Genomic DNA, 72,089 nt, shown 5'->3' with positions numbered 1-72,089 from the left:
TTATTCATTCATATACCTAAATAAAGGAATATTTTTCACCTGTTTTTTGTGGATTTCTTGCCTACTGCATTGCAGCATCGAAAAAGTGTTTTGTCGTTCACTTAGGGGCTTTATTATTACGCTAAAGGAATGTTATTAATGATATTCAGGTAGCTGAACAGAACTATCTATTACAGTTTTTGGCAGTTACAGCAGGAGTGAGGTCACACCATTCATAATCATCATGTTGTGTGCATCCACTATTCAGTCGATTATGAGTCTATCAATCTCTGTGTAAAATAAAACTAACTTAATGGTACAATATTTGCTCCTAATTAAATTTCACTCTTCCAAAAAAGACAAATCTTTTTGTCAGCACGACTACTGAATGACGTCTTCAGAGCGAGTAGAAGCCATTCTTATGTGTAAATTATTCTCATCATAATTAATTGATTCAGTAGTAAATTATCTGCCCTAGGAGTGCCGACTGTATTGTATTTTTACCTGATTTTCCATTTGTAATATAAATTACAATAAACCATACTTTTAGCTTATGAATAGCAGTTAAGCATTTTCCCAGGTAAGCAATCAAAAATGAACTTTATTGATTGCAGTTATTTTAATTAAGTGTTGACTGAGACAGCACGGTAAATGGCCATGTTGGTGATTAGTTGTACGCTTTCTCGTATCGTTTTGTTCCCAATAATATGGAACTGATACCTTACCGTATTATTATATACCCATAATCATTGTCGAAATTAATGAAGCCTTAGTGTGAGGACCACAACCTGGCTGCTCTCAGATTTGATCGTGTGCAGGTGTAGCGCCTGATGAACTTGTCACCCCGCAGTTGTACTAAAGTGGACCTTGTGTTTTGCTTCCATATGCACTCGAGGATTTACATCTGCCCAAACTTGGTTGTTGTGGTAATTCATTGTCTATCTCTCCTCACCTGGGAATAAAAGGCAGGTTGTGAACTTTGAATCTTCAGTGCCCCGTCTTAGTATGCACTGGTTCAAATGGTTCAAATGGATCTGAGCACTATGGGAGTTAACATCTATGGTCATCAGTCCCCTAGAACTGAGAACTACTTAAACCTAACTAACCTAAGGACATCACACAACACCCAGCCATCACGAGGCAGAGAAAATCCCTGACCCCGCCGGGAATCGAACCCGGGAACCCGGGCGTGAGGAGCGAGAACGCTACCGCACGACCACGAGATGCGAGCTATCCACTGGTAGAACTGTAATCTCCCATGACTTGAGGACTCGCACAGGCTTTAAGTGGTGTGGACAAAGTGAGTGTCTGTACAGAACTGACCAGCCGAGAGCGTGCGTAATGCCTCAACAACTACAGTTATCCACACACTTTTTACAGGACCATCTCCCCCCTCTATCCCCTCCCTCCCTCTCCCCCCTCTGCCCTCTCCCCCCTCCTGTCCCCTCGCCGGCATGTCATGTCTTGTCCTTGCTGCAGGTACCCCATGTCTGAAAGTCGCCAGAACGACCTGATTGATGCTCTGCAGTGTTGAAGATGTCGCTCAGCATACCCGATCTGTACCTCTCGGTTAACACCACAGCGAGCACCATGTCTGTCATTTCCCGTGTGGAATAGTGGAGTAGAATTTCACTGTTTAAAGTGGTCGCACTCCACTGTGCGATTAGCCCTTCCCTGATGCCAGCACCACCTCAAAATGATACGTGGGTAATGGCTGACGTACAAGGCACTTGCAGGTGCTGTGTCTGAGATAATGGCAGCACAGTAAGAGGGAGTGAGGTCAGAGACAAACACGACCAACAGGAAATGAGCGACGGCCGTCTACAGGGAGTCTGCCAAAAGCACTGAATACTGGGTCTAAACTGTGGGAAGAGGTGCGTGACGTACGGTACGTATAAAGACAAAGAGGCAGAGAAGGGGACCAGGTATGAAGTGCTCAGATTAGAGAGGTTACAAGACATGGATGTATTGTCTAGTCATATTGTTCAAGGTATGCATGACTGAAGTAATGGCAGAAATGAGAGAGAGATTCAGGAGTTGGATTAAAATTCCGGGTGAAAGGGTGCCGACGACAAGATTCGCAAATGACGGAATTGAAACGTTGCTGTGTTGAATGGAATGAAGGGGGTGCTGAGCACACGTTGTGGGTTGAAAGAAAACTGAAGACGTACAAAAGAAATAACGTGTAGCGGTGATAAATTTAATATCAGAATTGTGGGGAGCGGCAACAGAGCAGGCAAAGTGAAGGAATTTTGCTACGTGGGAAGCCAAACATAGACCTTCATTTGTAGAAAGAAATGTCTGGGGAAGTGATTCACGGACTGTGGAGACAACTGGAAAGGAAGAGAATCTGAGCGTTTCTGATTTCGTGCCGTCAAAGGATTCCGAAAACTGAGGGGACTCACAAGAGACGGGGAGGTTCTCCGCAGGAATGGCGATGAGTGCAACAAGTGGAAAAGATTGACAGAAAGAAGGGAAAGGGTGATGGGACACGTATAAAGATGTGGAGGAATAAAGACGTGAAGGAATACCGTCCGCGATAGTTGAGGGGGCTGTAGAGGGAAAAAACTTTTTGGGAAAGGCAGAGATTGGAATACATCCAACAAAAATACCTTAGGATGTTGATCGCAAGTGCTACTCCGAGATGAAGAACCTGACACAGGAGGGGATTTCGTGGGGACCCGCATCAAACCAGCCACACGAGTCACCACCAAAAGAAAATAAGGACAGAGAGATCCAAAGTAAGACATTTTATCAGGCATTTACAAATTCCCAGACGCCAGTATTTGAGGTGCGAAAGATTTATACCAGCTTCTTGCAGCTGATCGGCTATTCTACCGCCATTTTCGCCACTGTTGCGACTCGGCAGTGTTGCGAGGATTTTGGCAGGGCGGCCTGCGTGCCGGCCACGCCGCAGCACAGTCTGCCTCGGTGCGCAGCGTGTTGGGTGGACCGCGGTGGGCGGCGAGGGGCAGAGCCGGGCCGCCCCCTGGCGGCGGGACGTGCGTGCCGCGGCGGCGACAGCCCCAAGTGCGGGGGCGTGACGACCGCTGCCGGCCACTGATTTCCTCCTGAACGGTGTCTCAATATTTTCCTCATTCGAATGGTTTCTTTTAACAAGTCAGGACATTGCTTCACTGCATTTAGGTACAAGTCTGTTGGCATTTCATTGCACTTACCTGTGTCTTACAGTGATACTTATAAGCTGTGGCAAAAAGCCAAAGGAATTATTATTTGCGTCGACTAGCAACGATAATAGCAGTGCTCGTGCGTTGGAAAACCTTCGGGTAGGCAGGTGTTGCGCGGAGTGGGCGTGGAGAGAGGCAGAGAGGTTGCGGCGCTTGCAGGGTGCGGCAGTGCGGCGTCGACGCTCTCGCACCAGAGGACACCAGTTCCGGCTGCATCGTGTCGGCGCGCCGGCCGCATGTCCAGCAGCAGCAGGGAGGGCAGTGGACGGGCAGGACAGGCTGTGTCGACTACGACTGCCCGCTCCTGTGATTAGCCGTGCCTCCACGACATCCTGCCGCCCTCAACAACAACAACAACAACAGTTCCGGCAACTCGGATTCGCCGCCGGCTCCGAGTTTCGTCGCACGCACAGCACTCAAGTACTAACGGCTAACCCAGCACCGCAACTGAATGTGATCTGATTCGTAAAATTTATTTCAATAATAATCAGTTAAATTCAGGGCGATTGTGTCTCTTTGTCCCCAGACATCGTTACCAAGCAGGATCCTTGTTACTTTTTTTCCCCCTTATATGCTAACCGAGCGCCAAAACAAACAAATTTAATATTTACAGCCAGTTTATTAATGAATAATTTCACTTTTCAGAATTTCAGCCTCAGTCCACTTTCAATTAACTCTTGTACAACTGAGTCTTCAGTATTTGAGTAAAGTAAAGCAATTCCAGTTTTCAAGTTTCACAATCCATCACTGAAAAAAATCCAAATCTAAAGAAAATGCACAAATTAAGAGTGCACAAGTTTTATTTAATTTTACATATTGCTTGGAGCACGTGGCTTTTTAGTGTGGTACATATTCTAGTATTCAATTCTGTTCAATTCATTAAGAATAAGGCTCAGTTGTTCAGACAATAACATGAAATCCAGTTTGCAAAATAACTAACTTCAAAGTAAAAAGTGCTTGCCTTTTTTCTAAATTTCTTTGATGACGTTATGTTGACGTCAGCGAAGGTCATTTTTCATGTAACGAAGTTCAATACTAACATACAGTTTAATTGTATATTTTCAAATGATTACTCGATTGCCTTTTCCAAAATTTAATGCCAAACATAACGTAAGAGCGACTTCTCAGTTTTCTTTATCATTACATACTCACTTACAATTAGTGTCAAAAATCGTGACAACCTTCAGTTGCCACGTCAGTGGTTAATAATACGTGTTTTTCTTTCCCATCATCTTGTAGAGAATTTTGGATGTAAATTGCCCTAGTGGGCTGGTGGCCGTTAATTATTTCCTTTTCGTTCATTAGTGTAACTTTTGGATTCATGATCAGTGGTACCCTTTTTCTGTCCAGTGTTGTTCGTGAGTGAAAGCACAAAATAACTTTCATTTTTCCAAATTATAGCCCTGTTCGGTTAACTACTTTTTACTTGTAGTACATATCTCCATCAGAAGGGTCGGTTGTACATTTTCCTCCTACTTGCCGGTATTACTCCTTCGGGAAAGATAACCTCATCCAGTTAGTAAAAATCCATTAGGCATACACGCGATCCACGGTCATATTTCATATTGCAAGCAGGGTAGGCCTTTTAGTATGGGGGAGGGTACAGCCTCCTCAGAAGGTACGGTGCGCTAGACTGAAGCGAACTTTGGCCGTTTGTCAGCTGTGATCTTTGCCACTGCTGCACTAACACATCTGTAAACTTGTACACCACAGGACTTGGCAGTGGAAAAATTATAAATTGCTTAGGGAAAGAGTTGACCTATTGTCTTGGACTGATATCAGGCACTGCTGCCGGGTTAAAATGCATTTACCTGGAAATGTCAGTGAGCTGACAACACGTGATAAGCTGAAAGGCGAGACCACCTTATCGGAATTCCCCACACTCGTGGACACCAGACCGGCGACGTGCCGGCGCGCACGTTTCGAGGCAGGCGAAGGTCACTCCGAACAGCCCGAGCGACTGCGTAGTTGAGGGGTCAGAGCTGGCAGCAGGGTCAGCCGCCAGTGCGCGCTCCAGGAGTCTGGAGGCGGAATGTGTCGACATCCGTACGGAACTTGACTTTGGAACGGGGTGCTCGGATGTAGCCTAACCCCGCTGCATGTGACGCACTGTGGGGAAGGGTCACTCGCTGCACTAAGAACCCTGTCCACAGTCCAGACTGTTGACAGACGGCAGTGATGTGTGGCTTCTGTCCCAGGATTCAGTACTGCAGGCGACATCTGACTGGCAAGTAGTGTTTCGTATTCCAAGTGTTGTGGGCGTCAAGGATGATTAAGAATGGGCATCAGTATATGGTGGACTATATCATCAAAAAGGGATGTAACTCACTGCCATTGTGTAAACATCATAAAGAATCAACTGAAGACCAACCATTAAAAATAATGCAGTTTTGGGAGATGGTGCCCACGCTTGTATTCCAGATGAAGCAGCAAATGATGTGTGAAAATGTTTTTCAACTAAAAAAAAAAAAAAAGTGAAAAAGAAACAGATACTACAATTTCGTCAGTTTACGTTGAAGAAGTAGTGCTTCAATCGAGGCTAAGACTTTTCTAACTACGTTACCGTCTCGTACAAGTGCAAAACAGTAACTGCATTGCATTAGGAAAAACTGCATCCGACCAATTCTGGAGGAATATTCTTTCAAGAAAAAATTTACTGCCGAATGATGGCAGCAAACTTTTATCTGCGGATGATCTCAGTGGACTGAATGACAGCACTGGTGTCTGTTGGCGGAAAAGAAAAAATCGTGTTCATCAAGCTGTGAATCATTCTTTACGGATGTAACGCTGTAAAATTCGAACAAGTAGTTTGGACATTTGTTTATAATACATACCAGTATTACGAGTTCTTGGGAGGAAACAAGCACAATTTCATTGGTGTATGTTTCTCTACGCAATAAAAAGCGTGAAACATACGGTTTTTTGTTTATCTGATGAAACGTGCTTGGATGGAATCCTGGTTCTCTCATGATGGCTTTGGAAGTCGCTGTTGTCGAATCAGCTGGAAATTTCTTCCCTGAGCCAGATATTATAGGTTGCAATTTCCATTTTGATCAACGTTTGTGGAATCAAGTTAAGTTTCGCTGATTTTCTTACCTGTCTTTAGCACAACGAAGAAATACACACATAAGAACGTATGCAGCTCTACCCTATGTTACCTTATAAATACTGCATGATGGTGGGCTGTCTATTCAGAAGAAAAACAAGAGTTTCATAACTTATTCGACTATTTTTGGACCAGCTGGTTGATAACGAGGATGTGCCAAGACAAGAGAGATGTGGAGTTACGGTGGAAGGCCCCATCACACTATCAACGCCTCTGAAGGATGGAACCAGGCGATAGACATGTTAATACCAAAACTTCGACCAAATGTTTACTCATTACTGAAAAGCCTGGTACAGTGTCCTTTGACCACAAGTTTGACCCATTAATTTCGAATTTCGGTGGGAAAATAGGAGAGAATTGAGAAATTTAGACTGATGAGACTACTGTAAAGAATCAAACTGATGCCAGCTTAAAATCATTTCTGACCTGTGTCACCTCTGTACGGAAATTGCAGTGAAGAAGGATACGTGACAGCCATTGGAAATTATGTGAACATTCAAAACAAGTTCACTGTAACTCGTACACGCTGGAATGCTTATAAATCCACGAGTCTGGATGGATGTACCGCTTGTTGTCAGACAATATGAATGTGTGTGTGTGTGTGTGTGTGTGTGTGTGTTTGTCTAAAAGCTCCAGAATACATCTTCTGGAAAGGGAGGCAGACTCTCTCATCTCTGAACTGCTCATCCTGAAAATGATGGCTGGATACACGGTGGCTTGCAGTCACTGGATAAAACGCCGACGCTGTTTATGACCGTTTTATACTGCATTCTTTACCACAGAGATGGGCCCTGCATCTTCTTCTTCAGGAAACAAGAGGTAAATATCAGTCTGTTCAAACGAGTGTTGGTATGTCAATCTATTTAGACTTGCAGTGGTAATGGAAGCCAGAGGCTGTGGAGGTGCCAAGTTAGACGCGTTAGGTGCTGCTGGTAAAAGTATCCGCCAGCCACACACCTCGAAGTAGTCGACACTATTCTCACCTCCTTACGGCGCAGACCGAGGTGTGCAGGCAGACATCGTCCCTCGATTGCCACACGACCACAATAAGACAGTATGCGGATAACATCGCTACAGACCTCACACCTCCCTCCGCCAAACACCCACCTCTGTGTCGAGGATGCTACAGGATGTTTGAAAAAGTGTCCCGCGATCTTTAAAGGTAAGCGCGAGAACTCAAACGCTTAGAACTCGACGAAAATGAGCTTAGAATATAAGTCGCTCATCCCAGAAATTACGCTACGAAGCACTCGCATGCCAAACAGCACGTCTTAGCACGAGACACATTCGAATGATCACCTTTCGGAGGTCCAAGATAAGAACTTTGGGAACGCGGAGAAACAAAATGTCGACATACTAGCGCCAAAAGCACGCGTGTATCATCGCCGTGCTAGTCGCTACATTCCGCTCTGCTTAAAATAATTACAGCGAACTTTTTCTGCTCAAAATAAAGTGTTGCACAGCCATTGAAACTTGGGTGTACAGGAGTTGGGATCACACTAATTACATTTTCAGACGCCGTTATTTATACGTGAGTTCGTGACCTGCCTTTTGGTAAAAGTGTTGTAACGTAAGCTTGCATTTCGATGCAAAAAGTCTACTGTATGGCACAGAGTGAAGTCTGACGAAGAACCTACGATCGTGTAGCTTTACGCGTCGTTTTCCACTCTGCGTTCTTACAAAATCGACGACCCTTCTCACGCAGAGCTTACGCAGTGTTTTGGTTTCCCTCGCTGTGCTTTCGGTGCTGTTGTACGGACACTGGAAATGTTCCTCCCTCACCCCTCGAACAGGTGGTCGTCCAAATGCCTCTCGTGGTCAGACGGGCTGTTTTGTACACGAGTGCACAGGGCGTACCAAAAAGGACGGCGCAGAGTTACACGGCTGAAAGTACACGACAGTAGAAGCGCAAATGTCGAGTAGACATGGGCCCCGAGACGCACACCTCAAAAGTTATGAGCACTTGTTCACTGGAAGAGTTGTGTTCCAAAGTACCGAAGGTGAACAGGTGCTCAAAGTGTGCTGCCCCTGAGTAAAAATTCGCTCATATTTTATCAGCACAAGATGTACATAGCCTCAAAATACGCAAAGTGGTAGGATAATGAATACACAAATTTTATTTGTTAAAAGGAATTCTGTTATATGTTATGGACCGCAAGACAAAGTGGTGGGCGTGGCTGCCGATCGCGGTACAACAGCGACCTGGCGTCTAAAGAAAAAAAGAATACAGAAGGCCAAAAAAGAGTTAATCATTTAAAACAACAATGATGTAAAAGAATAAGAATTTTAGTAGTATGTGAGAAGTAGGTCTGAAGCAGACACAGAGTTCGTCGTTTGTTCTTGGTTAGGACACTAGTTCAGCGTTTGACGCTTAATTAATATTATATCTGGCAGTGGGAGAATTTATGATCTTACTTACGTATTTACATCGATACGTAAAGAAAGGAAAATTAGCAAGATAATATTGGATTCTATCCTGATTGGAAAATTTGAAATTTGTCATCACTTACGTAAGGCTCATGTTTTCGTATAATTCTGAAGAAGATAAGTCTGTTTTCACTTAAGGTGAGTGAACAACCATATAAAATTCGTTGTATAAAAGCGAATAATTCTCGGTCGGAGATCGTTCTTATGTTAATTGAAATGGGAAGTTTTAAAGCTAGATGCTACCAAATGGTTTATAAAACAAGGACTGAGCTGTTCTAGAAAGTTGAACAGAGGTTCAATGTAGTATCTGAAGTTAGTTTCAGAATAAATTTTGTTTGGGTTGAAAAGTGACGTAGCTGACTTTGGTTGAACTTTCGTTGTCTTCGGAGTAGTAGTTCTATATTGTAAAACGCCTACTACAGTAGTACAAGTTTATATGACTACTGGCTCTGCAGATCATGAAGAAATTGATGAAATGTATGATGAGATAAAAGAAATTATTCAGGAAGTGATGGGAGGCGAAAATTTAATAAAAAAAGTGGCTCTGAGCACTATGGGACTTAACATCTAAGGTCCTCAGTCCCCTAGACTTAGAACTACTTAAACCTAACTAACCTATGGACACCACACACATCCATGCCTGAGGTAGAATTCGAACCTGCGACCGTAGCAGCAGCGCGGTTCCGGACTGAAGTGCCTAGAACCGCTCGGCCACAAAGACCGGCCAAAATTAAATAGTCATGGGTGACTGGAATTCAAGAGTAGGAAAAGGGAGAGAAGGAAACATAGTAGGTGAATATGGATTGGGAGTAAGAAATGAAAGAGGAAGCCGTCTGTTAGAATTTTGCACAGAGCATAACTTAATCATAGCTAACACTTGGTTCAAGAATCATGAAAGAAGTTTGTATACATGGAAGAATCCTGGAGATATTGACAGGTTTCACATAGATTATGTAATGGTAAGACAGAGATTTAGGAACCAGGTTTTAAATTGTAAGACATTTCCAGGGGCAGATGTGGATTCTGGCCACAATCTATTGGTTATGAACTGTAGATTAAAACTGAAGAAACTGCAAAAAGGTGGGAATTTAAGGAGATGGGACCTGGATAAATTGACTAAACCAGAGGCTGTACAGACTTTCAGGGAGAGCATAAGGGAACAATAGACAGGAATGGGGAAAGAAATACAATAGAAGATGAATAAGTAGCTCTGAGGGATGAAGTAGTGAAGGCAGCAGAGAATCAAGTAGGTAAAAAGACGAGAGCTAGTAGAAATCCTTTGGTAACAGAAGAGATACTGAATCTAATTGATGAAAGGAGAAAATATAAAAATGCAGTAAATGAAACAGACAAAAAGGAATAAAAACGTCTCAAAAATGAGATGGACAGGAAGTGCAAAATGGCTAAGCAGGGATGGCTAGAGAACAAATGTAAGGCCGTAGAGGCTTATCTCACTAGGGGTAAAATAGATACTGCCTACAGGAAAATTAAAGAGACCTTTGGAGAAAAGAGAGCCACTTGTATGAATATCAAGAGCTCAGATGGAAACCCAGTTCTAAGCAATGAAGGGAAAGCAGAGAGGTGGAAGGAGTATATAGAGGGTCTATACAAGGGTGATGTACTTGATGGCAATGTTATGGAAATGGAAGAGGATGTAGATGAATATGAAATGGGAGATACGATACTGCGTGAAGAGTTTGACAGAGCACTGTAAGACCTGAGTCGAAACAAGGCCCCAGGAGTGGACAACATTCCATTAGAACTACTGGCGGCCTTGGGAGAACCAGTCCTGACAAAACTCTACCATCTGGTGAGCAAGATGTATGAGACAGGCGAAATTCCCTCAGACTTCAAGAAGAATATAATAATTCCAATCCCAAAGAAAGCAGGTGTTGACAGATGTGAAAATTACCGAACAATCAGGTTAATAAGTCACAGCTGCAAAATACTAGCGCAAATTCTTTACAGATGAATGGAAAAACTGGTAGAAGCCGACCTCGGGGAAGATCAGTTTGGATTCCGCAGAAATGTTGGAACACATGAGGCAATACTGACCTTACGACTTATCTTAGAAGAAAGATTAAGGAAAGGAAAACCTACGTTTCTAACATTTGTAGACTTAGAAAAACCTTTTGACAATGTTGACTGGAATACTCTCTTTCAAATTCTAAAGGTGGCAGGGGCAAAATACAGGGAGCACACAATTTGTACGGAAACCAGATAGCAGTTATAAGAGTTGAGGGGCACGAAAGGGAAGCAGTGGTTGGGAAGGGAGTGAGACAGGGTTGTAGCCCCTCCCCGATGTTATTCAATCTGTATATTGAGCAAGCAGTAAAGGAAACAAAAGGAAAATTCAGACTAGGTATTAAAATCCATGGAGAAGAAATAAAAACTTTGAGGTTCGCCGATGACATTGCATTTCTGTTAGAGACAGCAATGGACTTGGAAGAGCAGTTGAACGGAATGGACAGTGTCTTGAAAGGAGGATATAAGAGGAACGCCAACAAAAGCAAAACGAGGATAATGGAATGTAGTCGAATTAAGTCGGGTGATGCTGAGGGAGTTAGATTAAGAAATGAGACACTTAAAGTAGTAAAGGAGTTTTGCTATTTGGGGAGCAAAATAACTGATGATGGTCGGAGTAGAGAGGATATAAAATGTAGACTGGCAATGGCAAGGAAAGCGTTTCTGAAGAAGAGAAATTTGTTAACATCGAATATAGATTTAAGTGTGAGGAAGTCATTTCTGAAAGTATTTGTATGGAGTGTAGCCATGTATGGAAGTGAAACATGGATGATAAATAGCTTGGACAAGAGGAGAATAGAAGCTTTCGAAATGTGGTGCTACAGAAGAATGCTGAAGATTAGATGGGTAGATCACATAACTAATGGGGAGGTATTGAACAGGATTGGGGAGAAGAGAAGTTTGTGGCACAACTTGACAAGAAGAAGGGACCGGTTGGTAGGACATGTTCTGATGCATCAAGGGATCACAAATTTAGCAGTGGAGGGCAGCGTGGAGGGTAAAAATCGTAGAGGGAGACCAAGAGGTGAATACACTAAACAGATTCAGAAGGATGTAGGTAGCAGTAAGTACTGGGAGATGAAGAAGCTTGCACAGGATAGAGTAGCATGGAGAGCTGCATCGAACCAGTCACAGGACTGAAGACCACAACAACAACAACAACAACATTGTAAAATACGCGAAGCTATCAATTGATGAGAAAGTGACGACAAGCGTAAGTGAAGCCTCTGTTGTATATTGATTTATTTTGATGATAGGTGTCGGTATATGTAGTGGTAATGGTAGTATGGACCAAAACAAGAAAAACATGTCCAGTAAACATGTGCCCTAAAATGCATACCTTAACAGCTTCTGAACTGCTACCCCTGAAGAAACGTTATTACCGGCCAGTGTTCAACAGAAGATCCCAAAGAGGATGGAAATAGATAATCGCTTTAGACTACAATGTGAGTTCTGAGGAAAACAGCACACCACTTCTGAGCTGTGGTTGCCTGGCTGACGTATCTGAAGATTCCGGTGAAGATATCAAGAGAAGATACTGACAGGGTACGACACCATAAATTGATGACGCTACCCAACTAGCGTATCAAACAGATTTTCAAGGAATAGTGTCAATAGGCAATCACAACATAATACAATCTACCTTCTTAGTTGTGGAATCAGTAGAAACGATTAGCGGTGTTAAAATATATTGATGTACAGTTGTAATCTCTCACGATCAATATCGTAAATCAATCCACAATATATAAGAAAACTTTGGAGTACACTACAGAGAATCTTTAGAGATGGATTCTCTACACTAATGTGTGTTAGTTGGGCCTATACTTTGGTAACAACAACTTCGTTCAGTAATATAACACCACAGTTTTATTTAGGCCGTTAGTGTCGAAAAGTGTAGGCAACCTGTACGCGTACGTTATATGCAACAAAATTAATCTGACACCGACTCATTGGATCAATAGTTTTTTTCTCTTTTCAGAATACGTCCAGCGCCACCTCAATTCAGCACCCAAATAAAAACTCATAATGTTGTAATTCCAAGTCGGCAAATCACAAATCACAAATGTACCCATTTGTTGGCGGTTGTGACTACTAACCCCTGTGGAGAGTGTAAACGATTGTGTGATTAAATCCTGGCCATTTCACCTGAGGAATTTATGCTATTGTAATAGTTGTTCTTCCCATTTCATACTGAAATAAGCAATTGCGAGTTTAATTACTGTGAGCACTTACGCTGATGACATTACTATTTGATAGTATGTAAAGTGAACAATTGCCAGACAAACTAAAAAAAAAGTTCTTATTCTACATTTAAAAAGGGTTAGTAACCGCAAATGTCCAACGCCTGAAGAGGTTGAGTCTTGTACATTATTTCATGCAGGGACAAAAGTGGCGGTGGAGCTTACTCATTTGTTTTTCTTTATTTTTGATTTATTATTCAATACTGAAAGTAGGGACTTTTTTTTTCAAATCTTTTCCAGCAAAATATTATATAACAACTGAAATTGTTGAAACATAAAAGACTGAAATATTGTGTAACGTTCCTCAAGGACAATAAGTTAATGTTCATCGTTAAATTAAAATCAAAATTCCACTGGTGTCCGAACTCATTGTGTAGTTAGTTAATACTACTTATATTCTTGTGTCAATGTCTCTGATCATTTTAAATGCAGAAATAATAATACAAATACTTCTGAAGAGAAATATTTAGTAACGTTTTTCTCTAAAGTGAAAAGCATAAGATTGAATTTTGACAGTTACGATATAAAGTTTAAACTGTCAGAGAGGTTACCTGCCTCTGGTAGAAAAGATATATTTTATCACATCCAAACAGTACGCAAACAGCAGTCATTTGTCTATCAGATCAGCTGAACGCAAATAGTCGTTTTTGTGTCGTTAATTTTCTTTAACGTTGTTTTATCAATCTGATGGAAATAACGATTTCTTTTATCATCTAAAGAAATACCTTTTTATATTAATCCTCTTCAAATACAGGGCACAGGCATAGGATTCTTTTATCGTAAGCAAACATGACTTACAGATTGCAATACTCGGGTACGTAATATTTTGTGCGTCTCTGCACTGAGAGTCCCACTAGTATCTCTATTGGCATTTATTTGGGCGGAAGCTATAAGTAGGGCAGTAATTTGTGAATTTGTGATTTGCCGACTTGGAATTACAACGTTGTGGTGTTATATTACTGAACGAAGTTGTTACCAAAGTATAGGCCCAACGAGCATACATTAGTGTAGAGAATCCATCTCTAAAGATTCTCTGTAGTGTACTCAGAAGTTTTCTTATATATTGTGGATTAATTTACGATATTGATCGTGAGAGATTACAACTGTACATCAATATATTTTAACACCGCTAATCGTTTCTACTGATTCCACAACTAAGAAGGTAGATTGTATTATGTTGTGATTGCCTATTGACACTATTCCTTGAAAATCTGTTTGATACGCTAGTCGGGTGGTGTCGTCAATTTATGGTGTTATACCCTGTCAGTATCTTCTCTTGATATCTTCACCGGAATCTTCAGATACGTCAGCCAGGCAACCACAGCTCAGAAGTGGTGTGCTGTTTTCCTCAGAACTGATGTTGTACTTTGAAGTGATTATCTATTGCCATCCTCTTTGGGATCTTCTGTTGAACACTGGCCGGTAATAACGTTTCTTCAGAGGTAGCAGTTCAGAAGCTGTTAAGGTATGCATTTTAGAGCACATGTTTACTGGACATGTTTTTCTTGTTTTGATCCGTACTACCACTTGCCAAAATATGGGAAGCAAAGAGCTTGCAGTAGAAGAGATTTATTTCACAATATTGAAAACCAAGAATACCTCATAGCTCTTAAGGTATGCGTTTTAGAACCCATGTTTACTTGACACTTGTGCTCCTATTATCGTGTACTTTCAGCTCGGTAGGATTGCTCCATCCTTTTTTAATACACCCTGTATACACACACACACACACAAACGGTGATTCTCATTCCGGAAAACGGAAGGTGTCCCTGATCTTCTGTAGCTGTGTAGATACAGAGAGGACAGCAAAAGAAATTTTGTAACATCAAACTTAATGAAAGAAGAAATGTACATTCTTTTGCTAAAGGGTGAGATAGCGTGTCCGACACTTTCAGACTCTCCTTTCAAGTTAAGCTCGATTTATCTGCAGACGTCGGCTGTGTTGACGTTATCGCACTTTGGAGTAAGCGCTCGGAGAAAATGGTTCAAATGGCTCTGAGCACTATGGGACTTAACATCGATGGTCATCAGTCCCCTAGAACTCAGAACTACTTAAACCTAACTAACCTAAGGACAGCACACAACACCCAGCCATCACGAGGCAGAGAAAATCCCTGACCCCGCCGGGAATCGAACCCGGGAACCCGGGCGTGGGAAGCGAGAACGCTACCGCACGACCACGAGATGCGGGCAGCGCTCGGAGAGATAAGCTGGTTACCAAGTGACCCTTATCGCAATTTAACAATTGTGAAGTCGGCTGACAGATGTACCGCGCTGTGTGCTCTGGGGAGAGTTAAGTTTTTCAAACAGTGATTCCCGTTAGCGAAACTGCTAAGAAAATACGGTAGCTCCCATCAGAGTGATTCTTATCAACACAATAATAGCAACTACAAATAAGAGAAGGAAGTCGGCAGTTACGTTTGGGGTAAACATCTCGAGCCATTAATATCACGAATTGCTATAAAATATCACGAATTTCTATAAAATTACCACTACAGGGAGCGAGTGGACTCGTATTTGACATTCTCTTTTCTACTGGTTCGTGATAATTTCGAGGAGCAAACTGTCTTTCTTTGCCCTGAATCGACAACAGATTACCTTTCTTCGAAAATCATTCACCAGATGTAGTGATGCAGCAATAAATTTACAACTGCTGCAAGTTTAAATTTCGGTTTTGTGACCACAGCACAGAATAAACGTCAATAAGGTAATTTCGAGAACGAGTGTTACGTTTCTGATGCTTCAAGGCCGGTGTCGTACCCCATCCTCGAGGTGTCCACGAGAGTAGTTCTTCGACAAGATAGCGCGACACCCGGCCTGCCTCAGTACGGAAGGCACTGGGCTACTCCCCGGCTGGGGCACTCTCCGAGTCTCTCAGCCGCCGGACACTTTCGGTGACGGGCCGCCGACAGCCTGTCGCAGACGCTGCTGGCCGGCCGCTACCACCGGTGGGGTCTGCACGCGGTGGCTGACCGAGCTCACTCTGGTTCGGTGCCGGGCTGCGACAGAGCAGTTTCTGAACTATCGATTGCAGTGGCCAATATTCTGAAGGTCCAAAAAAAATTATACATACTATTTGTCTGTTTCACGTCAGACTATTCGCTCAAATGAAAGAGAACTGACTTACGACCATCAGCAGTACAACTCCACCTGTTCCGCAGACAATGGAAAACAAACTGTTTCAGCCCATTCGAATACAGATTGTGTACAAACTTATCACTCGAGAAGTACCAAATTTCGGTCAGACACAGAACTGGCGTCGAAATTTTAAAATTTCTGAAAGTGAGACATGTCAGCCGGCAACGACAGACAGGTTACGTAACCCCGGTCGGTCGGCGCGCTCTAGATCGGAGATAACCTGATAGGGGCCGCCACCTGACGGTCGCGCACGCGGCAACAGGTGGACAGAGTGACGTCACGCGGACTCTGCCCCCGCCGCCAGCCATATAAGCGGGGAGCGGGCTGTCCGCGCCGACACCGCTGCACCGGCGACCGACGGAGCGTTCTGCGTGCTGCGCTGACTTTGTGACGTCACTTCTCCCCGAGTCTGAGGTGAGTAGAGGCTGAGGCCCGCCTGCCGGCACAGTGGCTCCACGCTGCCAGCAGGCGCCGCACTGCTCGGACAGCCGGTAGCGCCTCCCCGCTCTGCCGAGTCTGTGCGCGGCAGCTCTGTAATTTGCAAAGGGACACAGGGTGGGGCCGTAGTACGGGCCACGCGGCCGCCACCGTCACAGTCGTCGTGGCCGTGTCTCCCCGATGCCCTGGGCCTTCGTGTTCTGCACCTGTAGCGTTACACGTCTTTCGTGTTCTAACCGGGAAAAAAATGGTTTTCCCGGAGCTGAAAGACGCCACTGTAATAAACTGTCGCAAATGTCGAGACGACATTGTGCAGTGTAGAGTTATCGACGTGAACAGTTCCTCCAAATGAAATGTGATTCGTATACTTTTCAATTCAAACACGTTGTTCCCTTCACTTGCAGATCAATTCACAGCCTTTGTCTCCAGGGAGGTAAGCTCAGACCAAGTTGCCAAAAAGCCTCTCAATGTTACACAGAGATCAGACTATTGCTGTGATGTTATTTACTGTGATTTGTGCAGACAGTGGAAACTGCTACGTAGGACAACTCACACGATACAACTGAGAAGAAAGTAGCAGCTAACTGGTAACAAAACTCAGTTTCTCAGTTTTTGCCTATGCTAACCAACGAGTGCTTCAGATGTTGAAGCACTGTGTGTTGGCGTAGCTATAATCCTAGATGGAAACATAAACCGTGAGTGTGTCGTATTAAGACAGAAAGTGCGACGCCTGTCTATCTCCTCACGTTGCCCCCTTTAAGCATGTAGTGCCTCGTCACATCAGCTGATATGCACGGGGTAGGAGCGTATTCCATTGTGTGAAAAGTGTGAGGTCATCCGCGTGAGTGCTAAAAGGAATTCCTTAAACTTCGGTTACACAATAAATCAGTCAAATCCAAGGTCGTAAATTCAACTAAATACCTAGGAATTACAATTACAAACAACTTAAATTGGAAGGAACACACAGAAAATGTTGTGGGGAACGCTAACCAAAGACTGTGTTTTATTGGCAGGACACTCAGAAAATGTAACAGATCTACTAAGGAGACTGACTACACTACACTTGTCCGTCCTCTTTTAGAATACTGCTGCGCGGTGTGGGGTCCTTACCAGATAGGACTGTCGGAGTATATCGAACATGTTCAAAGAAGGGCAGCACGTTTTGTATTATCGCGAAATACGGGAGAGAGTGTCACAGAAATGATACAGGATTTGGGCTGGACATCATTAAAAGAAAGGCGTTTGTCGTTGTGACGGAATGTTGTCACGAAATTCCAATCACCAGCTTTCTCTTCCGAATGCGGAAATATTTTGTTGAGATCGACCTACATAGGGAGAAACGATTACGACGAGAAAATAAGGGAAATCAGAGCTCATACGCTATACGAGATTGGAATAATAGAGAATTCTGAAGGACATTGAACCGACTGCCAGGCACTTGAATGTGATTTGCAGAGTATCCATGTAGATGTGGATGTAGAGAAGTTTTTGTGGCGAAAATATCTGGAACTCTGTAGAGTAGTCGATTAAATGTGAAGGTTTCGTGCAATGGGAGAGGCGTCTTCCTTTACAGTTCACTCATGTATACTCTGAGACATCCAGTGATGGATGTGTGTCACAGATAAGGAGGAAGAAAATCATCCTCAGTCTGGATTTAAATATAAATGATGTCACGTTACGAGTAAAAGAAGTTTGTTGGTTTACCAATTTTTACCACGACACAAATGAATAATCTTTGGACTTGGAATGATAAAATTTTTAGCAGATGAAAGCAGTTTCGAAGGGACTCCTGAAGCGTGTGTGTCACGCAACCCCAGTAACGAGTTTTCTGGACTGGTAGCTTTACTCGTTTCGTGGCAAATGAACGGGGGAGGAACATGTGGTAGTTCCGAGGCTGTATAACATTGCTACAGCTTCATTATTGTTTTTCACTTCGTTATGTCATAGAGGTATGAAATTATATTCTCTAGCGAATTATGGCAGTCTGTGTTGAGTGCAGAGATTTGGGCATTACTGTGGAAAAGGAAAAAAAGTACTCACAGTGCTTGTGTGTGTGTGTGTGTGTGTGTGTGTGTGTGTGTGTGTGTGTGTGTGTGTGCGTGTGTGTGTGTGTGTAAAGTCATAACAGAAATAGACACGAATATAAAACAGGAAATATGTTTATGGCTCTTGAGCAAGTACAGTTGTAATGCACTGGTCATTCTAGCAGTATGGCACATTTTGACACTGTGCAGTGACCTATTTTCGTCTTGAACTCTGTGATAGCCGCTTCGAATAAGCGAATACGCGCTACTTCACACCGGTCACTGGTGAATGCTCAGAACAGACAGCAGTGAGTGATGTAGGGAGTGTGACTTGTCAAGTGGGAGAGAGTCTGCAGAGGACACCGTACAGGCTGTGAAAGATGATGAGTACATATGTGGAGGAAGTAGGATCGCCCACCCCTGTAGCGTGACGTATAGCGCGCTCGCTTGGCGGCAGGCAGGTGAAGTGGAAATTCCGCGCAGCGGATTACCGACCGTGGGTGGTGCAGCCGCCCGCCTCAGTGAGGTTTTCAGGCGGTTTCCCACACTCGTTTACGCTAATGCTGGGTCGGTTCACGATTTCCACTGCACAAAATGCGGTACAGAAGCAGCGAGAGTGCGAACACACACACAGAACAAAGTGTACACAGTCAATAGACAGGATCCACAAGTGTCTCTCCTCCATTAGGTAACTGACGATTGTAGTGAGATTAACTGTAAGAAGAAGAAGAAGAAGAAGAAAAAGAAGAAGAGGAGGAGGAGGAGGTGTTGAGAAATAATGATCGCTAGTATTGATGTAGCATGAGGGGAAAAGCGTAACCACAAGATGTGTGGCTCACAATATAGGACAGTGAGGCTCTTAAGTCGCAGACAGTCAGTGTTAAATACATTAGTGACAACGTATAACTTACCGAGATTTGATCTGTGATGTTAGTAAGGGGAATAGTGAGACATGAGTTGCTTAGTTTACTGTATGAGAGTATGGGTCGACATTGTGACTCGATCGAATTTGAGTGGGGAAGAGGAAGAACTCGTGGTGTTAAGGTAACTGCAATAAATAATGGGCAGCTATTTGTCCCCTGGTTTAGGTGAATTGTGTCAGTATCTAAAGTAGAGGTTATAAACACCGAATTTGAAATGCAATTAAATATTTGGTCTCCTAGAATCAGAAAGTGTAACTGAGAAATAAGATAAATGAAAACGATGCTGTTACGAATACCATCATTTACATTGTGAGTGTGTGACATCAGTTACAAAACGATAGCTCATGTCTCAGCCAACTGACAGACACATTCTCTGTGAGCCGCTGCACAGCTGACCAATTCTCGGTTAGGTGTCGTCTTGTCGGAATGCGTCCGAAAGGTCGGGAAGGATTCGCAGTCCGAGTCCGACAGTTACCCCGTGGCAGTGTTCGCCGTTAAGTCACCCCCGACTTTAGTAGCAGAAGTTCGGTGCACTGTGCGAGGGAGCTGCTATGAGACGTGTGCAACTAGCTGCTAGCTGCGGAAGAATGCAGATTTCTGGAGTCAAATACAATTCTTTTCGTAAATAACTGGAGAGACTGGGACGGTTACTGTCTCCATTTCTGCAGAAAGAAGTTAGGCAAATGAGGCCTGCAAGGCTCCTGAGGGCGCGTCCAAAATCAGGGTGCTGCGGCGAGACGGTAAGTCCGGAAAGCTGTGTTGTCGGAGATGTGCAGCTCGTCACGTGTGGCGCGAGTAGGCTCGTGCGCCGTACGAGTGTGGAGGGTGCCGTGTAAGGTGGGCTCGGTGGCGCCGTGTTTCAGGACCTTCCGCCATGTCGGCAGCTGCTGAGGTTCAGAGGACGGCGGCCGTGGACCTGGGCGCCCTGCTGGACGCGGGCGACGGCGCGGTCGTCACGCTGGTGGCGGGAGAGACGCGGCTGGCGGCGCACCGCGCGGTCCTGGCCGCCAGGAGCCCCGTGTTCCGAGCCATGTTCCAGCACGACACGCTGGAGGCCAACTGCGGCGAGGTCAGAATCGCGGACGTGGGGGGCCCGGTGATGAGGCAGCTATTGTCTTACGTGTACACCCTGCAGGCCCCCAGCTGACCGACACGGCCCCGGAGCTGTTGACGGCAGCCGACAAATACGGCCTGTCAGCCCTGAAGGCCGCCTGCGAACAGCAGGTGGCGGCGCAGCTGGAGGTGGAGACGGCGGCGGCTGCAGCTGTGCTGGCGGTGAGGCACTCGTGCCCCAGCCTAACTGCGGCCGCCATCCACTTCATAAGGTCTCAAACACACAAAGTAATGGCGACGCAGGGCTGGGCAGACGCCGTGCTGCAGTACCCGAAAGACATCGTCGAAGTCAGTCGGCTGCTCAGTGAGCCACCAGCAGAACCCAGGTGAGCACGGGGCAGGATGTTGTTCTGTGTCTACCAGTAACATACGTGTGTGTGTGCGTGTGTGTGAGTATTTCTGAGACTAAAATATTTGTCAGCTGCTCGGTGAGCCACCAGCAGAACCCAGGTGAGCACGGGGCAAGACGTTATTCTGTGTCTACCAGTAACGTACGTGTGTGTGTGTGTGTGTGTGTGTGTGTGTGTGTGTGTGTGCGTGTGTGTGAATTTCTGAGACTAAAATATTTGTCAGCGTCTCACATCTGATGTATCAGTGCTGTACAGTACCCGTGCACGGAATGCCATTCGCTGACAGCTCACGATGGCGTAATTGTCTTGTCACGACTGGTTTATTAAAGCTCCACGTTGAACTCTTTTTGTCAGCAGTTACGTCAAGTAAAGAAATCAGAGACGCCCAGTGTAACATCTCAGATACTTCCATTCTCTCCTGCTCCAGTTTCCCCACAGTCCCATGTTCACTACCATACAGTGCTGTGCTCAAACGGACATTCTCGCAAATTTCTTCCTCACATTAACGCCCATGTTTGAGACTAGTAGACTTCTCTCGGCCAGAAATGCCATTCTTACCTGTGCAACTCTGCTTTTGATGTTGTCCTTCCTCCATCTGTTATTTTGCTGCCTAGTAAGCAGAACTCGTTAACTTCAATTACTTTGTGACCATCAACCCTGATGATAAGTTTCTCGCTGTTCTCATTTCTGCTACTTCCCATTACTTTCGTTTTTATTCAATTTCAGCTCAAACCATATTCCACATTCATTAGCTTCTTCATTCCATTCCCTGTAATTCTTCCCCACTTTCATTGAGGAAAGCAATCTCATCAGCAGTTCTTATCATTAATGTCGTTTCATCCTGATTACTTCTTCGATGTGTAGACTAAACAGTACGAGAGAAAGACTACATCCCTCTTTTACACACATTCTAATCCGAGAACTTCGTTATTCGTTTCCCAGTCTTACTGTTCCCTCTTCGTTGTTGTAAATATTGCATCTCTCCTGTCTTTCCCAAAGCTTAGCCCTAATTTTCTCAGAGTTTCGTACATCTTGCTCAATTTCACACTGTCGAATGCTTTTTCCAAGTCGGCAAATCCTATGAACGTGGCTTGATTTTTCTTCAGTTGTGCTTCCATTATCAACACCGTATCAAAATTGTCCCTCTGATGCCTTTAACTTTCCTGAACCGACATCTAACAGAACGTCAATATTCTGTTCCAGTCTTATGTACCGGGTGGTCAAAAAGTCAGTATAAATTTGAAAACTTAATAAACCACGGAATAATGTAGATAGAGAGGTAAAAATTGACACCCATGCTTGGAATGACCTGCGGTTTTATTAGAACAAAAAAGAAAGACGCTTGAAAGATCACTTGCGCATGTCGTTCGGTGATGATCATGTGCTCAGCCACCACTTTCGTCATGCTTAGCCTTCCAGGTCCCCAGACCTCAGACAAATCTCTGCCCTCCAGTCACGTCTGTAATCGTCTCTGGCGCCGCCGGAGGCCGTCCAGTGGAATGCACCAGTTTGCTCCTACTGGGATACGCCAGATTACGTTGCCTATGAATCTGTTTGAGTCTGAAGCATCTTGTACAATGTCAGTACTGATGTGACGCTTAGATCCCACTCCTATTCGTTACTCTCTGTCTCTCAGATACGTATGCTTCATACAAGGCTGTCTCCTTTATTTTTCAAATTTTTTGGAATGTGTATGCAATACTCTACAGATTACTTGACAAGCTGTAAACATTGCCTGTGAGGCAATGTTGCCTGTACTGCCTGACCCACTTTTTCTTGTAACAGCAGCCTGTAGTGTAATCTTCTCAATGTCAGTCTCTCTTGTCCAGTTTAAAACGGAAGATAATGTTTGAGTCAGAAACACACAACCCTTGCTGTCTTTTCAAGAAATCGAATTATAGAGACATTACATGCCTGTATGATTTTGTCTGCTTTACTGAAAAGCAAATTTTGAAACTACTCATTGTAACGTTTGCAGTATAGCTGTTGTAGTTCCTGGCCATCGCCTTTTTCATTCTGTCAAGCCTGAAACGTATTGCATGGTAGTTATCCACTGTTCATCAAAATATCAGCCTATCAAACAACTCCTGTACGTAAGTTGGTACCCCGAGTTACCAGATTATATCTTCTCCATCTCCTCCCCCCCCCCCCCCTTTCTCTCTCTCTCGCTCTCTCTCTGTCTTCAGTGACATCATTGAGCCTCCATACATTGGGTTTCAACCAACCCCACAAGCCAGCCGACTTGAACTGCTCGCCAGGTTGTGCCCGGCAGGTGTTGTGTGACTGAGGCAGAGCTGCTGGCCCCTGCGGCCGGGCTCTCGTGTCCAGTTCGGTGTCTGCCGCCTCCAGCCGCGCCTCTTGTTTTCCAGCGCGCCGGCCGCCCCCGCCGCGCGGCCGCCCAGCGACAGCAGCCGGACCCCCGCCGCCGCCCCCGCCGCCACCGCCGCCCCCCGATCTCCACCGCCGCCGGACAGCGCCGCCGTCTCCCGCCTGCGGTGAGTGGCCGCTGCAAGTCCGCGACTTGTACCCTCACGCCAACACTCACTGCCGCGTCAACCAAACGTTATACTAACGAAGAAATCGAATTTCAAAGTTTTTAAAATTTTAGATGGCACCCAGGTTACAGTTATTAGGAAAAATTATTTCCTTGCTTAACGGTGTGTTTAGTGTAATTGCAACTTTCGATGGTCTTTATGCGTGTTACAAATTACTCGTGAAGGAAATGGGTGTGAAGCCAGGGTTTCAGTGCATCGGCATTCACGTAACCTAGAGGATGCATTAATGAATCGTTGCGTATACAGGTGTATGCACAGGCCCAAAAGAAAACATAATAACAGTGATAAAGTAAGAGTAAGCAGAATTAGAAGTAAGTGGGCTCAAAACCGGCTGTTAACAGCAGAGGATGTTGATATGGCTTGTTTCTTGCGTGTCCTCAAATATTATTCGAATTTGCTTGAGATGACTTTCGTGGATGGATACTTTCGTATTGTAGGGCATATTCTGAGGCCTCAAGTGATCACCAGTTCAGTAGTGGAGGGCACTGCGGAGGGTAAATATCGAAGAGGGAGACCAAGAGATGAGAACACTAAGCAGATTGAGGAGGATGTAGGTTGCAGTAGGGACTGGGATAGAGTAGCATGGAGAGCTGCATCAAACCAGTCTCTGGACTGAAGACCACAACAACACAACTTTCGTACGTAGCAGCCACTGATGATCTTAATGCAAATTAAAGCTCTGGTAGTAGCGTTTAGAAATGAAGAAATTCAGCAAACATCAGCCACAATGAAAGTTGAAGTCAGGGGTGAAGGCACGCTCAGGGGGGGTGGCGGCTGCGGTGCCCGTCGACGATAGGCGGGAGACGAGGTCAGCTGTGCTGTGGGCGTGGCAGGGTGGAGGCGTGTGCAGCACTGCACACCCCGCCCGTCTTAAACCACGCCCTGCAGCTGGTGGCATCTGCCGGGCGTCCCGAGCACAGCATCTCCAGTCAGCGCAGAGCAGTTTTTTCCTTAGCAACTTCCTAATATTCATCTCGCTTGTTCGAAATCAGCGACCGGTGTTAGTGGACATAACTAGTCGGCTTTCTGAAAAAATATGCCTTACAGCCAGCTGAAAGGTTTTACAAGATGGCTTCGTTGAGACTCCACTGACATAGCTGTTTTTGAACTTGAAGAAGGTGCTCGATGTACCAGAATAGTACCTCCACAGGACTAGGAGTAGCAACATTCTGACTATTCAGCACGCCATTTGAAACTGATCAGAGCAGAATGCAGCAAGACGCAATAGAATAGAGGAGTGTCCTAAGTTTCAAGTGCGAAAGTAGGTGCAAAATAAATGCTGTAACTTAAATATATGCACTGACTTTAGAAAACACATTGCTCCCCCTATACGGAGACTCACGGATTTCGTGGCTCGGTTACATATCGTGCTGAGCTTTAGACACGTACAGCGTGTGGATCTACTTGTCATCGAACCACCGGCCTCCTACTGTTACAATCCAGTTTCGTTATTCTATTAGTGAAGCGACGGTTGCATCGTTCTGTCCACCAGAACCGTCTGTGATAACTTCTCGGTGTTGCACCGCCCAGAACCCTACCAGGCTGCCTTAATGATTTGGGTTTTTCTCCTTATATTATAACGACGGTTTGTTTTCATACATTGACACGTTTCTCGGATATATAGCGATTGTCAGCTGCCTTTCATGGAAACACAGCCTGACTGTGTGCCACTCCCACCTGCATAGCTCCATAAATGAGAGAACTTCAGGTACATTAACTTCGTACACGGGAAACAGCCTCTTGACGCTCTGTACAGTATCACTGTGGGCAACTGGCAAAACAGCACCACGGAATAACAATACTGACTGCAGAGGAGTGAAATTCAGCTTACACACTAATAGTGAAAGCTACCCACAGCTACTGCTGGACTTTACACTACTATTACTGTCGAGGGTAAAACTAGTGAGAGTAATTAGGGACTCCACCGCAAACTGTGTCGTCCCAGTGGCAGGGCGTGGCCAGGATTTAACGCGGCGTGAGCGGCCACTTGCATTTTGTAGGCTGGTGGGCGGAGCTGTCAGGCCGTGCCCTGCCTGCCCCTCACTGGTGCTGCATCCAAGTTTCAATGACAAAGCGTTCAGGTTTGGAGTTGAGAATATTTGGTGCATCAGTGAAACAAGACAGCAAATCCAGTGAGCAACTGCAAACACTGTATTCCCCATTAACCGACACCACAGTTCTGAACCAATGTGGTACACTGCTGCTGGCCGCTGTTGTTTGACGTTCCAGTAAGTCTCTGGAGTTGGCTCGCTGCCCCACTGGGAGAAAGTGATGGTGCAACCAAGCCCTGACACCTTCACGGATCGGACTGCTCGCTGGACAGCATATATGCCGAGAGCCGATTTCTGTCGTTCTTGTGGCTGCAGTATCCCTACCTCTTAAGAATAATGATGTACAGGTCCTTTGCACACGAACGCATGTCCGAAGCAAGAGGCACAGTGACAACAACAGCTGTTAAAAAGATACAATCAACAACACAGGCAAGGAATCATCGTCTTCATCCTCCAGCAGCTGACAATGACTTTCAATCAGAGTATCCTCCCCTGCACGGTGATTGACGTGTTGTTGTGTACACAGTTCCGCGTAGTCAGCGCGTACGCAACTTTCCCACTAGAGCGCGCCCCGCTAAGCACAACAGCGCAGGCGCAGCGCTCGTCCGTCTCCGCACTACGAGATGGCACTGGCATTGAGACGGACGAAATTCTGCTTCCGCCGATCCGCGTATTAATGTGTAACGCAGCCAATGAGATTGCTGCTAACACAGAACCTCTTCTCCTCGCGGATCACACTCGCGCAGTGATACCTGAACGCGCGAGGTATTATAACCTCCGATTAGTCAGTCTGTATTAGTCTGCATCAGTCTCTACTCAAGCTTCAGTCTGCGCCTAATAATCGACTGTGATAACGCCGCTGCACTCGGTCGTAAAGTGAAGGCAGTCAGCCGCTGCGTTCTCTGTGCTGACAGACAATACCTGAAATCTGGTATTGTTGTCGTACTCACATCACTGTGGATGTCGTAATTTTCGAATCCGTAAGAATTTGCAAAATGGAATGTCCCGTGCCTTCAGCTTAAGGATGTTGATGAAATGTGGTTACATCAATATCTTCTCCAAAAAATATTGATGTATATCGGACATCATTTTCTGTCAGTATATCAATATGTCGATATCAAAACGGCAATATCGACTGTGATATTTTTATTTTATATTATATTTCCGATAAATATTTGAAGCTGTCTTATTTTCAAATTGTAGTGGGACATGATTCTTACCTTCAAGTGTGTAATAATCTTACTACTTTCTGAGTTTTCATCACGTCCAATCTTGCCCTTTGAGTGTGTGAATCAAGTATTTGTGGCAGAGAACAAAAACACCGATTGCACCGTGGCGTGGGAGGGAGGGGGGGATTGAATGGAATGACAAGATTTACGACGTCAACAAATAAAACACCAATTTCCTAAAAAAATAATTTTCAGCGGAACTAGTGTGCAATTTCTGCACATCGAAATTCTTGAAAAACAGTTGCTGAAAATGAAGAACAAAAATGTAAATGACAAGCCGTGGGCGCAGACGTGTGAGGGGAAATGCTGACGTAATCGGCGGGCAGCGCTGCCAGCGGAAAAAGCACGCTTTAACTTGGCCGCAGAATTTCGACGCTGCAGCTGGTAGGTGCCTGGCCTTTGCAGAAATGGAAAAGCAGGGAAGCGGGCATGAAGTGTTCCGGACAAACCCGCTGTGGTGACGAAACACCACGATGGACCCATCACATGCCTTTTTCTGTTTCAGTTTTCAGTTAAATTTTTGTGGTTTTGATTGGTGAGAACCAATACTATAACAAAGGATACTACTGTACCCTGCCACTGCAGAATAATACTGCAGCAAAAAAACATGAACGACAGAAAAGAAACGTAAATAAAACTTTAGTTGCGAAGGAAATGCGCCACATTCAACAACAAAACACAGTGCTCATACAAGCGTCTGCCAACAGCAAAGTATGTCGAAGGCTTTAGGAAGACTGTGCAGTGCTCGATAACAACAAATTGCTTCCGATGGGCGTGACGTGACGACTGTTTGAATTGGATTCGTGTGAACAGTTGCGGGCTGCCTCTCGCGCATGCGCAGTTGAGTGGCGTGGCGTGTGAGCAGTCCCAGCTCCCTGTTGTGGTTACAGAAGTGTGGCTGGGAGCCGCCGTCTTACGTCGCCGCCCTTGGGAAATGCGGTGGACCCGGGGCTGGTGCAGAGAGCAGCCCGAGCTGTGGTGGGCGGGTGGGTCGCCTCCACGTGGCCTGTGTGTACCTTCAGCGGTTTTACTGTCTCCTCCTCGTTTATTGCGCTCACGTTAAATTAAAGGAAAACGGATTTTTGTGACAGGGAGCTGTCAGATGAATTAAAATACGTTCGCTAAAGTATGTTACTAGTTTCAGATTCTATTTCCACCTTTCTGACAGGCGAGAAGTAATCGCTTTGCAGAAGAGTCAAGTTATTTTTCAAGGTTCTCTAAAGAGATTAAGCTTTTAATAATCTTTTCCGCTCAGGCAGTCAATTTATTTGAAACAAAGTGTTTAATTTCACACTATTGCCTAGTTTCAACTGTTCGCTGCGCATCAAGTGCACTTATGGCATTATGGCATAATAAAGAACCAAACATGATGTAATGCAGTACTGGTGCTGCAAGGAAATTAACATCGGAATCTCGACTTGGGAATTTGCACTTTAAGGCGAATTGTGCATTTGAGTGTGGTGCACGAAATCCCGATGCTCTTGTTTCTTTCGTGACATAATGTAAGATCTTTCAGAGCTTCACACGTACGAACATGAGGGCCTCCCGCGTCATCCCGTAGCTGCGCAAGCGCGGTGACTCCTTCCACCTGGCGCTCTCTGCTGACACGAACCTCATATTTCCAACAGGTCGCGGGAAAATACTGCGAATGGTGGTTTCAAAAACGTATAGCGTAAATTTCCTTTTACGCAAGATGAACTATGTGCGAGAATGTACGATGAATTTATTGAATCAAAGAGCGTTTGACTCTCATTTAAAAATCAACTCTTCGGTGACGAGCTATTTAGAGGAATTTAGAGTCGAGAAGATGAGACATTTGGGTCGTTACTAAAAGTTTTACAATCACGTTAGTGTGACGTGTATTAAAGTGTAAAACGCGCACAGATCATCAATATTGTATGTGCAGCCTTAGCTTCTCTTGCAGCTTATTAATCTTTGAGACCAATATTGTATGTGAACGCTGTGTATATTAATTGAAACCATGAGCTTTTATTATTTGTGTCTTGGCGCTACTTAAGAGTGATGTTGCTATTGGCTGACTACATCGCGTGTCCTGTGCTGTCATCACCTGCCGAGATCACGTGACATGAGCTATGGCTGGCTTACAAAAACTCTTCGCAATCTCGATTTCAATGCATTGGAAAGTAACATGCGGTGTTTGGTGGAATCCGAATGTATACCCCCATAATAGGAACATATGCACGACATCAAAGGTCTTGCAAAACGTTTTTTTTTTTTCCGCTGAATTTAGTTTCCTAAAGTGCCGAGAATTCTACGTCGGTACAACAATCAAAGAAGTGATGAGTTTTACAGTGGGGAGGAAGAGTATATTGTCGCTTAACACGGAAAAAGTGTATTTTGACCCGGGAGAAAGTCTATTTTTAACCGAGAAGCCGAGGGAAAATGCGTGAATTTTTTTTCCTTGTCCATGTACACGCCCTGTTAGGTTGTTGATGTACAGAACATGTAATAATAAGTCGATAGTTCTACAACTCTACAACCAGCAGTATATTTATAATGTGCAGCTATTTTTATACGCAGGAGTGTCGCGATATTTTGTCCACCGACACACATTTTTTTTTCAAGATGTCGAGAGTCGGTATCAACATTTTAGTAAATATCGATCTATTGGATGCCACATTATTAAAAATATTCTGGTGTAGCGCCGACTACCTTCCCGCAGCCGAAGTGTGTCAATTGCGGGCGTGCGGCCATCAGAGAAGACGGCGGCAGCCCTTGCAGGCGAGTCAGCCGAGTACAGGGGGCAGCCCGGCCGACGCTCGGCCCTCCCTGCAGCTCGCGTGCGCCACGCCGCAGCCGCCTGCGTCTGCAGACACGGCTTCCGTCGGCTCAGCCTAACATTCGACCTGGTCTCTGCTCGAAGGCACGCGGTTGCTTCCTGACGTTGAGACACCTGGTCTCAGGTCGCAATTACAAACTACTCGCAATTGTACGTAGACGGAATACACTTTATTTAAATACTTTGAGCACATACTGAAGTGTGTTGGACAGTCGCTGACGGACGGTAGGGGGCGTCGCTTGTGAGGGTCGCCTGCCCTGGCCGCCCTCTGCCCTGGACGCGGTACAGTGTGTCCGTCAAGTCGTGCGCCCTCTCCGCTCCGCAGTGCTGTCCCGGCGACCCAGTCTGGCCACACAGCCTGCCGCCGCTCACTCCCACCTCAGCGACTGCCCTGTCCAGAAAAACACGACATTACGGAGTAAATTGCACTAACACGGGAACAGGAATCATACGTCAGCGTTCCCGTATCTCTTAGAAGTATGAAAGCCAATATCTCTTCGTCTGAATGCGTGTCCGTCTACAACTTCATCCAGAACTGGCGCATACATTCCGTCCGATACGGTTTTTAAACAACACATAGTGCAGCTGTACTGGACAATTTAAGCCTTTCCTTCGATGTGGTCTGGCCTGTGTTGCGACCTAGGTTTTGTTAACAGACGAGGAAGTTGTATTTCTGTACTTAGATATCTGATTAGTTACCTATGTTTTCTTCCCCAGTGTCGGAAGGGATTGCTCCACACACAAGTAACCGTTAGAGGTGTGTTTCTCTGAAGCTCAAAGATCGGTTACCAGCAGGATGCTGAGGTGACAGGAGGTGACTCCTCGGAGTGAATTAGGAGAAAAAGTTAAAACAGCTGGTAATGAGATGCAGTGCACAAATTTTTTAACGGGAAGCGGCTGCAGATTTCGATAGTGGGATACTGGTATGTGTCTGTCATACGCTGGTTGATCTGTATCGTAGAGGGAAGATTTCTACATTTGTAACTCATGGCTAGGCAGAAGTGTATTGAGGGCTGCTGGAAGTTTCGCGTCTGTGATGGTTTCTTTCATTCGGTGTGTGTGTGTGTGTGTGTGTGTGTGTGTGTGTGTGTGTGTGTAGTAGTAGTAGTAGAGTGAGAGAGTGTCGATGTTCTGTGCAGGAGCCTCTCTCAACAGGAGAGAGGGAGGAGGCTGATAGAGGCGGCCAGGGAGGGCGCGGCGGAGCAGCTGCGCGAGTTACTGGCGGCGGGGGCGGACGTGGGGGCGAGGGAGGAGGGGTGGTGGGGCAGCCGGACCGCCCTGCACGTGGCAGCAGGCAGGGGTCACGTGGCGGCGGCCAGCTGCCTCGTCGGCGCCGGCGCGGAGGTCGACGCCAGGACCAGCTGGGGGCAGTGGACGCCCCTGCACTGGGCTGCATACAATGGCCACGCTGGTGTGGTGCGGCTGCTGGTCGCCGCCTCTGCTGACCCCAACGCCAGGTGTCGGTGGGGGCGGACGCCGCTGCACAGGGCGGCAGAGTGGGGCCACGCAGAAGCGGCGGCTGAGCTCCTCCTGGCGGGGGCGGACAGGGGGGCCCGGGATGAGGATGGCTGGACCCCCCTGGACGTCGCCAGGGAGAGGGGAAAGCAGGAGCTGGTGGATATGCTGACACAACGCTGACGTACGGCATTCAGGAAGCACAAGCAGTTACACCATATGCGTTGGTCTTTCAAATAAAGAATACAAAAAATCAATCCTTTGTTCATTTATTTGTACATACCATTTTGTGCTGCGTATGACAACTCTGGTAACACCGGGACAACGACGAGAGATACCTGTAAACTAACGTGAGGAGCCCTTCAGTGTGTAAAATACTTCACAATCAGTTTTTGCAAAAGCTGAGTAACAACTGATAAACACTGCACTATTACTAAGCACCACCTGTCTCTCTCAAGATAACGTCAGCACTCAATCTCTTTGAAGACACGAATGGCGCAATATTGTTGCTTGTCTACCACATCATGCAGCTCCACTAACGTTCGTTGTTCGGACCAGACCGCTACATTACCCCATTACTGGAAACTGTATGCTGCTAGCGTGCGTGGTGCTATGTTACACCAGCATAAACTGCACCATACTCAGATTACTGGCACACAAGTCGTCCAGTCAGAATGTGTCTTCAGTTGCGATCTCACGCCGAGTTCACTTATGTATCTGCAGTACGCAGATACTTGCCGCCTTTAATTGCAGCCTCACATTGGTAGCAAGAGTTACACCACATACCAGGCAACACTGCACACGGAACGAGTCACACATCAGGCAGATTCGTAGAGGTGACACTATGACGAAAAGTAAAATAAATAATATTCTCTACTTTGGCCCACTAATCGAGCAAGTGCTTCCAACTGCTGGTGAGATTCTAATGAGCGACTTGCTGTTACGTTAATTCAAATGTAGATCTGACTCTCGATGTAAATTACACACTTTCCCATACTGTCGCCATCTGTACATGAGCGTGTCGTTATTTCCTAACTTTCGTCACCTGAGTCTACGACGTTTAATAAAAATGACGGAACGAGCAGCGGGGATTTCAAAAACGAAACGCACTACGACAACTAACTTTTAAAACACGGTTCCTCTGACAGCAGTGCTGCACTGAAGCGAATACCTGGTGGTTACAGAGATGGAACAGATACATGTCCAGTGTGCACAGAGGGGGTTCTTATAAAGTGTCAAGCGATGTGAAAGACTCATAAAATGTTGACGTCGAAAGGGAACTGGCCGGATTGAGCGTGGGAGGTTGCTTTCCCTATCGACAGCAACTTATTTTTCCAGATTTCAGGTTTCAGTGTGACGCTGCAGCTAAGGGAACAGTGCAGAATAGAGCAGCAGTGGCGGCGGCGAGCGGGAAGGCGTTCTCCGCGCATGCGCCGGCAGCGGATTCGCCGCGCGGCGTGACGGTGAGTGGCTGGGGTGAGGGCTCGCGAGCCAGCCGTGGGGCCGCGACAGAGACTCGCGGCCGCCAGCCTCCAGTACTCGGCTGCGAGACGGACCTGCAACTTCCCCTCAGTCAGCATCGGCCGCCAGGGCCCACCTGTGGCGCAGCAGGCGGTCACGTGTGTAACCGCTACACGGCGAGACAAACAACTTACACCCACACATTCACACCAGGCTATGATCGGAAACAGAAAACACACTAAATTTTCTGAATATCGCCGTTCGAAAGAGAAACGCCACACATGGCTTCACAATAGTCGGGAAACCGACAGCCACGAAGCATCGCCGTTCACAAACCGCCGAATCACCCGGTGCCGCACAAGCTTCAGATTCTGACTGCACAGACTGAACAGAACATCCGTAAGCAAACACCATCACACAAAGCAGCTCCACACAATAAAACATATACCAGAGGAAAATAGTGGCAAGTCCCATATGATCCAGAAATTAAACCAACAAATTAGTAGAGAGAAAAGAAACTGGCGCACAAAGAGAGAGAGAGAGAGAGAGAGAGAGAGAGAGGCCGATAGTGTAACCAAAATTCAAATTCGTCGCCAAATACTCTCGAGAAGAGTTGAACGCTAACGGCTTTAGCAAACACAACGTGTGTTTGTGTGTGCAGTGCCCTCAGAACGCAAAAAGAATGTCGCAAAAAAATTGAGCAATAACATGTATACGCTAAATGTTTTGACGCCAAAATTACGTCGCTGAATAATCAAGAGGTGTGCAGTGCAGGACACCATACAGATAGTCCTGCTAAACTGCGTAATGTAAAAATCACGGTAAGAAGAAAAAAAAACTTTCTTTAGGCCTGTCTTTGTTAGATCAATTAAAACATAAAATATGTTCACTTTCTACAGCTTACAATAATCAGATGTCCACTGGGTATGGCACAGAGCTGCCTAAACATGTTTACGTAACAAGAAAAATTACTCTTTCTGCATAAAAGGGGAACCTGTTTTCAATAATGTATGTAGATATTCGCCATTTACTGTAAGAGTTATTTTCACAACTGCAATGTCGCCTTTGGGCTCTGAACAAGATTTCATCTCAGCACATGTCAGACTTCAAACTCCTGCGACACACACACACACACACGTCCCGATTTTTGTAACTTCATGTGGTGAACCGTTTCACCTATTCAAATGCTAACTGTTTTACTGCATTCTTTAATAAATGTACTGTGATGGCGTCTTGGAATTTACTACAAATGGGTTAGCTACTCTCACCACCAAATTGGACACACAGATCGCCTGCTTGCATCTAAATAGCTATCCGTTCTGCTGCAAGAACTGCCCAAGTGGCCATATCAGCGAGAGACGTACGAAGAACAAGCAGGAGGGATTGCCGTGCGTCGGCTCACTAACATCGTACAGGAAATAGTTAAGTGCAGCAGTCTCGGGTGGGAAGTTACGGTGTCTTTATTGCTTCCTTCGCAGTCGTGGCTACATTCAGAAACATGTACGGAGATTTCGTACCAAATGGGGGTCTTGCGCGTAAAAAAGCGTTCGGAAGAAAAGTAAGGAGTAAATATTTGTACAAAGAACGGGTGTTCAAAAATTACAGACTGTATACGACTCAGGACAACCGGAAATCTGGGAAGAACCCGTGAATTTTTTCATTGTTTTAGTTTTCAGATAATTTTTTGTAATTTTGGCTGGTGGGAACTGATTCTGTGGCAAATTGTATCCCGCTACTGGAGAATAACACTGCAGCAATGAAACATGAACGGGAGGGAAAAAAATAAATCTTTAGTTGCAAAGGAAATGCGCCATTTACAACAAGAAAACTCAGCTAAAAATATGTCAAAGGCCTTGGGGCGAAGACGATGTGATACTTTGTAACAATAAACTCCTTTCTGTGAGCGTGACGTCACAGCTGCTTACGTCAGGTTCATCTGGGCAGTCGCCAGCGGGCTGTTGAGCATGCGCAGTTGACTCGCCCGCTGCTCGGACTGCTCCGGCCGTTAGCTGCGTCGCGCGCCCTGGCTGCCGCATTCGCGCATGCGCAGAGTTATCTGAGTTGCAGCGAAGGGGTGGAGGGGGGGTAGTGTCCACGTGACCCGTGTTTGCGTTCAGTGATATAATTCGCTGCTTCCTCTTCATATACAGCTCCCACGTCTAATGAACACAAAACGTATTTCTGTGGCCGGGAGCTATGAAGCGAATTAAAATACATTAACATATTTATTGAAGGCAAAAATATATTATTAGTTTCACTTTTCTGGATTTTATTTCAAAGTTTTTGGCAGTCAAGCATTAACTGCTTTGCAGAACTATGAAGTTATTGTTGTCAGTTTGCTACACAAATCTGGCGTTACTATTCTCGCTGAGGAAGTCAATTTATTTGAAACGAAGTGTTTCATTTCACAGCTGTTCGTTGAATGTAAAGTGCACGTTTTCATGTTCGGCCATGTATGGCATTATGTCATAATGAAGAGAAAAAAAAACATGAGATGCTACAGTACTGCTACTGAAAGAAAACTTACGTCCCAAAAACCACACCGAAAAGCTTAATGTCAGGTGGGACCTACTTAACTGTGAATCTGGACAGTGTGCACTTCAGACCGAAGTATTCACGTTAGTATAGTTTACGAAATTCCGATGCGCTCGGAGTATCCTCTGACGTCCTGTTTCTTTTATGGCGTAATGTAACACCTCTTTGTGCTTTATACACACAAACATGCGGCGTTCTTACGTCACTGCAGCTGCGCACGCGCAGTAATGCCTCTGGCGACTGCTAAGCCGAAGATATTTGTGACGGTCTCGGGATAGTTTTGCGAATGGTGGTTTGAAAAGTGTTACTTTCAAAGTAAATATGATTGTACGCAGGATCAATTATGTTATGTGTGAGAAAGTGGGATGAATGTCTTAAAAAACCAGAGCGTTCGACTCTCGTTTAAAACTGAACACTTTCAGGACCAACCACGTAGAAGAATTTCGACCCAGAAGACCAGACATTTACGTCATTATTTTAAATTTACTGGCAAATTAGTGCGACGTACCTCAAAGTACAACACACGCAATAAACATCGATATTGTATGTGAAAGCTTGGCTTTTCTTGTTGCTACACTTCATATTTTAATGTAACCCCCTAACTTTTCCTATTTGTGTGTTCGCGCTACGTAGGTGATTGCTATTGGCTTAATACAGCGCGTGTCCTATGCTCTGAATGTCTGCTGTCATCGGCTGGCCAAGTCACGTGCCATGACGTCGCAATCTCGATTTCAAAGCTCCGGAAACTAGGGTGCCGTGTTTGGTGCAATTCAAATTTATAGTTTCGCGATACGAAAGTATGCAGCGTAGGCCTATATGATGCTGCAAATGAAAGGCCGTTCAAAAACTTCTCTCCTCGTTCCATTTTTTCCAGGAAGTTCCACGCCAGTGTATAAACCGTAAACCATTCAAAGGATTGATAAGTTTTACAGTTCCGAGGGAAAATTTACTGGGAACCTACCGTCACTTAGCACGGAAAAAGTGTATTTTCACCCGGGGAAAAGTATATTTTTACACCTTGAATTACCAGTAAAAGAATCAACCAAAAAAGAGGTGAGAATCCTGGAGGCCAAAGAAAATGCGTGACCTTTAAGAAGCAGCAAATACACTTTCCCACGACGTAAGTAAGACGTCGGGTAAGAATTATTCTCTGTATCAGGAACCTGACTTCGGTGCGCTCTGCCCCTAAAATCTCGGGTAAATTACTCTAAAAGCTGACTGATATTGTCGTGTTGGCTCCACTAGCAATGGGAACTACAGGAATTACCGAGAATAAGTACCATTCATTTCATTTACCACTATTATTCATGTCCAACAGGTGTATTTACCGGTTTCCGCTACTTGCAGAAGACTCCAAAGCTTGGAGGGCTTCGCCGTAAAACACGTAACGTGGTAATTGATGTACTCGATGACCCCGGTCTGCGACTCGTATTTGTTACATTAGAGGGTGCTGTGGCGTGGCTGGAGGATGCGATATCTTTCATTTCGATAACTCTGCTCAGATGCATGCAGACGAACCCGTTAAATACTTCGGAGCAGACTGCGAATAACGTAAACAATGAACATAGGTGACTGGACGATTAGTCGGAAAACAGACTGCGCGCTGCTAAACAGAAAGGTGGCAGCTGAAGGGCGTGTTGCGCGATGCCACGGAAGTAGCAGCAGGCAGGAGGCAACATTCTTTCTGAGAGTGTGGCCCATTTCCAGTGTGAGAGGGGCCGTGCAGATCCCGATCTACATCTACATGATTACTCTGCAATTCACACTTAGGTGCCTGGCGGAGGGTTGATCGAACCACCTTTAAGCTACTCCCCTACCGTTCCGCTCTCGAACAGTCGCGGGAGAAACAAACACTTACATCTCCCCGTGAGAGCTCTCACTTGTCTTGTTTCATTATGAAGATCATTTCTACCTGTGTAGGTGGGCGCCAAAAAAAGTATTATCGTACTCTGAGGAGAAAGCTGGCGATTGAAATTGCATGGGAAGGTCCCGCCGTAGCAAGAAACGGCTTCGCTTTGACGGCTGCCATGTTAATTGCTGTATCATATCCGTAGCGCTGTCTCGCCCATTTCGCGGTAATACAAGACGACCTGCCCTTCTTTGAACTTTTTCGATCGCTTCCGTGAATCCTGTCTGAGGCGGGTCCCACACTGCACAGCAGTACTCGAGAAGGGGGCGTACAAGTGTAGTGTAGGCGGTCTCTTTAGTACACCTGTCACGTTTTCTACTTCTTCTGTCAGTAAATCGTAGTCTCTAGCTTGCTTTCTGCACAACATTATCCATGTCATCGTTGCAGTTTAAGGTATAAACAACTTAAACTCTAAGTATTTAGCTGAATTTATATCCCTCAGATTTTTGTGTTTTGTCGTCTTAGTGGTTTCTTTGTCGTGCTCATGTGGACGACTTCACACTTTCCATGATTTGTAGTCAATTACCACTCCTTGCACCATTCTGATACCTTGTCTAAGTCATTTTGCAATTCGTTTTGGTCATCTGATGACATTGCATGACGGTAAGTGGCTGCACCAGCTAGACACTGTCTAAGAGCACTGCTCAGATTGTCTCGTAAGTGGTGTACGGACACCAGCAACAGCAGAGGGCCTCTTAACACTTACTTTGGAGAACGCCAGGCGTTACTTCTGTTTTACTCGATGACTTTCCGTCAGTTACTAAGAACTGTGACTTTTCCAACGTGAAATCACGAATCCAGTCACACAACTCCACAGGTGCGCAATTTAACCAGAAGGGACGGTGGCAAAAGCGATATGGAAACCTAAAAACTACGTAATCAAATTGACGTCCCTTGTCAATAGCAGTCATTAGTTCGTGGTAATAAAGAGCTAGTTGTGTTTCACAAGAGCTTTATTTTCTAAATGCCTGCTGGCTGTTTCTAAATAAATCGTATTCTTCGAGGTGGTTCATAGTGTTCGAGTGCAGTATGTGTTCCAAAACACTACTGCAAACCGAGGTTAGTGATGTGGGTCTGTTATTCAGTGGATTACTCTTATCCCGTTCCTTGGCTATTGGTGTGACTTGCGCAACCTTCCATTCTGCTGGGTACGGAGCTTTCTGCCAGCGAGCGGTTGTATATGGTTGCTAAGTGTGGAGCTACTGTATCAGCATACTGTGAGAGTAACAGACTGGTATACAATCTGGACCGCAAGCTTTGCCTTCCTTGTGGTTTACGCTGTTTTGCTGCACCAAGAATTTCTGCTTCTGAATTACTCATATTGGCAGTTGTCCTCGATTCGAGTTCTGGAATGTTTACTTCGTCCTCTCCTGTGAAAGAAATTCGGAAAACAGTTTGGTAACTCTGCCTTCGTGGCGCTGTCGTCAAAAAGATCACCATTGCTATCGCGCAGTGAAGGTATCGATTGCGTCTTCACGGTGTATGCGATCCGGGACAACTGGGAAATCCGCGAGAAACCCGGGAATTTTTTCATCCGGAAGAAAACTAGGAAAAACGTGGTATATTTAAAATGCCGCGAACTTTTCATTGTTTTAGTCAGCAGTCAAACTTCCGTAAGTTTGACTGGTGAGAACTGATAAACGCCAAAATGTGTCAAAGGCTTCAGGACGAAGACTGTGGAGTACCTCATAACAATAAACTGCTACCGAGGAGTGTGACGTCACACCTGTTTGCATCAAGTTCAAAAAATGGCTGTGAGCACTATGGGACTTGACATCTGAGGTCATCAGTCCCGTAGAACTTAGAAATACTTAAACCTAACTAACCTAAGGACATCACATACATACATGGCCGAGGCAGGATTCGAACCTGCGACCGTAGCAGCAGCGCGGTTCCGGACTGGAGCGCCTAGAACCGCTCGGCCACAACGGCCGTCTAAATATCACACCGACGCATCCTTTTAAGCGCAAAACAGCTTAGGCTCTGAAAAGATAAACTGTTTCACGCGTCCCTTGTCTTCCTACTACTTTCTGTTCACGAAATGTCCTATACTAAGTGCGTGGTTTGAAGGAACCTGTTTTAAAAAAATCAAATGCCTCACGAATGCAACTTTTTCACACCTCATTCGCCTTCCTACCGTCTTCTGCAAATGCCTTAAATTTGCTACTTGGTAGTCAGATACCGCATCAGTGTGGCTTTTTATGCACAAAACAGCTAGGCCTGAGGCGGTGAACTTTTAACGCTTCGTTTCATTACACCAGTTTCCGCTGTCGGTTTGGTTGCGTGCTAGAGTGCATTCCAACCTCCTTGTTCACTTACGTAGCTCGCGATACCTGTTGCGGAAATTTTTCATTTTCCCCTCAGATCAGAAAATAAGTTTTGTTTGAGGACCCCGCCTTCTGTGTTGTGCGCTTCTGATGCGTTCCTCTCGTCGTCATTTCGCTACACGGGACCAGCCGTAGTGCTTCTGGAATCTCGACACGCCGGCTTAGACCGCTGTGTAGTTTACCTCCCATCTTTTGCGATCCTGCTGACATATTCTTGTGTAACCGCGAGGCAGGGAGATTGTAAACGTTGTAATAACCATCTCCAGACTGTATCGAGCAACAACTGGTCATTTTCAGAGTTCTTCTTCACTATCGCGAAATTAGTGGGGGGAGTGTCACGGATACGATACCGCAGATGGGGTGGCAGAGATTAAAATAGTGGCGCTTTTCCATGCGGCGAGATGTTATACGAAATTTCGGTCACCGGCTTTCTGATCGCAATACGAAAATGTTTTGCTGCCGTGCATCATGTAGGGAAGAATCTTTTCAAAGCCTTACTGAGTATTTCTGCAGGTTTCTTTGCGACGTTGTACCAGTAAGTACGGATAGCGGAAGTGCTCTCTCCACGACAGACTTTGGTGACGTCACAACACGGACAGCCGCGAAGAATTTATCGCGAGCGATTTCGCACCATGACGTATACCCTAGTTAGTTTGTCCTCGTGTTCTTCTCTCCTATATAATACATTTAGTACCCTGAAAGATTCACCCTTTTATGACGAAACAAAGAGTTTTGGATTCTATTGTGTCTACCTTTTGTTATAATATAGTTGCGCTACACCTTGAAGACACACAATTGACGGGCATCTGTCAGACCGTTTCTTACGCTCCGGGTTAGAAGCGCCAAACGAGTACCTGTTTCCCGCTTTATTCCTGCCTCTACAAGCCGGTCACGTGACCTGTGCTGGCTGCAGGTCACCACTGCTGTAACGTCTTCCGTCTCGAAGTTCTGCTGCAGTCTGCTCCGTGTTCAGGGCGTATACACAAACTATGACTTACAACGGAACAGTCCAGTAAGACATGTCGAAATCTACTCTGAAATTTTTTACAGAGGAAGAAAACATCGAAAGAAATGGATTGCCAAACTTTTAGCTGCTAAGGAGCACTGCAAGTATTTTGTAAAAAAATGTTGACGTTACGGTGCACCCTTTTTTGCCGCGCCGAGAGCGGCTTACGACAGCGGTTTGTACAGCCCTGCCCGGCTAGTGCGGGACACGCAGACAGCAATTCTGAGCACCTGAAGCCTGGCTTACGTTGTGTCTAGGAATCCTGCATACTCGGTTCGCTAGACATAAACAGTCAAACAACTCGTACGAATCAATTTCATTGCGAAACACAATTACGATTACTCAACTTTGATACGTGTCGCAGGCAACGGGCGGGATACAGAATGGTCAGTCTGCATCGTAAGAGACGAACAAGTCTGTGCTACGCAGGGGCAGCCGCCGCCGAAGCCGCGGTCCGCCTCCAGTCGGGGGCGGCGCCGACGCCGCCTCCACGCGGGGGCCGCTGGTGGCGCGTTGTCGTCCTGGAGGGAGGCCGTTCTCTGGTGTGCGGCTGGAACCGTCTGTACGGAGGAGAACTGCCTGTGAACGCTGTCTTACTGGTTTCTACTCTCTGGAGCTAATACTCGGCACACACGATACAGCTCCGTCCTGTTACAGCCACAACGCGAAACTTTGGTGTTCAGTGAGGATTATTTTGCGTGTCAAGCGCACTCTTCTTGACGGAGCATCCAAAATGGCGCAGGGAAGCGAGAATTTAAGTGTCTCAACTTCTACGGAAGCGTGACATGCGCGGAGATCGTGCACTTTGCACTGGAATTGCATCTCCATCTATCGTTACCACTGGTCCAAAGTTTTCCTCGTATGTCGGCTGCCGCCTTTCCCTGGCTTCTCACTACCACTGAGGGAAAATTACAAGCAGGACCCCAGTTACCGACTTCGAGTATCATCTGAAGAGGAGGCGACACAGCTAGCGTTTCCACTAGGTTTGTAACGTCTAATGGTCATATTCTTTTTTGTTCCTTTTTTTTCTCTAAAAGATCTATGATGTAGTGGCAAAGCGCCCGCTTCGTGATCCAGAGAGAGCGGGATCAAATCCCGTTCAGACCACAACTGCTCTCAATGTGATTTCTAACCGAGCATGCACTTCCTGAGACGTTGGAGTGGCCACGAAAGACACGTGGTTGGGACTCCACGTCAAACCGCAGGTGTCCACTTTGCGATCAGGTGACAGGGGAGGGCCAGGGATGCGCCAGCAGCTGCAGTGCGGCCGCCAGAGAGACCTGCAAGAGGCCTGCCGGGCGGGTTCTCTGCCGCTCGTGCTCGTCAGCCCGTCTGCCGCTGTGGAAACCTGCCTTGAACTGTGCAGACAACTGTCTGAATAACTTCATACCGGCTGTTGCACTCTTGCACGTGTATCAGTGGCTAGCAGAGAGAATAAAATCATGGCAGTGTCTGATGTGGCAGGCGACTTCCATCAGTGAGGACTTGTAACTTGTTGAACTGAAATGTCTTGCAGTACCACATTTTATAACATTTCCTGTAGGCCATTGCTTGCAATGATGATCGAATGTTGTACATTTGACTATCAGCGTAACAGTTGTTTGTTTATTCTGTGCAGTCGTCACAAAAATGCAAAGTGTCTGTTGAATGAGAAAAAGAAACCGGACAAAGGAAACATTGATGCAGCGACCACTATTTTTATTTAGACAGAACTGCGATGGAGTCACAAGTGGTCCCGGCCATTGTTCTGCATATTGCGCTTCATTCCAGGCGTGACTGACGTAATTCGTAAAGTGTGGCCAAGACAACTGGCGATGCACAAATGGCGGTAGCTTAAGAATACTCTTCCGCTGATAAACCAGAAACGAGAGAGAGGTATCGGAAATGATGTTCTCTGGTAATTTCCTCATAAAATGCTTTCCACTGTCCAAAACATTCTTTATCGAGAGGTCGAATCGCACTAGCGATTCCAGGCGGAATCCACATTACATCCACACATTTTTCGTCACCGTCCACAAAAACAGAGGCGTCGTTATGTGCAGAACATGAGTGCAACGAAAGCAATGAATTGGTTTATGCAGCTGGTAGGAATACTTCTCGAACGAAATGGTGGAAATTATTCTTTCCCATTGTCACAGATTTTGATACATTGATCACAAGATCTTTGGCACTAGACAGTCGATTCTCTATTTTTGGTCCCTACTTTGTGTTGCGGTTCTCGCAGACAGATGTACAGCTGCGGAAACAGTAAACCGCCCGCACTTACCGCCGACATTACCGTACAAGAATGTGTCACTGCATTCACTGAGTGGGCAGCCGACTCCGCCTCTTTTCCACCCCGACACGATAAAGAGCGGGCCGCACGCAGTTCTCTCACCAAACCCGACTGATCGGCGCTGTAAACGCCAGTTGCGGCGACGGCGGCAGGTTTCGCCTCTGAGTCAGCCGCGAATTCCCGTGCAGCACTGCCCGCCACCGGCAGCTGCTCCACAGGGTCACGTGACGTAAACCCGGTGGCTCTGCGGCCTCCTGCTCTGTGCGACTCCTGGAAGCCGCGCAGCCGGCCGGCCAGAGGCCCAGAGCCGGCAGTGGCCGCGCCGGCTGCAGCCCCGCACACCTCCGCCGCTGACGGCGCACAGCCTCTCCATCCGGCCAGTCCTCCATCTTCCCCCGACAGGTTTTCCACTCAGGTGGTTTGGGGCCTCCGTTTGGCGCACATTCCTTACTTGCTGTAATTCCTTCTTCCACTTCTACAGTTCACGCTCCGACTGTACGAAACGAAAACGCCTTCGCACACTGCGTAACTTCGAGCGTTCTTACGTCCTTCGTCTGACCGATACTTCGCTGCCTTCTCTTTGTCGCTGCAAGCTGTTGCAGTACGTGTGTTGTTTCCAGACTTGGGAGGTATTCTCCTTCACAACTGTTACTGGCACTGCAGACGTCGTCCCAACCACAGTTCACGGAATCGCCACCGTTATTTCGTATTTCTTCTCACGTATCCACAGTTTCAAACGAAATGTCGACATCATTCGAATGAATGTCAAGGAAATCAACTAACAAATGACAAATATGTACGTCCTCAGGAGAAGTAGGTCATTTCGGCTGGAAGCCACGTTGTCCATATTTCATCGTTCCTAAATTGAGAACGTTAATTCGAATCCACATTATTGTGAAACAAGAACAAAAAAAAAATCTTCTGTTAGTAGGCGTGCCTTCCCGAACCTCACTAAATATTAACTCAGCTCTATCTGTATTGTCAGTAGCTCCCATTACTGCAAAATACAACTGATAATTTGTAATACATGTTTCTTGACTGGCTAATTCCAGAGAATAGTAACATTGTACTATAGTGTCCGAGAAACTATCAAGGGAAGGTTACCTGAGACGTCCTTTACAAACTACAGTTGGGGTTGTGTCGTGTTTCCTGTTTATAAATGCACCACCGATGTCGGCTGTGTTGCGCATGCGCAGCTGCTGCAGCATCAGTAGGGCTGTACATTTCTACAGCCGCCTGGCGCGCAACGCATTTGGCAATTTTCAACTTTTTTTCCTTTTTTTTTGGTAGTGTCTCTTACCAGCTAATATTTTGACAGTGCATTTCTTTCGTTGCCTTCTTCCTGTGAAAAAAATTAGAGGGCTATGTTTCGACTTGTCTTGTTAGTTTTCTTGATCACTATGTGAAACGAATAAAAAATTGTAATCCTTATCTCCTCTTCTGAACTTAGCCATCCGCCTTATTTAACTACTGGACATCATAAAGTTGTTCCATAAATCTGCGCGATTAGAATGTCTATGCCTTCTTCCAAAATCATTGCCCACTGTGGGACAAAAGCATCTACTTTTCATCCAAATTTATTCGTTGTCTTGCGAAAGGCATTCCATACAGTTTCGCACGCCCGCCTGATCAACAAAATAAGGAGCGTAAGGAATATGAGACCAGCTGTGTGACTGGACAGAAGAGCGCCCAGCAAACGGAACACAGCGTATCATCCTGAACGGAGAGGAGTCTTCGGACTTCAGACTAACTTAAGCGGCCATTACACGAGGATTCGCCGCGAATGGTACTGGTCTAGCGCGACAGCCATCTAGCGGTAGAACGGGTGAAACTACGAAATTTAGCGGACACATTACCCACAGTGCGTACTGCTTGTTGTTTGGTTGCTGCTAGGTGTCTAGCGGCTAAATTCAGATTTTCGTGTTGGGAAGTTTTCGCGTTGGGGATCTTACACATTTTATTTTTCAGTAAGCAGGTTTCATAAATGCAGTAGACTCTTTCATACTAGCCGTTTGAGAAAGGATTTTTCTATTGATAGCTTCGTATTCTAGAAATGAAATGCAGCAAAGAGGCGTTAAGCGTCTTAAATGAGGTATACAGCGAGGAAGGTGAGTTATGATCCACTGTATCGTATTAAGCTACATCGTAAGTCGTTTTCTTCTGAGTAATATGCATATACGGCGATTTACGATTTGTATCGTAATTTCCTAGTTTACGAAAGTTGCGGTTTGATTTGATAGCGTCTCTTGCTCTATTTCAGCATGCGAGAAAAGAGGAACTGGCAGTGAAAGGGAGAAAGTCGTTGCATTTTGGCACAGTGCGACAGACGAGGACTGCAAAACTCTGAGTAGATCATATATATAGAGGGGACCAGAAAAAGTATCCACTGTTTAAAATTCCATAACTTGCAAACTAATTGACGGAGTTTTCTCATTTTTGGTGAAAGAGTAGCGTAAAGTCCATCTTAAAGATATCACTGTAGGTGTTCGAAATGGTCACCATTAACATCCACACACAAACGATGCCGCCGAACTGCAGCACCAGCTATCGACTGCAACGTGTTCAGTTGGATATTTGCACATGGATGTACGATGGATTCTCCAGGTTCATCCAATGTGCGAGGCCTTTGTCGATAAACGACGTCTTTAAGTGTTCCCCACAGGTAAAAGTCCAGAGGAGTTAGGTCTGGGGAATGTGGTGGGTACTCCACAGCACCTCTATGGCCTATCCATCTTCCTGGTAGATTTTCGACGAGATACGCCACGATCCCTTTTGCTGCTAATTGGTTTCGATCCTCATTCCACATAGGTTCGCTGTGGATAGGTACTCATAGATTTACGATAGGTAACTTACTGCTTCCAGAAATTTGTCATCAGGTATATAGTTTAGAGCAGTGGATTTCTTTTCCTATGTTTACAATGTGTTAAATAGATTTACGTTCAGCGTCAACTGGCAGAGCCTCCAATGTTCATTAATCCTCTGCAGGTGATTCAGCAAATCTGCACCGCCTTCTGGCGTCGCTGCTTCCTTACAGACGACCGCGTCATCCACCAACAGCGTCAGAGACCTTCCAGCTGTAACACTGTCACAGCAGGCCACAGAACCACTTGTTCAGAAACGTAGTCTACCACTACTAGTGACACATCCACGGACAGGGATGCCAAGTCTAACTCTACGACAGCAGACAGGGGAATGAACGTTGGAAATGTCGTCTGCCAGAATACGTACACGGGGACGCACACTGATGCTACGAGTGATTTAGATGTGCAAGTCCAGTGCGTCCACCGCACACTTCTCGTAAGTTATTTTTAGTGTTTTTTCATTACCTCCCACCTCACAGCTGTTGCCCCAATAAGTTTCTTCTCCGTCGTTCGTGAGCTGTAACGCTTGTACCGTAAACACTGCTCAATAGTGGGATGACTACGTACGTTTTAAAGCTCAGCATAACAAGAACCGTAAGATGCTAGGATCCCACCTAATTTTGTTGTATTTCACCAATCACAAAATCAGTAAGACGATTTCTACAGCCAGTCTACTGTTGATATTCATAACAAGATTCCCAGCCACTATTCAGTAGTTCCAGAGGAGAGCAGCGCGTTTCGTCACAGGTTCGTTTAGCGAGCGCCAAAGCGCCTCCTTCTGCTGGAAAAGTTATGGCTGTGGTATTTCTCGATTCCAAAGGACTCTTGCTTTTGGACATCAGGCCAAGTGGAACCACCATAAATTTTGGTGTATATGTGATGACACTGAAGAAACTTCAAGCTCGATTGGGTCGTGTTTGACCACATCGGCAAAAGCGGCATGTTTTGCTGTTGCACGAGAACGCACGGCCACGTCAGACAAAAAACCGTGGAAGCGATCACAAACCTGGGAGGGACAACACTGAAACACCCGCCTTACAGTCCTGACCTGGCTCCATGTGACTATCATCTCTTTGGGAAACTGGAAGGCTCTCTTCGTGGAACAAGGTTTGAAGATGATGACTCCCTCGTGCACACTGCCAAACAGTGGCTCCAACAGGTGGGTCCAGAATTTAACTGTGCGGGTATACAGGTGCTGGTTCCAAGCTGGTGCAAGGCAGTTGAGAGGGATGGAAATTATGTGGAGAAAAGAAAATGTTCTTCCTAAAGGATGTATCTACACAGTGTACAACTTTCAAACATGTAGAATAAAAGATGGATATTAAAAAAATGGTGTGCATTTCTTTTGGAGTGACCCCCGCATAGCAGCTTTGAGTTAAGTTTCCTGTATCAGCATCATAAGTTAACTTTTGTCACTGGCCTCACTATATTATCTCAGTATGTCTGACCTGGAGTAGTGTGCAAAGTATGCACTGTGGCCACATGCTTAAGCAATAACTACGAGTTACAAACAGTACAGTCATGTTTGTGTATTAAAAATGTTGCCGTCAGTGATATTAGTGATTCATGTTTTCCTTTCGAATATTTCAGTTGCTACTTCTTGCAAAACATCTTGTTCCCTGCAAATAACATACTCAAAATTGAACAAAATGAGAGATGTAAGAAATTGTTTTTCTGTCTGCGATTCTCTCTCAGTACTGGCTACTGGATCACACGTGTCACTGAGCAGTGAGAGGGCATGAGTGTGAGGCCCACCTGTTATTAAGTGCACCCCTATAGAACTCGTTACAGTGGTTTAGCCAAGTATACAGCATCAGCACATTTCGTAATCAGAAAGCCTTGTCTTCTCAAGGCAAGGCAAGGCAAAGCATACAGTATCAAAGGGAGAGCCACCTGCGAAACGAAACACGTCATATACCAGCTGTTAAGTAAACAATGTCTTCTACATCGGCAAGACTACCACCAAATTATCAATTACGATGAATGGGCATAGGTGTATACTGGCAACTCACAATATCCTGTTGCAGAGCATGCTCTACTACATGACATTCGTGATCTGGGGACCTGCTTCACCACACGCACCATCTGAATTCTTCCTCCAGACACCAGTTTCTCAGACCTCCGCAGATCTCCTTGGTTCTCATCACCTGCCTGGCCTTAATTTATGTTAATTTCTTCAGTCTCAGCATTTGTTCACTGTAACTACTCTTTGCTTCACTCCATTTTGGTTTTCTACATCTTTCGTTGTCTGACCTGTCAATTTTTCACTGCCCTCTCCACCTCTGTTATGTACAATGCACTTGGCTTTTTAGTCTTATTAACTCCTGGATGATGATTAAGCAGTAATCTGTCTGCATATTACCCTGTCTTCCATCTTTAAGCTCTCCGGTTTTCGAATCTTGTCCGTTGCAGTCCCCAACAATAAGTATTTCCTTTTCATCCTGTCCAATGTATCTCCCCTCACCTTGGGTACTGGGTGACTTTTCTGAACTATACCCCTTCTATAAACCTCTCCAGTACTTTTCCTTCACCCTTCTTCCTTCCCCTTCAACCCTTCTGCCTGAAGAAGGAGCCACTGGCTCCAAAGGCTTGTAAAAGTAAATCCTTTGTGTGTGTGTGTTCCCCTGCCACTGCTTGGTGAGTCAATTTTTTATCTATCTGTTTATACTATAAAGTCTTGTCACCCTGATAAGACTTTCAAACCAACATTTTTCTTTGAAAACCCTAGATTCAAACAAGAACAAAGAACTGTTTAAGTTTGTAGGACTTTGGTTCCACCTTGCCAACTTACAGAATTGAACATTATTTTTGTTGGTTGAAGTGTATCAATCCTGAAAGAGTTTTTAACCTTATATTTTGATATCAGTATAACATGTGTTAATGAAGAAAGCCACAAGTTTTATTATCACAGCCAAGTGCACTTCCAAACAAAAAGGGGAGACATGAAAATAATTTCTCTGTATCATTTGGACAGCGCAGCACTTAAATTAAGTATAATTGGCTCTAATGTATTACTCAACAAAGCAAACCATGGACCTGGGCATAGCTGGAACTGGAACACTTACCCTGTGATGACAGTGTCATTAAATTTGTTGGTAAGAGGAAGTCACAACTGACAAAATGTGAATAAAACAAAGTAAAGAAAACAAAATTGAGCAAATATGTTTCTAGATACCAATTTTTTATGATTAATTGTGCTTCCATTGTGTGCACCATATTTCATTGATAGACCCAGCTGTCTTTCACGTGCTCAGAGTTTTGCTGTTGTGTGCTCACTGCTTGGACCAGACTGAAGTATTGTTTAGTCTCTCACTTACTTGTAGCTGAGTTACATTCCTGAACTGTACTATACCATTTGATGGATATGTCCTTTTTTTATTTTTTTTAAGAGCTAGCATTGATCCTGTCAACTGCAAATTCAGAATTTCTAACTCTGGAAAATGTTATGGGCACTGATTGCCATATACCAAGCATTATTTAAATTGATCCCCCTGTCTAGTGTAACAGGTTCCCTGATGTCTTTATTTCAATATATAAACTATGCTGTTCCGGTGACTGTTCCCACCACCATACTAGTTTCATATTTCGTTTCACAATTATATTCGAGGCTCTGCTTGGTGACAGCAGCTTTGCTCTGTTTTAGTCAGATATATCACTGGTGTTCCTTGCACCTTTCTTTACCTGTTCAGGCAGTCTGCCACAGCTAACAGATGCAACATTCACATGGAATATAATACGCATCCAGATTTTGGAGACCTAGGTCATCAATATTACAAAGGATAGCTTCTACCTTACGAGGAGAACATAGCAAGTGCCACACCCTGATTTCCCAGAAACTTCATTCAGTTGAAGAGGGGTCAAAATACGCGAACAATTTACTTACCTGTGTAGACACTCTACTGTTTTGAGTAAGTGACAGTCAAAGTTTCAGGAACTTTATGTACCTTTTAGTGCATAAGTAATACATGAAGTGGTGGCAGATTGGCTAGCATCACAGCTTCACATTTTGTGCCCTGTGTTTGAAACCCCACTAACTTGTATTTTTGTTTTTTATTTGTCTACCCTGACCCGCATAAGTTTACTACACAAATATATTCCACTGCATACTGAAACAGCATTGGCCATGTTTGCTGCTGAATAAATTTGAGGAAGAAGAATAAATCAATAAGAAAATTGTTTGAAACTTTTCAGTGAAAATCATGTTGTGTATCTTTACCAAAAATGATTAACAAGTGGATGTTTCTAGAAAAGTGATGATCCATTACACATGGTTTGCAAGTCAATTTATTGCCCATGTGTGAAATCTTCAATCTTAATTCTGTTTCGTAAGTGAAATTCATATGGAGAAATGTCACTGGCAAACCTGCATTCTTGCAATGCTCATGGTATTCAAAATGTGTTTCAAATTTTTCTGTGGTCAGCATCATTCAAGGGAGTGCTCCAAGTCTTTCTGAAGACTACACACGAGAATAAAACATCTCATTCTTATATTATGAGACTAAAAGGATTGTAACACCTTCAAATACTGTACAAACATTTAACTGGTTGTTACTGACAGTTATGATAAGTCTTAGTTTGCTACACAGTCATGGTGGCACATCAAGTAGTCCCTCGTTCATTATGTCTGAGGAATAAAATTCTGCTAAGGGGTTTACCAATTAAAAGTTAATCTAGGCCTGTGCTACCCCCACAGCAACTAGTTGGGGCCTTATGATTCATTGAACACCCAAGGGCCACTGAGTACCATGTTATAAATTGTGACTATACACATTTTTATCCCTTCAATTATATCACCATCAGCGACAAAATGAAAAAATTGCTTGAGATAAAATGTATGCAGATTTTGCTTTAGAATCTTAATCTGAAAAATTCAGTGGGAACTGCAGATCATTGCAAAGTAGGTCCCTGCCACCCACACACAAAAGGGGGCAGATCGAGTGGGGTATTGTTGGATGTTCACTCTTAAACAAACTGGAATTGTAACTTTTTTGATCCAATGTGTAGTTTGAGATATTTCAATGTCATCACTTAAAATGAACACCCTGTATAATAAATGTGTGACGCAAATCCAGTTGAACTTTACAATTAATGTAACTCTTTTACTACTCAAATGGTTATCAGATTTGGAAATACCTCATGGAAAAAGAAGAAGTAAAGAAAAAAATCTGGTTTTGATCACAGGGTGGAAAACAGGCTGCAATACTTGCTACTGTGTTACTATTTTGGCTGAGATTAGTGTGCTTTACGACACATAAATTACATCTACAACTGTTTTTTACTCAGCTACTTTCAGGTATCTACACATAGCCAACATTCTTTCCCTTATTTTGCTCTTCTTACACCAAGAAAAGTTTCTGGGAAATATAATTAGGACACTTGCAATTCCTCAATCTCTGTCTCTTCTTTCTCAAGCATTCTTGCCTTTGACTGTATTGCCTGTTCAATAGTTCAGTCTTGTTGGATTTCAGGTGGCCAGTACACAAAACAGCCAAACTCCCAGAAACCTGAAGATAGTTATGCCATCAAAGTATTGTGCACAAAAATCAAAGCAACATATTTGCCAAATATTAGGTTGTACACTATTAACTCCATTGAGGAAATGAGATTACAGTTTCTATGCAGTTAGAAGCAATACAAATCAATAACTCTACAGTTTTTCATAAATACTTACAGGCTAGTGAGAATACAATAAAATTGTTTATATGGGATTTGATCTTTGAATATGCCAGGTAAATGAGTTGTGCAAACAAGATGACAGCTTCAAGAATAACATCCACCAAAATTTATGTGAAAGTAACCATATTTAAGGGATCCATGATGTGGGAAACTGACCAACTTAATTTACTCATCATTTTTAGTTACACTCCAGAATATGTGAATGTCTATTCTTTGACCTCTGCTTTGCAAGATGGCCAGCCTGGTGCTAAGTGAGTGTATGCAACGGCTGAGCATCATTACAGCACTGTTTTCATTTTACTCTTTGTGATTGGAAATAGGGTAGCACCCATTTCACAAGAATTTCTGCAAGTATGACATCACACTCAACATTGTCAACTGCAGGAGCTATGATCTACTCTGTAACTAGGAACAATACAAATTTTATTGTTGTTTCTTTCACTCACAGTAACTTAACCCGTCCTCAGGTTTCTGCCTAGCCCCATACTCTGAATTTACCAAAAATTTATTTCATTATCTGTTTTCAAATCAGATGGAAACAGAAATAACATTTAATATTGCAGAACATACTTCATTACATTCCTAATAAAGTACCAGAATGTGTTAACACGAAGAACAAAATATTTTCATGTAGCAGGAAAATAACCTATGTCAACTGCATAAACTACGACATTATCCATTATGTTAGCACCTCATCATGTGAATTAGTGTCCTGTGTCATGATAGCACCTTCTGGAAGATTAAATTGATGCAATGTTAATGACATTTAGCAGTAATCATGACATGTCAGAAATTTTCAGTGCACTGTTATCTTGAAACAGGGTACTGCAAGTTTTAATACAAGTATGTTCCATGCTTAGCTACCAGTAAGTCATACAATCAATTGTACCAAGGATGGAGTGTTTTTATAACTTATACACATGAATGAAGTCTTGTGAGGCCCATATCTCATGCTAATTAAAGTTTATGGCAGTTCCTGCTGCTGTTAATAGAGGATCTCTGTCATTCTCTCTGTCCAGAGGCCCCAAGTTGCCACGTATTGGAGAACTAGTGTATCTGCCAATGAATATAGACACAACCATCCCCCCCCCCCCCCTCAATGTCAATAGCAAATGTTATAAAATCTGTCTATAGATACTTAGCTAACAAAAACATGCTTGATAATAGTAAGTGAGGGAGAACTCATTCCCAGTGAAAGTTTCAATAATTGTGTGTGGGAATGCATGCCTGTAATAGTGTTTGTGGCAAATGTAGGATAAATCTTGCAATTCACAACCATATTACCCAAAATCTGAATAATTTCCATGTGAATTATGCATCCCTTTTCAGGGGTTCATAATGGAAATTTTTATACTTAGGCACACGTCACATGCTGCTAATAGAGGCTGTTTTCATTTTGCAAATCTACAAGGTTTTGGAAGACCAAATATGGTTAAGCTGTAGCTACAAAATATACTGTGTGAAACATATCTTGTACTTTTAAAAAATTTCTTTCCCTTGTTCTGCTACAAGGTCCTTTGCAACATTCTTTTTTCTTTGTCTGTATGAAATTAAATTACTTCCACAGATTGGACCAACCCAAATACACTACTCTTTAGACATGGACACTCTCTATGATTTACTCATTCTTACATTCTACACTTCTTTCCACAATGAGCCACCCATCTTGTCTCCCTTACACACCCACTCATATTTTGTCACAAATTATGTGTGTACTGTTGTCGAAATGAGTGAGATATGTAGATATTTTGAGACTCCAAATATGAAGGAATTACTTCATATGATTAGCCTGTATCTTCAACACCACCTGTTCCGAGTGGTACTGTTTGTATATGGTGCAGGTGTACTGTTACCAGTTACACACCCTTAGAACTGTGCAGTCAGTTTTCTGCAGCTGAGACTCTGGAACTCACTGAAATAATTTGCTATACTGTTTCAAACTGAAAAAATGACACCTTTCAATTATGAGAACATTTTATACACTTATCACTTAGAAATGTAATAAATCAGGAGTGGAAACAGGGAATTTACACACAGAATCACAGAAGTAAATGGAACTGTTTGCTTCTGTGACTACCTCTTTGCTGACAAGAAAATTGAAACAATACCCATCCCATCCTTCCATGTTGTGACTAATGATTAAAGCTGTTAATCAGACTGTAAATACACAAATGGAAGACACAGTGACTGAAAATAAACAGCTCAACTACTTACTGCAATATATCATAGTAGATGATTAACATCTGACATTAAATGTTCCATAATTAAGGATGTACTATCAGTGCATGGAAGCAGGAAATGTTTTTATTTTACCAATGCCTTCTTATAGCTTAAATTTCAGATAAGAGTGAAGTTAGATTACAGCATTAAAGAATGCAACACCTGTGCCAGAAAGCACTAAGAAGTGAGTTGTCATGAATTTTCATTGATCATGTTGCATACTGGCTCTTGTGCAGTATTCATTCCATTCACTTGCTTGAACACTGTTCCATAAATCCCATCATAAAACAGAGCCTTATATTTTCCCTCTCTTCTTTCATATTAAGATGTTCTGATTTTAATCTAAAATGTGGTCGGGATTGTTGGCGAAAAAAGTAAAGGATATTTATTACAATGTTGGCATCACATATATTCTGCACAGTCACAAATACAGTTTACATTTATGCTAATGGTAATCAAGGTTGCTATGGAGGCACAAGTATTAGTAAAAATGGACAGAGTTTTGCTTGTAATGGTTTAATTACATTAGCAAAACTTGCCACTCGCTAGAAGATATCAGAAGTAGCCCGAAACTTTTACTGTTATAACCAATTAAATTAGTTGTTGTGAAGAGAGGCAACCTATGTAGAGTAAAGATTTGTACTCATGAAAAATAAGTTTATTCATAGCAGGATGGCATTTGATGTTAAGCATTTCCGTGACAGAAATAAATTCAATTGTGATCTCACAGACATTGTGAAATAAACCAAAGTCTTGTTCCTTACTGCAGTTAAATATGTCCATGCAAGCCCATAAAAATTCTGATAAAATGAACTTTGCAAATATTAATGCTTGAAAATTATAAATATGCAAAGTATTTATAATGTTAATTTGAGGGTGAAGCCAATATTTAATATCTAATTAAATATTTTGTAGTGGCTGATTGTGCACCATTACAACAAAAGCCAGATGGCCAACCTTCTACAGACTACACTTTAAATTATTTTTCACTTAAACGTTTCCCCAGAGAGGAAGAGATTTTGAGTAGGAACAGGAGAAATTCACTTTTAACCATATATTACAAAAGAAAATACGTATGTCAAATACTTAGCATGTCAGAATACCAAAGCGATTTAATTCTTAAACATCACAGACAAAAGTAGTAGTCAGTCTTTGAAACAGCTGCTTTTTTCAATTTTAATGAGATTTGATAATAAAATACATTTTGTTTACATTTTTAACACAAATATCACTGAGTTGCAGGTTTTATAGTTACTTGTTTATTAGCTATGATTTTCATCACAGAAATACAGGTTTGTGCTTTCTTTACAATGGACATTTAGACATGTGGTATATGTTTAGCTTCATTTTTATAGGGCTTTCCAGGAGAAGTCACACCCTTCAGCAAGTGTGCAAAATGTAGTAGTCACTAACAGGCAAAAGCCACCATTCCAAGCAGTTTTTTTTATAAATACACTAAACACAAACTGATTAGTCTAAGGATAACTTTAAAAATTAACAGTGGACTTCAAAAAACAACTCATACAGATTCAGATTCGGCAAATATTTGAGCAAATATTTGAAACACTACACAGGACACTATCATCTGTGTACCTACTGGAAAACTCAAAACTACTCTGTGTTAAACATTACAGCTAAGGGGAATTTACATCCTTAAGTTTGTGTTCTGGAAAAATATACAAAAAGAGTCTAGTAAAATAATTTCTGAAAATTCATGGGTACTGCGTTTCTGCTTCATGTTGTAATATTCCTAACTTTTCACATTTTGTAGTTATTGTTGTCAGTCTTGAAAAGATGTTTGTTCACCATCCAGTGGTGTATTACAAGTTCACTTTCATTCATCAGTGCTCTAATCCTAAGATTGGATTGTGTAGAGTACTTTCCAGATAAAATACCACAGGTCAACACTTCACATAATACGAGAGGCTTAACACAGCTTTTAAAGTGTTAACGCAGGCATTATAAGGCGTAGTGAATACCAGCTTCACACTCTCTGAAAACTACATGTTTACAATTTTATTCTGGGGTACTGACGAGTTACATAAAGAAACAGATTGTGCATAAGTTCATTGCTAGGCCCCAACTCTGATAGATTTGTACATCAACAACTGTGTGATGACTTATGCTTTGTGCATGATCCCTATTTATAGGTGAAAGAATTACAAAAACTATACATACACAAAATCCTCATCTATTACATTTTAGCTGTTAATTAGAAGATAGCAAACTTAGAGGGTCCAAAGGTGTTGTTGTTCTTGTGGTCTTCAGTCCTGAGACTGGTTTGATGCAGCTCTCCATGCTACTCTATCCTGTGCAAGCTTCTTCATCTCCCAGTACCTACTGCAACCTACATCCTTCTGAATCTGCTTAGTGTATTCATCTCTTGGTCTCCCTCTTCGATGATTTTTACCCTCCAATACTAAATTGGTGATCCCTTGATGCCTCGGAACATGTCCTACCAACCGATCCCTTCTTCTGGTCAAGTTGTGCCACAAACTCCTCTTCTCCTCAATCCTATTCAGTACCTCCTCATTAATTATGTGATCTACCCATCTAATCTTCAGCATTCTTCTGTAGCACCACATTTCGAAAGCTTCTACTCTCTTCTTGTCCAAACTATTTATCGTCCATGTTTCACTTCCATACATGGCTACACTCCATACAAATACTTTCAGAAACGACTTCTTGACACTGAAATCTATACTCGATGTTAACAAATTTCTCTTCTTCAGAAATGCTTTCCTTGCCATTGCCAGTCTACATTTTGTATCCTCTCTACTTCGACCATCATCAGTTATTTTGCTCCCCAAATAGCAAAACTCCTCTACTACTTTAAGTGTCTCATTTCCTAAACTAATTCCCTCAACATCACCTGACATAATTCGACTACATTCCATTATCCTCATTTTGCTTTTGTTGATGTTCTTCTTATATCCTCCCTTCAAGACACCATCCATTCCATTCAACTGCTCTTCCAAGTCCTTTGCTGTCTCTGACAGAATTACAATGTCATCTGCGAACCTCAAAGTTTTTATTTCTTCTCCATGGATTTTAATACCTACTCTGAATTTTTCTTTTGTTTCCTTTACTGCTTGCTCAATATACAGATTGAATAACATCGGGGAGAGGCTACAACCCTGTCTTACTCCCTTCCCAACCACTGCTTCCCTTTCATGTCCCTCGACTCTTATAACTGCCATCTGGTTTCTGTACAAATTGTAAATAGCCTTTCGCTCCCTGTATTTTACCCCTGCCACCTTTAGAATTTGAAAGAGAGTACTCCAGTCAACATTGTCAAAAGCTTTCTCTAAGTCTACAAATGCTAGAAACATAGGTTTGCCTTTCCTTAATCTTTCTTCTAAGATAAGTCGTAAGGTCAGTATTGCCTCACGTGTTCCAGTATTTCTACTGAATCCAAACTGATCTTCCCCGAGGTCGGCTTCTACTAGTTTTTCCATTCGTCTGTAAAGAATTCGTGTTAGTATTTTGCAGCTGTGGCTTATTAAACTGATTGTTTGGTAATTCTCACATCTGTCAACACCTGCTTTCTTTGGGATTGGAATTATTATATTCTTTTTGAAGTCTGAGGGTATTTCGCCTGTTTCATACATCTTGCTCACCAGATGGTAGAGTTTTGTCAGGACTGGCTCTCCCAAGGCCGTCAGTAGTTCCGATCCGTAGAACGCCATGTTTCTTTCTCCTGATAACGACATCCTCTTGAGTAGTCCCCACCCGGAGATCCGAATGGGGGACTATTTTACCTCCGGAACATCATTTAATCATACAGTAAAGCTGCATGCCCTCGGTAAAAATTACGGCCGTAGGTTCCCCTTGCTTTCAGCCGTTCACAGTACCAGCACAGCAAGGCCGTTTTGGTTAGTGTTACAAGGCCAGATCAGTCAATCATCCAGACTGTTGCCCCTGCAACTACTGAAAAGGCTGTAGCCCCTCTTCAGGAACCACATGTTTGTCTGGCCTCTCAGCAGATACCCCTCCATTGTGATTGTACCTACGGTACGGCCATCTGTATCGCTGAGGCACACAAGCCTCCCCACCAGCGGCAAGGTCCATGGTCATGGGGGGTCCAAAGATACTGATTCTGAAAATACACCAGAAAGTTTAGAGAAAGTATGCTTTAAACTTGGATAGTTAAATAGAAGTATGCATTTAATAAACAGAAAAATGAAGCCTCCAAACCTATTTTAATGGATTGTGAAAATAACTTGATTTTAGTATTTGAACACTGTAGATAAAAATTATAACTATATAGTTTTTGGGAAAAGTGTTTATTGACCATAGGAAAATGATTGCTTTTCAATACACTATAAGAATCTAAAACAAGAAATCTAGCAACATGGAAAATTTTTTATCTTTTGCATGTATAGTAAATTAAAAATAATTTAGATTCAAATGTAGCATTATCAGAAGTTTGGAAACGTCACTGTGAATAAATTTTAACAGATGTTCAAATGAGATGAGTAAAAATGAAGCATGAGAGAAGAGTTCAACAGCGTGCAGAAAACACTATGAAGCCTGAAGTTTCTGTGCAACAATGCCCTGCTTTTTCGCGTTTTTTTGGAGATTAGTATTTTCTCAGTACCTCTGAAAGGACATTGGTGTACATTCCATCATACAGGGCAATTATGAGGTCAGTAGAAGCCATTGAACAATTTAAAGAAAGCCATGTGCTTGAACAAGGAAAGCAGAGAAAGTTATTTCAGAAGAGCATTTCAAAAACATTTCACTGGTTCCTAGAAGATAATTAAGCAAAATGACTTCCCAAATTAACAGGAAACAATTTTGTCAGGGCATTAGAGACAATGAAGCAAAGGCTAATTTCAAACAAAAATACTCAAATCCTACATGAAAGATATGAATATTTTGTACATTAAGAAATGGCCCTGTGACATTGCAAGCCCACTGCTAGAAGGGCAAGAACATTAGGACCTTTTGAGAATTTTCAAATGTAACCAAAGTTGTGTTGATGTACTCCCTGTAGTACATCATAGAAAGAGTCTTCCATACAGTTTTGACAGCACTGCATAATTAACTTTTTTGCAATCTACTTTGATGTTTATTTCAGTTGTGGGACCTCCACTGCATGTATGGAACCCCAAAAATTACATCAAAGTAAGGATGAAAACAGGCATGCTGATATCCTATACTAAAAGGCTAATCTGCATGCGCAGCAGTGAGTGATACTTCAAGTTGCAGAATCTTTACGCATGTCCTGATTTTGTTAGGAATACAGCACTGCAGATAAGGAACTAAGTTAACATTAACAAGTGGTCCAGGTGTGAGCACAGCTTTCCATGTACAAAGGGTCCAAGTTCCCTGGTATCAGCAAGCTTGTGCTCACTGAATGTAGGCCCTTGAGAAACCTTAAGACAGATGAACCACAGTCCCAGAGCCTGATACTACTGGTTCTTTACTGCAGCCGTCCACCTGTTGTCACGTGGAAAGTGCACTCAAACCTCGAATACATCAACAAATTACTCCGCCAGGAATATGACTTTCTCATGTCAAGCCCTGAACAATATTCTCCTCACACAACCCAGAATTGCCTTTCATCACCCCCCTAATCTCCATAACATCCTTGTCAAACCCTACAATATTTCCACACCACCTTCTCTACCCAGCGGTTCCTACCCCTGTAACCGACCCCGCTGCAAAACCTGCCCCATGCATCCCCCCACAACCAAATACTCCAGCCCCGCTACTGGTAAAACATACACAATTAAAGGCAGGGCCACATGTGAAACAACACATGTCATTTATCAGCTGACATGCCTGCACTGCCAAGCCTTTTACATAGGTATGACGACAACTAAACTGGCTGAGCGCATGAACGGGTGCAGACGAACTGTCCGCCTAGGAGGTGTCCAATACCCAGTAGCGGAGCATGCCCTCCACCATAATTCTAGGGACCTAGGAACCTGCTACACTGTACATGCCATTTGGCTTCTCCCACCCAACACCAGTCCCTTGGAAATGCGGAGATGGGAACTTGCACTGCAACACATTCTTTCATCCCACCAAACCCCTGGACTGAACCTACGTTATCCAACCTCACTCCCATTTACTCTTCAGTCTTCTCCTCTTTCCCTTTCCTCTTTAGCCATTCACACATCTTTTCATCCTACATAGTTGTGTTTATCTTTTACTATATACCTCTTCACTTGTATATGCATCCTCTTTGGTTTGAAGCTGGCACAGTACTTACAGTAGAATATCTATGGCTTCCCTCTGACACCCATGCCTCCATCTTTGCTACCCTCCCTGTTTACCTTTCTCCTGTTGCTTCATAACCTGGGTTGTGAGTAACTGAATCCACTTTCCCTTCTTCCCCTCTCTCTCCTCCCTGACAAAGGAACAAAGTTCCAAAAGCTAGGATAAAAATGTTCTGTTCTGTTTTGTGTATCTATTGTCTGTACTGAGCTGAGGTAAGTACTGGCCAGCCCCTCTATCTCTTTGTTAGTATTTGTTTCAAACCTACGTTTCTAGCATTTGTAAAGTGATTACATGGAAGGATCATAATGAGGCATCAGAGTAATTTGGCACTGGAAGGAAATGTAAGAGCATAATAATAAAAGAGAGACCAAGGCTTGAATACAGTTTAGTATGTTCAAATGGACGTAGCATATAGAGAGATGAAGATGCTTGCATAGTGTGATCTGGAGGCATTTTTTGCCCATCATGACAGGCAGTTAAAAGAGTGTGTCATGTACCTTATTAGGAAGGTTAGGTGCTAAACATCTCATAGTATCCTCACATCCATTGAAGAGATACCTACATATCACCCTAGCTGTAACGTGACATAGCAAGAGCAGCACTTCCACCCTTACCTATTCCGTGTCACAAGAGACATTCCTCTGGGCTTCTGGACATCCTCGTTCATGAGCAAAGTGCATTCTGTCCCAGTTTTTGTGCAGACTCCAATGTAGCTCTCCTCACCATTGGTGAAGTAGATGTTGCCCATTATGAGGTCCAATGCCAGGTCTTCTGGTAGACTCAAACCTATAAATTTTGAACCATGTCAATTTACACTTCTCTGTGCCAACTGTGCTAACTCCATAATCCTCATTGAACCCATTAACAGAAAACTGTCCGTGACCCAAATATGAACACCACGTCACAGAGCAAAAGGACATTTTCCCCACTAATAAATCTCTGGTAAAGGTGAAAGGGGCAACAAATGAAAAATTTTTAAAATGACTGGGGATTGACAACCCAAACCTTTGGCTCTTGGCCTACACCCAGTGAAAATCAAAGCCACAGATCCTTTCTCATATATTTCACCAAAACTTAATTTTTCTTTTCGAAACTATACACAAAAATTGGAATCAAAGTGTTCTTCCTTATACTGTAGAAGAAACAGTTTCCTCTAAAGTTAACAACAGAACAGTGACACTGATACAGTACTGTTTTGTATTCAGTACTCTTCCACAAATGTAAATGTCTTCATTTGTCAGAAATTAGTTTCAGTATTATGATTTCTTGTAAGCAACAATTTTTTTAATTTGCTGTGAAGTAGACACATTGGCTGTGTCAGAGATGTTTCTTTATATCAAGTCTATACTCTAGTCTGGACCGAAGGGAGAGATATTTGACATAAGAGCATGGAATACAGAGTCTGCAGAACAGTAAACTGTGAAAGAGTAGGGGATCGAAATTCCCATTACAAACTTTGAGAACTTTTAGAGGGGATTGAGTATGTACCATTTTGAATAGCAACCCATGTCTGGAAACATGCTGTTTCTGTTGTGCAATAGTCTCATTTCAGATGTCTAGCTCTTCTGTTTCTGGTAGATGAATTTAATTAGGTGTGATGCAGTATAATTATTAGATAAAAATTCAAAAGGAAACTTAACAAAACATCCATTTATCACTTTAGCACATTTGTATTAACACTTTTTACATTATGTGTTTACATTATTCCGAAACGAAAAAGAACCCACCATAATGTACTTAAAGACAGTATCGTTGGATTATGACAGCAACTCAATGTTGTGACCACTAATGTTACTGACATTGTACTTCTGAAGCATGTTGTACACTCCATCCCACTAATGTCTCTTCAGTTTCTGGTGCAACAGCCAGAACTCATGCCAGTAGATCCTCCTCCTGTCTCTACGGGAGTCAAAAACTTTACGTATGACCCGATGCAAAATAGTCCACAGGAATTAAATCTGTCAATTGTGTCAGCTAAGCGGTTGGACCAACTTAGCCTATCCATTTTTCACTATACCATATTGTCTGTTGATGTGTGTGTGAGCTGCATGTCTGAGATGAAGTGGTGCCCATCATGCTGAAACCACATTTCGTGACAGACATTCAGTGATACAGCTTTCAAGAACTGGTCTGGCAAGTTTTTAGGAAGATTGAGGTTGCAGGACCATTTCCAATTATCATGAGTTGCACTTCCTTTCACTCAAGCTGTCTTAGAACAGAAACAATATGTTTCCTGACAGGTTGATATTCAAAATATTGTTTATCCGCTCCCCCTACAGGTACTTGAAGTTTGTCACAGGAATTTCTGAACAGCCTGTAGATGCCAACTAGCTGCAAGTGACACAGGGTGGCAGTAAGTATGCCTCCAGCATGGAGACCTAGGGCAGTAACACTTTGTGGATGAGAGAGCCAATACAATTCTGCTGGGTCAGAGAACAATGTTAATTTATTAAGAGGCTTCAACAGAACTTTGAAGGACCAGTACAGTTTGGCCAAAGTATGCCAAGAATAATTCACATCTGGAAGAGATTCCACAGTTAACATTATTATGCTGAGCTAATACATGATGCCAGCAGCTTCACAGTTAATAAAACCTGTTTTACACGGACGACTTTCTGCTGAAAATTGACTACTCGATTCGAGTGTGTGCTTTGAGGGTCTGCGTGTAAATCCGGAGCCAACCACGACTCGAGCTGATCAGTGATGTCAATGATCACCTACATCTGCATCTACGTTTATAATTCACAAACCACCAAACGGTGTGTGGTGGAGGGCACTTTACATGCCACTGTCATTACCTCCCTTTCCTGTTTCAGTTGTGTATGGTTCGCAGGAAGAACGACTGCCAGAAAACCTCTGTGTGCACTCGAATCTCTCTAATTTTACATTCGTGATCTCCTTGGGAGGTATAAGTAGGGGGAAGCAATATATTCGATACCTCATCCAGAAATGCACCCTCTCGAAACCTGGACAGCAAGCTACACCGTGATGCAGAACACCTCTCTTGCAGAGTCTGCCACTCGAGTTTGCTAAACATCTCCGTAACGCTATCACACTTACCAAATAATATGATCATTCCACTTCAAATTGTTCTGTACGCATACTCCCAGATATTTTACAGAAGTAACTGCTACCAGTGTTTGTTCCGCTATCTTATAATCATACAATAAAGGATCCTTCTTTCTATCTATTCACAATAGATTACATTTCTCTATGTTAAGGGTCAGTTTCCACTCCCTGCACCAAGTGCCTTTCTGCTGCAGATCTTCCTGCATTCCGCTGCAATTTTCTAATGCTGCAACTTCTCTGTATACTACAGCATCATCTGCGAAAAGCCACATGGAACTTCTGACACTATCTACTAGGTCATTTATATGTATTGTGAAAAGCAATGAGCCCATAACACTCCCCTGTGGCATGCCAGAGATTACTTAGACGTCTGTAGACGTCTCTCCATTGAGAACAACATGCTGTGTTCTGTTTGCTAAATCTCTTCATTACAGCCACACAGCTGTTCTCATATTCTGTAGACTCTTACTCTGTTTATCAGGCGACAGTGCGGAACTGTATCAAACGCCTACCTGGGAGCCTGTATCTAATATTTTCTATGCCGAGTGCGGAGTTCTAAAATTCGGAGAACGCGGAATACTGCGCATGCACAGAAGGCATAGGCGTGCCATATTTGTTTACAGTTGTGGATTTACAGCAAAAGACAGACAGAACATTTTTGAGCACAATTCTCATAGTGAGTATCCATCATCAATTGTTAATAAATGTTGCTCATATTTTGGTATTGTCACAGTATATATGTATATAAATTATTTGTATTTTATAATTTCGTGTTATTTTTTAAAAATGGAATGGGCAAAGAATTTCATCACTGCCATGATTTCTGCATATCAGGGCAAAAACGTTCTAATAGATGCAGAACATTCACTGTACCCCAACAAGGTAAACTTGTAACTTCTGTAACGTTCTTTGTGGTCCTTGTATCTTTATACTACTTATAGGTGCAAGTAGATACATAAACGTGTAGAGAAGTATTATCGACAAATCTTGTATTTTTTCTAGAATGCAAGGAAAGAGTGTTTGGAACATGTAGCAACAAAAGTGGCCAAAGTCTTGCAAGGCATTACCGCTGATGACTGCAAGGCCAAATTCTCAACTTTGTGGTCTCACTATGGCGCTGAACTGAATAAAATACATCAGAACAAGAGCATTGGCTCATCCAGTGCCGTATACAGGCCAAGAGTCTGGTAGTTTGATGTTTTACATTTCCTGAAAGACTTCATTACACCACGCGAAAGCCGGTGTAACATTCCAAACAGTGTTGTAAGTATTTTTAGTTAACTTTTTATTCTCATGTACAGCAGTTTGTAACAGTGCTTTCTATTGACAATGTTAAGTTTGTTAATGCTGTTGGTGCTGCCCTGAAATGAAGAAAAAGATTTTAGTGAATTTTAAATAAAATGTTGAGCATAGTTTTGAGATAAGCTATTAAATGTAGGAAGAAGAGAGAGCTGAAATTGCATGTATTATCAGTAAAGGAAAATGTAGTTAACTTTTACTGAGTAACTGAATATATTACTTGAAGCAGTAACTCCAGAGGCGTTCAGTGAATGTAGCATAGCTGGCAGTTATAGAACATTAGCTCTATTTAGTATGTGCATTTGTCCATTGCATCTATAACAGCAGTAACTGCTGCAGATATATCTTGCCAGATTCACTGAACTTGTACACTACTTTTTGCAGAATTAATTTCTTAACATGCTTCATGAATGAAACATGTATTTTTCATCTAACTTTACAATTCATGCTCAGCTTGTACATTTAAATGAACCATACAGGAATAGAAAATTGAACCCTTACTGGAGAGTTTCCTCAGAATATGAAATTTTAATTTAGGCACAACTGAGTGTAACATGCTAAGTGCTCATAACTGTTTAGACTGTGGTACAAGATTTTTCAGTTCTTAAGACATGACAGCCACTACTTAACTTACCATTAACAAACTCAATATTCCACATCACCTTTACTTCAGTTGTTGAGCTATTTATGTGATCATCATTGTTCATTCCTTTGGCAGGTCTTCTTTATTTATTTAGAACCTACATTAATGCGAGATTCATAGCAAGCATGTAGTAAAGCCTTTGTGGTATTTACACGTTTTGTGGACACTACTCTCATTGTGGCCGTAGGTTCTTATCAGTTGCTATCCTTCCTCCTTCCCAGCCTAGATCCTGGATATACTCTAGATTTAGTTTACTTTGCAATTCCACTACATTACTGTCCAGAGATTTCTCTACTGGCATTGTACTCATACTTAGCATTATTTTTAGAAACAGAGAAATATTGGTGACAAAGGGTTAGTGTTTTAGTGCTAATTCCCCTCATCTCCCTTCTTCCCCTCCACCCCCCACTCCCCATTTACACGATTTCTTGGTTGTGTTGGCATACTGATGTGTAACATAGCCTGAGGTCTGGTTTAGATTATGTGGTGTCAGTTTCATTGAAAGTTTGGGGAGCTGACATTTGTGAATGCAAACAAAATGTGTGGTATGCACCACATGTGACTTTCTTTTTAACCTGCAACATGTTAATGTAATACCTCGACCATAACCAACAAGTGTGAAGACTTGTGGGCCACAAATTACCAGGAATAGGAGTCACTATATGGGTGTTCAATGTATCCCCTGAGTGTTACATATCTTTGGTAGTGTGGTGGGATTAAAGTGAATAAAACAATTTGTCTGATAATGTATTTTACTCCATGGGATAGTACCTACACAATGTACCCTGAGCTTTCCTCCAGCAACTAGGCAGTTCTCTGTTGGGTTGGTGGCAATGGTAGGAGAGTATTCTGGTATGTTATGGTTAATTAGTATGGGGGTGTCTCTCAGCTGCAAAGCCCACTTATAATCTGACAGGGAATCCACAGGGTCTTCTCCAATGTTAGCAGTTTTGGATAACTCAGTGCCACCAACATCAATGTCATTGTCACTTAGATCTGAAGTGGTGTGGAAAGTAAACATGTGGAAGTACTCATGGATCTTCTTCTTTGGCAGGAAAATACTTAGCACTAATTCCAGTTGTTTCTGTGATGTTACATTCATTTAGGGATAATGAAGAAGATGTATCTATTTGGAGTAAGGGACCCTTTTCCAGAAATGACAGTCAGAAGTTATAAGTGGAAACCACTCTGGTGCCTTTGACTATGACACTTTTCTGCTGCAAGGTTTTTGCTTACCATATTTTGGGAGTAAGTAGTATGGATCAAGACAAGAAAAAAATTGTCTGGTAAACATGGGTCCTAAAACACTTACCTTAGGAGCTATGATCAATTAGTCAGTATAAGAGATGTTTCATAGTAGCAAATATGAATAAGTGTTTATACAGCTCTTGATGTGTGCACTTTCAAGCCCATGCATACTGGATTTTTTTTATTGATTTGGTTTGTACTACCTCCTCCAAGAAATACAGAAAGCAAAGAGATTACAATACAAGAGTTTCTCTGTCAGAGGTATGAGAACAATTTTCGCGTATGACTTACAGCTTTGCTGTTTTTCAACTAGGGCTTCTTACCTCAAAATGATACATTTACCTCCCTCCATCATATATCAAAGTTGGTAACATCTTTACAGACTCTCCCTGTAATACTTTTATTTCATTGTTCAAGCGGACTGTACTGATTAAGGTGCAGTGAATGTTGTGTACCAAGTGTAGTCAAAATTATGAATGCTCTCTCCCAATGCAAGACCAAAGTAATAACAAAAAGTATGCAATCAGATATACCATTTCTTCCACCTTCAACTATTAATACACAATGATGGTCAATGGTGTTCAGTTTTTGTTGTTGTTCTTTTACTGAATATGCAGTTTGACACATCACTGGCCAGTTACATATTACTTAACCACTTAATTGGTCTCCAGCTTAAATGACATTTACTTCATTATATTTACATAATTATTTTTTTACTTATCGACTGTATTTCACTCATTACTTATTTTCCAAAAAAATTGCCTCAATTACAATAATATGACACCCCTACAATTACTGTTTACTAACCACAGGACACTAAACATTTGAAATAATTTGATATGTCTTAGCTGTAAATGGTGTAGAGAATTCTCACAGTTCTCAGTGGACTAGGCAGTATAATATTCATGTTGACTGCTTACAAAAACAGCTTATTCTTGATGAGTTTTGTTTAGTGAGACCTTCATTAATGTGTAACCAGACCAGATAGCAGCTTAACATCACTCACTGTGGATAGTAGAAAACTAGAGCACAAGTATGTTGAGTAATTGTTCATGGCATGAAGACTTGATTTCAGTAAAATTTTGGGTAACATTTGTGATAAATGTGGTTGTTCGGATGGATAATGATATATGATATTGTCAATACACAGTGACCAAATGTGTTATCAATAAGGCTCATCAATTTGGAAATTCTCTTTTGATATATGTGGCCTTGTGATCCATTTAATGTAGAAATGAATTCCAGTTTGCTACAATTAAATGTTTAATGAAAAAACAGCAGAATAAAACTCTTCAGTATTTATGTAGTCAGTTCAGTTTTATTAGCCTCCTTGTAAGTCATCTGTCATGTTTCATTAAATGTCACATTATTAGATCTGCATGGAACAATTTCAGTTATATGTTGATAAAATATTATATACAACATTGGGTCATATAGTTACTGGTTTGTCCTCTCTGCAGCCATGCTCAAAGCAACCTGAGGTCTAATACACAACTAAAATGAGGGAATTTTACAGGTGCCTCACAACTCTGGTACAGAAATCCCGAGGACTAGGAAGACGCCTGACAACTCAGTGATAGAAATCAACAGGACTGAGATCATAATTTTTTATGATGAGAGTAGTAATGTAAGTCAGGTCAATAACATTTTTCCTTTTTATTGTACAGTAAGTAATAATTGATATACTGAAACATTTTTTTCCCTTAGATCGATAGCCCACCATGCACACCAAACAGTGAATGCCCACATATCACAATTGATGTAAGTAAAAGACTCGTTTGAGGTAATGTTCATAACCTCCTACACAAATAAGTTCATTCCAGCTTGCAAATACAGAGATTAAATCTTAACTTCCCAGCGTTACTTTTATTTATAACAGTAGCCGTTAATGAAATTAAACAAACTTAAACAGTCCTCTTGAACACTAATGCCATTTTTCATTACAGAATATGGATGTGGTGGTAGTTAACAACAGTGCTGAATTTGAGGTGCCTAGTACTCCAGTGGTTTCTGGTGCATATTCCACTACACCAAAAGTTCGGAAGATGAGAAAGAGTGATAGTAATCCCTTACTAAATACAGTACTGGAGAACTTAAACTCAAAATTAACCCAAAAGGCATTAGACCCATCTCCACATGATGCTTTGGGACACTTCATTGTTGAAGAGTTGTCCAGAATAAGAAATCCAATGACTGTGAGAGACACAAAACATAAGATACTGAAATTTATCATGGAAGCTCAAATAATGGATGATAATTGTTGAATTGTATGCATTTAGTGTTTATTACTTTGAAAATACATTACCATTCAAAAATTGAAGTTTTTAATTGACTCCATTGCCAAGGGACAGAAACACTCGTATTAAAATATTCACAGTATTCACAGACTTCCTTTGCTTGCCTCGCAGTTCTGCTGGTGTACGCTACCCCACAGAGCACCAGCACGCCATGACCCTTCCTCCATCGTACAAGACTCCGTGTTTTCCACGTCTCTGGTTGACATATATGTGCTGTCTGTTTCATCAATCTAAAAAAATATGTAAAATGCAAAGTGTTTCCGTAATTAATTCCACTTTGTCTACAGCAAGTTTAATAGTTGTCAGTAATATTCAGAAAAGGTTGCTCAGAATACCAAAGGCATTTTCAACAGCTCGTCTTGCCCTTGATAATCTGTAATTGAAAACATTTTTGTGAGTTTCATTTTTATAGTCTTTATAGGGCTTCATGCTGTATGACTGGAGTCTGAAAGCGTCATCTGCCACAACAACATGTGGAAGAGATATGTTGCTGTTTTTTAGCACTTTTTCTTGTGGAACTTGCAACCAATTTTCCCTTAGTGCAGAGCTTATTTTACATTGCTGAAAGACTCCTCCATTGCTTACTCGCCCATTGCACCCAATGTCAATCAGAGAAAACCAATACTTAGCATCAACGATTGCTAGTAATACAATGCTATTAAATTTTTTGTAATTATAATAAAGTGAGTCAGCTGATCTTGGTTCAGCAATTGCAACATGTTTCCCATCCATTGCACCTGTCAATAAAACAACAGAGATGATTTGTCAATTTTGTTTAAGTAGATTTTATTTGGAGACAGTTATAATAAACTACACAAAATGTAAATTCCTTGATTAAGTAACATACCTAAGCAATTTGGGAACTGCCACAGTTCATCAAACATGTCATCAGTCAGCTGCCACTCTCTTTCTGTTGTTGGAGCCTACAGAATGGTGACAGCAGTGAGATATTGATGACATTGTTTTCACAGTAATGATGGAGGATATTGGTTTTGGTGGGACGATACTTCAACTATAGCTTTAAAGAACACACTTACCTTCAAATATTTATCTTTCAGTACATCTCGAATTGCTGTGCATACTTGCATGATAATATGTGAAATACTCGGCACAAATATTCTGTGCAAGAATGACAAACTCTTGTAACTTTCCCCTGTTGCCAAGAACCTGAGAGTAACAGCAAGCCTGTAAAAAAATTTTTATTCATTCACACATCAAGTTCAATAGATCCAATACTGAATGACTCAAGACATGTACAAGAGGCAGAAGCAATATATGCTGGCTGCTTCTATATTCTATACTAGCAACAAAATGATGACTAGCATCACTCTACTCGGTTATGGTAATTATTTGTAGATTATATAAGTATGTTACAATAAAACACCTTTTTTGAGAAAGACAACTGCTTCATTGCTCAGCTGCTGCTGTATAATACCTCACACAAACCAGTATAAGCTGTCTATATACAGGCAAAGTAAGGTTGCACCCTAATACTAACATTACTGTTATGCAGAAATCACATTCTGGGGTCCAAGTATTCAAGTATCTTAGAGTGGCTAAAGAAACACTCATTTCCTTTATATTTAAATATATCAAATTTTCAGTCTCCTGCTTGATGTCCACTGGTAACTTGTTAGATGCTACTACATTAGAATGTAAAACTCCTCTCTGTTACCTTTAGTATTGTGGCTGTGAATTACTGAGTTCAAACTAAATACTATTTGGTGTTATTATTATTGGCATGTAAGAATACCTAGGTCTTTGAAACTTCTGCAAGATGTTAAATTAGCAATTTCCTAATACGCTGTTACTGCACAGTTTGTAAAATGGTTACGTATCCACCATGCTTGTAACATCTCAGTTAATTATCCATCTAATGCCCACAAACTTAACATTTGGAGTCTTATAAACTGAATTCCCTATTAATCACTACTTCTGGTACCTGTTAAGTCATTTTGATATGTTTGTAATTTCATATTAAGGTTAAAGGTAGTGGCTGTGAACCAGCTGTAGGCCTTTATTATTCTGCTGGTTGACTCTAGTATTGATATGTTTGGACATTTTATCAGTACAGTAGCGCCATCAGCAGACATTAGAGATTTTGAAGTCACATGTTTCTTATAAATTGTTTATGTAGACCAGGAACAGGTGTCAGCTAAGCACTAAACTTAGCAGAACAGCATATTAATATTTTCCCACTGTCAATTTATTCTTATTCCCATTTTATTTACTAGCCTCCATTTTCCAGTGTTAATATATGACTGTCAGTATGTGGGGAAGACCACTACTCCCATACCATATTACTTTCCCTAGCAGAATTTTATAATCTACACATTCAAAGGCCTATACAAGATCACAAAAAATGCCTATTAGATTTTTTAGTTAGTTTTACAACAATTTATGAGATTATTGCATCTTCAGTAGAGAAGCCTTTTCAAAAGCCAAATTGAGCTGTTACAGGGTTATCCAGAAGACTTATTTACATTGATGGTTGCAGAATGAATAGTGATATATATAAAAATTATATAACGATACTGCAGTTAGGAGTAATCAAATATTAAAAGAACAAATGCAATCTAAATTACCACTCAAAATCCCGCTGTATACATCAATGTGCAAAGTTGCCTGAATACGGTGAAATCTGGAAAACATAACTGCTACAGGATATAATGCATTTGAATTACAAATAAGTGGCCAAAAATAATACTAACAGTGCTAGATTACTGTGATTTTTCTGTGTAAACCGTAAATAATTTAGCATAAAAGTGCTCTTCAGCAGCTTAATGATGAAGTGGAAGGGCACATAAACATTCCATTTGGTCTTAGTAAAAGTTAATATGTGCAACTGGTATGCATTCAAATACACTTTTCCAGTTATGTTTACAGTGCCACTGATTGTACCCTACCAATGAACGAAACTTTGTTGGTATTCTCAGACTCTAAATGACAACCCACTTGCAGTATTGTTGAAGAAATCACCACAAAGTAAATACAGACAGTACACACACAAAAATTGTAATCCTAACAATATGGTATATTGCAGTACATACAATCTTACCTTCAACTAGGAGAAATTGATTCCTTCATGACGGTGTCTTTGTGACAAATGTTATCACTGATGAACGACAGCAATTTGTCATAACATGACTTGTCCATGCCTACAAAATTGCAGAATTCATTGGGGTCCTCTGGTTCCATTTTGTTCATCGCATGTTGTATATACCCCTCCCTTCTTCACGTCTCTGCAGCCAATGTCGAGCCCAACAACCTCTTTTTCTGCCTCTTCTGTCCTTCTTTTCCACTTCCAGTGCAGCGATAGCTATCATTGCTGTAGCAATTTCTAGCAGATTCCTATCCATTGCTGTGTTTTCAGAACATTGAAACAAGTATGTAGTTGCATACGGTTAAATGCAGATCATAAATTCACAGAATACGGTGCATATGATATAAATGCATGTCCACAAATAAATTAGATATACCTTTAGAACTGAGATACGACACTCAACAACTATTCATGGGTTGTTTAGAGGAAGCCTTCTTAGTTAGCCAGGCCTGCCAACCCAAAGTTTGGTACAGATTAATTTATGACATCTTCATGATCTGGACTCACAGTGAAGAAGAACTCCAGAATTTCCTCTCCAACCTCAACTCCTTTGGTTCCATCAGATTCACCTGGTCTTACTCCAAATCCCATGCCACTTTCCTTGACGTTGACCTCCATCTGTCCAATGGCCAGCTTCACACGTCCGTCCACATCAAACCCACCAACAAGCAACAGTACCCCCATTATGACAGCTGCCACCCATTCCACATCAAACGGTCCCTTCCCTACAGCCTAGGTCTTCGTGGCAAATGAATCTGCTCCAGTCCAGAATCCTTGAACCATTACACCAACAACCTGAAAGCAGCTTTCGCATCCCGCAACTACCCTCCCGACCTGGTACAGAAGCAAATAACCAGAGCCACTTCCTCATCTCCTCAAATCCAGAAC

General features: G+C 42.9%; 1 protein-coding gene and 1 long non-coding RNA gene across 2 annotated transcripts; both read left to right on the top strand.

Annotated features, from left to right (window-relative positions):
• Positions 1-20,362: 20,362 nt before the first annotated feature.
• On the top strand, positions 20,363-31,224 carry LOC124553949 (ankyrin repeat domain-containing protein 65-like). Its single transcript, XM_047127964.1, has 4 exons — positions 20,363-20,557; positions 20,632-20,927; positions 23,321-23,344; positions 30,726-31,224. Exons 1-4 carry the CDS (start codon positions 20,363-20,365, stop codon positions 31,222-31,224), a joined length of 1,014 nt encoding a protein of 337 aa, XP_046983920.1.
• A 35,932-nt stretch (positions 31,225-67,156) lies between these two features.
• LOC124554177 lies at positions 67,157-68,135 on the top strand. The gene is made up of 3 exons (XR_006968273.1): positions 67,157-67,428; positions 67,509-67,562; positions 67,748-68,135. It is a non-coding gene; the product is annotated as an uncharacterized LOC124554177 (long non-coding RNA).
• The last annotated feature ends 3,954 nt before the right edge of the window (positions 68,136-72,089 follow it).

Source organism: Schistocerca americana, chromosome 11 (genome assembly GCF_021461395.2).
Source record: "Schistocerca americana isolate TAMUIC-IGC-003095 chromosome 11, iqSchAmer2.1, whole genome shotgun sequence".
In the NCBI taxonomy this organism is placed as follows: domain Eukaryota; kingdom Metazoa; phylum Arthropoda; class Insecta; order Orthoptera; family Acrididae; genus Schistocerca; species Schistocerca americana.
This window is presented reverse-complemented; position numbering and strand designations above follow the sequence as displayed.

What these genes read in the sequence shown, in the direction of transcription:
- LOC124553949 (XM_047127964.1), top strand. Translation starts at nt 20,363, where the DNA reads ATGTCGGCAGCTGCTGAGGTTCAGAGGACGGCGGCCGTGGACCTGGGC. An exon ending in TGGAGGCCAACTGCGGCGAG is followed by an intron (nt 20,558 to 20,631) that starts GTCAGAATCGCG and finishes GCAGGCCCCCAG; the next exon opens with CTGACCGACACGGCCCCGGA. An exon ending in CCGGCCGCCCCCGCCGCGCG is followed by an intron (nt 23,345 to 30,725) that starts GCCGCCCAGCGA and finishes TGTTCTGTGCAG; the next exon opens with GAGCCTCTCTCAACAGGAGA.